General features: G+C 35.4%; 1 protein-coding gene across 1 annotated transcript; it reads right to left on the bottom strand.

Moving 5' to 3' along the window:
* Positions 1-23,010: 23,010 nt before the first annotated feature.
* On the bottom strand, positions 23,011-71,404 carry LOC150076040 (glycosyltransferase 8 domain-containing protein 1-like). Its single transcript, XM_090387242.1, has 8 exons — positions 71,345-71,404; positions 51,190-51,300; positions 50,158-50,429; positions 42,289-42,376; positions 36,509-36,609; positions 31,028-31,194; positions 25,993-26,093; positions 23,011-23,201 (listed from the first exon to the last, which is right to left on the bottom strand). The coding sequence occupies exons 1-8, from the start codon at positions 71,391-71,393 to the stop codon at positions 23,011-23,013; spliced, it is 1,080 nt and encodes a 359-aa protein (XP_090243368.1). The 5' UTR covers positions 71,394-71,404.
* Between the last annotated feature and the right edge of the window lie 685 nt (positions 71,405-72,089).

The following is a 72,089-nucleotide window of genomic DNA, read 5'->3' as shown; positions in this document are numbered from 1 at the left end:
CTTATAATAAGTAACGCTTCACCTAAGGAGAAGACTAATGTTACTTTTTAGGTGGTAGATGACTTTCATCAACCGGTGAAATACCACCACTTTGCTTATTGGAGGCTTGAAGTGGTGAAACCCATGTTTAGTTTCTAGAGCAAAGTTATAAGTCGTCATTGGGAGATGAATGTTCCTATTATCTTGCAATCCCCGCTGTCTTCAACACCCACCGCTCAAAAAAAAAAAAAAAAAAAAGACCAAATTTTTAGTGTGTTGCGTCGATCGTTGTGTTCTGTCACACCGCAAAAAGAAATTTTGTTTCATTATTTGTCAGGGATGTCAATTTTTTTTATAGTAAATATTTTTTTTTTTGTTTATAAATCGCGAAAATGATGGGTAAATGCAAAAGAGTTGCACTTTCAACAAAGACTGAAATTATTCAAAAGTTTGAAAACAGTGCATCCGTTAAATCTCTAATGAACCATTACAATGTTGGTGACCAAACCACACGCAACATTGTAAAAATTAAAGGGAAGCTATTAGATTTAAAATTGACATCACAAAAAATAAAGGAAAGCATCGTACTGGACACACGAGTAGTACGTTATTTGGTTTTTTTTAGGAGCATTAGAAACTAAGGCCATATTGCTCCGGGAATATGTGGTGGTCATTCCCTGATCTTTCTGCATCCTCCGTATTTGGTGGTGACGGGAGTAGTACGTGGCAAGTTCTTTTATCTATCGCCATATTTTTTACATAGGTTGCTGAACATTTTTCGATACAGTAAGTCCCCGACTTACGCAATTACGGATTTATGTAAATTTGTTTTCACTGAATTTATTTTTCTTTTTAGGATTATAAAATTTAAAACAACAAAAAAAAAATAAGCAATCAATGACGATCGTGGCATGCATGAATTGCACAAGTGAGATCAGAGTAACAAGCAAAAAAAATAGGAAACAAGAGAAGATTCTTTTACAATTATGTATTTATGGTTTTTTTTTTATATGACTGAAGATTTCAGTGAAGGGGGATACACTTCACCATAATAACATAACAAAAAAAAAAACAGAATTCCATCTATCGGTATTATCGCAAATGCAATAAGATCGAGTTTACTAGTCATTTATAATAGACTGCGCTAACAGAAAAGCCCAATAAAATGGAAAGTGCAAATTGTTTTTATTGTTTTTTGTTGACCTCCAGAAATGTGCTTTAGTAAAATGTGCGCTTGCGCATGGTGATAATAGCGAGTTTTTGTCTTAACCCTGTGAAGTTCTTTTCAGAAAATTTAATTTTGACAGTTATCATGGTTCCAACTAAGAGAATAAGTGACAGTGGTACTAGTAAATCTACCAAGAAAAGGTATTAGTTTAATTTTCTGATCGATTTGGATCAGAAAACTAAACTAATAAGAATGTATGAAAATGGTCAAACATTAACAAGTATCGTGCTGAATTCAGATTTGTCAATAATAATATAGTAGCAATATGTTGTTTTTCATTCCCAAGTTACATAAAACTCGATGAAGTAAGAAGTCCTGGAATGTATCTCTTACGTATGTCGGGGACTTCTGTATTTTTGGATTAACCGGGAAATCGATTATTCGGGATTTGTTTTTTACCATCTATCCCAGATAATCGAGAGCCTACCTTATATTCATATTAGTAAAAGTTCTTGTTTTTGAAAAAACAAATAGAGTAGTCTTGAAAATCCAAGGTAGCCAGAGCCAATTTGAAAACTCTGATTCTACAAAATGGTAAAATTAGAAAATGCGATTTTTAATTTTATTTATTAAAATTAATGAAAAATTATATGCAAAAACAAACACAAAAATGTGTACTTTACACATCAAAAAAGTGTTCCTGAATTTTTTAAACCAGTACAGTAAAACATCAGTTATCCAGGGATCAATTATCTGTAGGGTTGGATTAACTGTGGTCCTCTATATGTATGTAGTTTTATTTTTAACAAACATTTAAAGAATATTATTTTTTCTGTGCGAGTGGATTCGTAAAGTACACACAGGGAATTACTGTCACGTCTCTTGTTTTGCCACCTGGCAAATCACGTCAGATGTTTTTACACCCACACGAAGTCAAGTGTCTCGAAACACCTGCAGAATTTCTAATGCCAAATAACATACAAATGTAACCTGTTCGCATTTGTCTACTAAACATCAAGAAAGCTTGTTCCTGTGCTTGCCATGTGTTGTGTGTAATATTTATCTTGCATATAACCCCTAAAAATGTCAGGTAAACAAAAGCGAGTTGTTTTAACAATGGAAAAGAAACTGGAAATTATTAAAAGATGTGAAAAAGGTGAAAGTGTTTCAAGCTTGCAGATGAATTTGGAACTGACCAGCAAACTGTACGGAACATCATTAAAAACCGGCCCAACATAGATAAGTTTGTTTCTAAATGTGATACATTTGCTTGCACTTCACAAAAAAAATTGCTCAAAGGTGCTACAAACGAACTACTTGGATGTGTAATGATAAAGTGGTTTTTACAACAAAGAGCTGAAGGAACTCCAATATCTGCACCACTGATTTTAAGCAAGGAAAAATATTTTTTTGACAATTAAGAAATGCCTGGAACACCTACATTTTCATCTGGTTGGTTGAAACGGTTTAAAGACTTAGAGATACAGGGTGAAAAGCTCAGTGCAGATAACGTGGGAGCAACTTTATTCTGTGATGAATTAGCTACGATTATTATAAAGAAAAGGGTTTTGTTCCATTGCAAATTTACAATGCAGACGAGACGGGACTTTATTGGCAAGCAATGCCCAATCGCACATTGGCATCTGTACAAGAAAGATATGCACCAGGTTATAAAATTAGCAAAGAGAGGATAACAATTTTATGCTGCGCAAATGCTTCAGGGAGTGACAAATTACAATTAACCATAGTGGAAAAATCAAAATCTCCTAGAAGTTTAAAGGATGTGACTAATATTCCAAAAGATTATTATAGTCACCGATCTGCATGAATGACTAAGGATATATTCGGAAAGTGGTGGACAGATAAATTTGTTCCTCACATTAAAAAATTTGTCTTGTAAAGGTCCCCACAAAGCAATTTGTTATTAGATACCGCTCCATTCCATTCTCCATTGGAAAACCTATTTGAAGAAAATGGTGATACTGTTGCCATTTATCTTCCACCCAATGTAACACCACTGGTACAACCTAAGGACCAAGGGGGTGATTGAGAGCATGAAACAAATGTGTAGAAAGACCTTGATGATGGGCTTTATCGTGGAAGAAAAGAATCCTCTATTTTGGAAGTCACTAACAATTAAAGATGCTATCTATAACATTTATATTGCATGAATGGAAGTTAAAAGCGAAACAATTATGAAATCGTTCAAAAAAAAATTGCCTGGTGACATTGTAATCGCCGAAAATAACTTGTAAGTGGGAGACTCAAATAACACTCAGGCACAATAAGACTCAGGCCTTGAATGGGTTGAGCATGCTGAATTCTGATGGGATCCTTCCACTTGTTCAGATTACGAACCTAAGGGGACATAAATTCAAATTAAGAAAAGACAGATGTAGGTTAGATGTGCGGAAATTTGCCTTTAGCCAGCGGGTGGTTAATTGCTGGAACAAACTTCCATCTGTCGTTGTGGAAGTTGATAGGTTGAATAAATTTAAGGAGGAACTGGACAAGCATTTGGAGGGAATAGTGTGATTTTTTTTTTTTTTTTTTTTTTGGCTGATGCTGCATAAGCTCATACCACTTGCTTTCTTGCATCAAATGCCACTGCTGCTACTACTACTACACTGCAGAAATCATTCCTGATATCTTAAACTCAGTTCAAAATATTGAAGGATGCAAAGACGGATGAGGCAAGTGTTAATCAATGATTAAATATAGACAAAAATGTACCTGGTTATGAAAAATGACTGACGATGATGAGGAACTACAGCCAGCTTGCAAAGTAAGTTGTAATGAAGCCCTAATAGCTGCAGAGACATTACTTAAATTCTTGGAAAGTCAAGATGATGTAGATTATATTGAAATTTTACAAATTCGTGTACACATAAGAAAAATAAATGAAAAAATAATGCTACAAAAAAAACAATCAAAAATCAGACTTTCTATCAAAATGAATAAAATATTATATACATGTAACAACTTATGTTTTTATGTGTTTTGAAAGTTAACAAATAAAAACATAATTTTGATTTACTGTGTTTTTCAATTATCCAGGCTCGAGCGTCCACAAATTACCATGGATAATCGACTTTTTACTACATTTTGTTTTTCTGTTCTCATAGCTATGCAATTTCACAAAGTTCAATGATTTTTGCTGGGCATGACCTCAAATTAATAAGATTTGGATTATAGAAACATTTTGAAGGAAAAAAATTCTGCATTGCACTGTATTCAAATTAACATCCTCCTACGATATAAATAGCATTGATAGTGGTCCACACTCAAATTGATCCACTCCTGCAAGAGAGAATTTGCACACATTTTTAATCAGAGCTCTTAGTTTCAATATCTGTAAAATTGCTCCAGTCAGAAACTGTACACTATGATAAACAACAGCATTAACATTTCACTTACTGGTAATATTGCCACATTCTATTTACTGATTTCTTGTTCTAAGGTTCCTTAGAACAAGAAATCAATAAACAGAATGTGGCAATATTACTAGTGAGTGAAACCAGTCAGTACAACTGTAGCTAAATAACGTTTCAAAAAGCTCTTCTTCTGAACTACCCTTCCTGGGATGATCTCAGGTCAGTGCATTTATTCCTACAGTTCCTGAAATAATATCCATATTTTCTTAGGAATAACACTGGTAGCTGCTAATATTTTCTGTTTTCACTAAATGATGTAATCGTTGAGTGTCATATTTCTTGATATGACAAACACCTATCCCTTTTCCAAAGTTACATTATTTCCATATGGTTTGTGGTAGTTGTTTTTTTAATAAAAATCATATTAATCCTGTTACTCCCGAAATAAGCCATCATTTCTCATTCTTTCTCTCTAAATCTTCATCTAAAACATGAATAAGAGTAAAAACTTCACTGTCTTGATGGGTTAGTGTTTCTAATAATTATTGCTCCCTAGCAAGATCTAGTGTTTGGTCACATCCTCTATGTTAACATCTTATATATCTCCCATTTAACACTTTTCACAATTCTTCTACAAACTGATAATACACTATGTATATTTACAAAGTTTTCGTTCATTGGTGTGATTTTCATTTCAGCCTTTGAGTCTAAGATTCTAGCAGAAAAAACATCTAACTATTGTCCCATTTGTTGGAAGCATTAAGAATTCTCCAAGGTTTTACATTTTTGTATCCTGAAAAGGCATGCACAAATGGCAACACTGTATAGCCTTGAAAAATGTCTTTGTGTGCCGAAAATGTAATTTTTCTTAACTCACAACCTGTCTGTTGAAAATGGAGGGAGTTTTTCTTACCTCACACCCTAGGTCCGTTGAAAATAAAATTTTTCTGACCTCACAACCTATGTTTCACAACCGCTATCAGAAAACTGTCAGGTTATTAGTATGTATTAGTAATACCATATGGCCATTACTTTTTTTGCCAATGGTGCAAGGAAGCCTAAGGCTTCGTTGCACCATTGGCAAAAAAAAAAAGGTTAAAAAAATAATAATAATAAAATTAAATTAACAAAATAATTAATAAATAATAAAAGAAAAGAAAATAAACAACCTATGCATTTCCCTACTCCCATGGTAACTATCCAGCTGACCTCTGAATTTCCCAAACTGTCAGCCTCAACCACCCATGTAGGTAACTTATTCCAGTAATTTATAACTCACTGGCTAAAAAAAAAAAAAACTTCCTGCAATCCAGTCTAAACATCTCCCCCTCATAACTTGAATTTACAGTCCCCAGTTCTAGAATCATTTATAACCATAAAAATTTCATCCTCATTCATTTTGAATATACCTCTCAGAGACTTAAACACCTCAATCAAATCCCCTCTAAGGTGCCTAGTTCCAAAGCTGTGCAACCCACATATTCGAAGTCTTTCCTCATGTGGATACCCCTTTTGCCAATCTCACCAGGCAGGTTACCCGTTTTTGTACCCTTTCAATAAGCTTGATATCATTTTTTAGATGCAGTCTTCACACTTGAATGGAGTATTCCAAGTGTGGTCTAATAATAGACTTATATAGTGGGATTATGATGTCTACTAGAAAATATTCTAGTAGACATCATCATAATCAGTAGGGATAAGTAGACACCTTATCCCTGTTAGAAAATGTTCGATAAATTGTTGATAGGGCAACACGGGCTTTCCTTACAACCTGTCTACAATGTTCGAAAAACTTCATGTCTGACTGTATCATAACTCCCAAGTTCCTTTCTTCCACTACTGACTTTAGTTCAACTCCACCAAGTGTATAAGTTATTTTAGGGTTACTGTTCTCAAGGTGTAAGACCTTGCATTTTGCAGAATTAAAGCATAGCTGCCAATTTTCTGACCATCCCTGAAATCTATCTAGGTCACTCTGAAGAAGCTCAGTGACCTAGGTGGTGATCATTAACCACTCTACTGCTCTTGACATCATCTGCGAATTTAGATATGATGCCCTCTATCCCTTCGTTGATGTCATTTAAGAAAATCAAAATGAACAGTGGTCCCAATACTAATCCTTGGGGAACCCCACTTCTTACATTAACCCAACCTGAAGAATAACCATTTATCATAACCTTCTGCCCTCAAGCCATCCGTCTAAGGATTTTCCCGGTGATTCCAACCTGTTCCAGATTATAAAGTAACTGCTCATGTGGGACTGAGTCAAATGCTTTGCTGAAATCTAAATAAACAATGTTGAAATTATTCCCTAAATCCAGCTCATGAGTGACCCCTTCAAAATAGCTAACCAGATTTGTTAAATATGATTTTCCCTTTACAAAACCATGCTGTGTATGCTTCAGAATTCCATTTTTATCTAAATAATCCTGAATTCCACCTCTTGATCATTGTCTCCACAATTTTCCCTACTACTGAAGTTAGACTGACCGGTTGGTAATTTCCCACTACACTCTTAGAACCGCCTTTATGTATTGGTGATACATTGGCACTTTTCCAATCCAACAGAATCTCTCCTGAGTCCAGTGATGCTCTCATAATTAGCCATAACGGTTCAATGCAATCACTTGCAGTATCCCTTAAAATTATAGGGTATAACCCATCAACCCCAGGAACCTTGCCTGCCTGTAGGCTCAAAAGTTTTTTCATTAAATAATCATGTGAAATTTCAATATCATTAATTACATATTTTTCAACTTCACTCCCATAATTTCTCAACAGCATAAAGGGTTTTTTTCTGTAAATATCAATGCAAAGTAACTGCTGAGTTCATCTGCAACATCATCTGGGGTATCTAATACTATTCCACATCCATTACATAAGGGTCCAATCTGATTTGTCCTTTTCTTCTTTACATTTATACGTGTGACGAATTCCTTATTCCCACGCTTCGCTCTCTTTGCCAGCCTAACCTTTTCTGTGGCACTATTACAGATCAATTTGTAGCTGTTATAGGCTTCAGTACTTTTTACTGCTGTGTAACTCCTCTATGCCATCTTTTTCTGCTAAAGTAATCTGGCAACTTCATTATTCATCCAACTTGGAATCTTTCTCATAGAGCATTTTTGATGTGAAAACACCTATAGTGGCACCTAACAATGGAATGTAACAGAAATCCAAATGTTATGGTCAAATATTTCTATTGTAGCAATTGCACTAAAGTATGATTGTGTCGACGTCACGATCATACTTCATGATTGTGTCGATGTCACAATCATACTTTCTGCAGTAGTAACTGCAGGAAGTATGATTATGACATCATACTATTCTACAAATGGATTTCACTAACCTGTTCCAAGCCAAGGGTGTTTTCACATAAAATATCTTTTGTGTGTACAGGGTACACACAAATTTTTTTAAATGTGCATATACAAATTCAAGGCTTCTGTGATTAATGTTTTAAAAGTATACCATAATTCAACTGGATTCGCTCTCTGTGAAATATCTACCCAGTTAATAGAGGCCATGTAGCACTTAAGCCATCGTAATTTCCTTTCCTGAAATTATAACCCATTCCTCTGCCTTTAACTACTGCTACCACTCTCTTCATCGTCCACCGTAGAACTCCGTGATCAATTCCTGATACTGTTTCCTGTAATGTTAACCCTATTATGTCATCTGGCTCACGGGTGATGAGCCAGATGACATAATAGGGCTGACAGTACAGAGTAGAGTTTCCTTCCCATTTGCCCCAATGTAGAATTTCCTTCCTATTTGTTCCAATCAATTAGAGGAAAATTAAAATTGCCCATAATAAGACATTCGCGCTTACTTGCCCACTCCACTTGCATGTAGATGCTGTCATCATAATCTTCGCAATCACCTGGCCTGTAGATTACTCCCACTCTCATTATACCTTTGCTTTCAACTATCTCACACCATTTAGATTCCATACCAGTATGTAAAACATCTCAATCCAGGAAAGCTTTCATTGCACTCAGGCTGCTTTTGATAAGAAGCATGACCCCACCATCCCTTCTATCTATCTATTCTTGCTAAATACATTGTCCATACCATACTAAAACTCATCATCCTCTATTTCTGGGTGGCACCATGTTTCCATAAACCCTATTATGTCAGTGTTACTTGTCCTAACCAGCATTTTATTAACAACATTTCTGACATTACTGTATAAACAATTGAGACTTAGTGTTCTTGTATAGCTAACTACCCTGACACACCGTTTGAAGTTATTTAACCCCTTCATGGATTATCCCGAGATATCTCATTTTTAGTTTTAAGTTATTTGGAACTACATGAAATATCTCGGGATACAATAATACCAGAAGCAAACAATAATACCTCCAAATTTATGATTGAAACGTATTTTCTCGAGCATTTATCTGGCTAATTTTGCATTAGCCAGATAAATCCCAAGATTTCTTGGGATTTTCTTATGCCTGGCAGCAGACGACTGGCTTTCGTATATTTACTTATTGTACAGCAATGTCAGAACAGTATCGAGCGTTCCTATGTGCCGCCAGTAAGCAAAATAAAATTTGCCATCCTAAATGCTGAATACTGATAAGCATTAACCAATTAGAAAACAATATCGAAAAATATTTCAGCACGCTCTTGAACTGCAGCCCGTAAGCAATGCTTATCTCGCCTATCCACTTACGGCGTCCATGTGTCAGAATGTAGTTAGTTCACAATTATCGCTTGTGGCGGGAGGTTACTGCTTATGCATTCCACTTGATTTTTTAAATTTATTTATATAATGAGTAGTGAAGAGTGTTTTTCTGTTCCTTTCTTTTAGCTCAAGCGCTAATTTATTAAAAAAAAATCGGTATAATTTGCAGTTTTTGGCATACAAGAGATAACTTGGGATAGCCCAAATGGTTAATTACTCCCATGTATTTTCTACTAAAAAAAACACAAAAAACTATACAAAAAGTATTCACATGATGCATACTTTTAATCTGTAAAATTAAAAAAGTCGATCCATTATGGCACATTTTCAAGAAAAAAATGTTCCGGGAAGGGGTTAACTTGCTTCCCTGGCATTAGCTACCCGCTCATTTGAAACGTTTCTCCCCTCAGAACATCTTGCTAATATGATCTGTTGTGGTAACAAACAAGAACTCTTGAAGTATATGCAAGCATTACTTTGACCAATATCATCAGAAATTGGTGAATTTACATTGATCATGGGTTTGGAATCTGAATAATGATGAGAGTTAAATTAAGAAAAATATGTGTGGTGATAACAAAATTAATGTACCAACTGATTTATAGTGAATGTGGTCATACATCTGCCACTGTATGTGGTTTTTGTAATATTAAAATTCTGGCATATTATCAAAACTTAACTGATGTTAAAAGAAGCAATACACAACTTTTTGAAATAAACAGGAAAGCTACCAGAAGAACTTGATATGGTAATACATATTATTGCATTTAGGCATCTGTCAGTTTAGTATAGTATTCTCTAATTAAATTCAATTTAAGTGGAAATCATGGCATTACAAAATGTGCTACTTGTGCAATGTTTGAAGACTATTTGTGTAATGCGACATGATACAGCCAAGCGGGATGTCTGTGTGTTCGGTGCCAAAAGTGTGAAGAACTTAGGCACGAACCTAGCATTCTGATGGGCATTTATCAGAACTTGAAGAACAGAGTTGATACCCTCAAAAGAATTAAAATGAGGTCCATCCAGCTCTCGGCTGCCCAACTCAATGCCAGAGATTAAACTTGCATATCAGGCACATTGGGAATCACCAAGGCAGAACATGCTGGTCCTACAGGACGTTGTTATTGTCGGTGACTCTATTATCAGGGAAATGGGAAGGGTTTTTTTTTGGCTGATGCTGTATCATATGCCTCAACTAATGCTAATAAATAGGCTTCACATTTGGTAATTTACAATTAAGAATTGCACTTAATACATAACATAATGGTGTAAGTTTTGCTGTCTGCACTAAGAAAGCAAGCATCAACATGCTTTAAGAGTGTGAAGGTATAATGATGTTCAATTGTGGCTATTTATTCTGAATATATTCCTCCCACAAGTTAATTTCTTAATATGAATTATTTTGCTAAACATTATTATTTTTAACGTATTCTTGTCATTTTTAATTATTAAATTTAGTCTCTTTGTTACTGAGTGGGTAGGTAAGTAGTGAAACTTTTTTTTTAATGTTATTTTTCAAACGGCCAGTTGTATGAGTTTTCTGGATGGATCGATACTGATCGTTGGATTTTTACCATATATCACATTTTTCTGGTTTCCAATGTGAAAGGAGCAAACACAGCATGAAAGTGGAAAGTAATAACAGCCAGAGATTTCACAAAGTGAGATTAGAAACATAAAGATATAATTAATTGCAAAGAATCTCTTCCCATTCACTTTTGGTATATTACAAAAAAGAACATTTTTCCTTAATAAATAATAATAACTCTAGATATATATAAAAAGTAATAGTAACTTACATACCAGAAAACCTGCACTTGTATAGCATTAAGAAATCATGATGCTAGATATTTTAAGTTATTACAAAACAGATGATATGATCAAAGTGACATAAGAAACATGTTACTTTAAGTACTTCAATCTCTGTGAATCACAGTCCAGAAATTTTTTCCAGAAAAACTTTTTTAAATATTTAATATTCTTTTCTTTATTTAACAGTAATGAGGAATTAACGAAAAAATTAACTCTTAATTAAAAATTAGAAATATCACAAATATCTCCCATGTAAAAAAAAAAAAAAAAATTCACAGTATTTAAACTAAATTAAATAAATTATCTAATCTTGAAATTTCACTCTTTTTGGGTTCAACAATTATTTTGGTCCCAATTTTGGAATGTAATTTAGCAAAAAATAAGTGTTATTTTTTATAGCTCTCTTGATAACAATTGCACTAAGTCAGTCAATCACAGCTGGTATTTTTAGGAATTGTAAAAAATAATTCTTTGACTTTTTTTTTTATTGAAATATTATACCCAAAGGGAAGTACAGGAGGTCCCCGGTATCCAAGTATTCTTTATCCAAGTCCCCACAGCTATGAGGATTAATTGCTGAAACCGATACAAGCAATGAAAATAACGTGGAGGATTTCTGGAAAAGTTTTACTATTCTGCACAGTATAAAAATGATTGGGGAAGCTTGGAAAGAAATTTCGGTAGATTAATTAATAACTCATGGAAAAAGTTATATTCTGATGCAGTTTGTGAATATGAAGAATGCAACGTGACCGGGTAACAAAACAAAATGAAACTACGTCTTGCAAAAGAAGCTGGATTCCACAAAGTCAATGATGGGATTACACAACTGCGAAACCACTTACAAATGAGGAGCTAGCAGAATCATACCAACTACCACAGAAGAGGAAGCTGAAAATGATGACATGATTGAATCACCAACGGATAAAGATTTGAAAATTAAAGAATTGAGAAAAGTTACCAAGCACTTGAATATTTTTGTGAGAATGACCCTCTTCATGGTTGTACACAAGAGTTAAGTGCGAAGTTAAAGACTTAACTAAAGGCTAGGACACAATTTTATCTGAAAAAATACAGCAGGAAAAAAAAACAAACAACAACAACAACTCTGGGTTCATTCTTTATTCATAAAACTGAAAAATAGTGCAATTTCAATAAACTTTACTTAATCTTACATTGTTCAACATATAATAAAAAATGTCTAATAAAATAATTCCCATTTTTCAGTTCCTTCAATCCATTATTTCCAATGTACAAGTACATAATACACATTACGAAAATTTGGTCCCCGTTTTAAGTGGAATTTTCTGGAACCAATTATCCTTGGATGATGAGGATCCCCTGTATTTCACAACTTTCAAAGAATTAACTCTTCCCTTTCCCCTTCACTAGTCACAGTAAACATCTAGACACCTTTTGTATCTTGTATGTTAAATTTATTATGGCATGCCTTGATGCTCAAGGATATTATCATTCAAGACTGAATGGTTGCAAGCTTCTGGTTGAGAAACACTGGCCAAGTAAACATAATATAATGGGTATTTGAAAAGTTTTTGGCCTACCATGTATTTCATTATTTAAAAAAAAAGAATAAAACATGTTAATATTAAATTAAACATTATTAAGCATGTAACTTTAAAGTAATATCTTAAGTATTATTTTTAAGTATAAAAAACTGAAACCAATTTTACAAAAGAAGAGACCTATGCAGTAATGAAATAACTTAAACTTGAATACATTAAGTGGAAATAATACTAAGAAAGAAAATTTAATAAAAGACACTTTACCACATGAAACATTTAAATTAATTCATTGGTATCAAAGGACAAATGATAAATTAGACCCAAAAAGTTCCAATAACTAAATACAAATGATTGTTCTTCAGATTTCTATACTGAAATCAGTCTTTAGGCACAGACACATCTAGAATTGAATAATATGAGATTCCATCACTATTGGATCAATCGAGATTACAAAATTCAGGTTACAAGAAGATTTTCTCAAAGCATAACAGCTTATCTAGAGAGGAGATATCTGCAATCAAAAATGGAAGGAAGACATATCCATCACAATTTTAAAAGCATCTGCATATAAGAAATCTGTTGAAAAAGTATCTGAACTATTACAATGTAGTGACAGTAAGCTTATTTAAGGGTAGGAGACTTAATCTCTTTTAAAATGGTGTCGTTCTAAGGTGGTATGCTAGCCCAATGGTTCCCCACTTTTGGAGGATTAGGAAAGCCGAGTCATTATGAACTGAATTCCACTTTTCTGGTATTTTCTTTGAACTACATCAAAAAGATGTCTCAGAACTTCAACACAGAATTGTTTATATCTCTCTCAAGCATATTGTATATTTATGGTGAACAACAGTCAAAACAAGTTGGTTTAAGTACATAGTGCATTACATTTCGGATACATCAGCAAACAGTAATAATTCCTCATTTATAACAAAAAAAAAAAAAAAAAAAGCAAATAGGTAAAGTTGTTGTTTTGGTTTTTAGGAGCATTAGCAACTAAGGCCATATTGCTCCGGGGATATGCGGTGGTCATTCCCTGACCTTTCTGCATCCTCTGTATTTGGTGCGCATGGGCTCGAACCCCGGTCTAATCAAGAAGCGTGTGCTGTGCCCTGGTGCTCCTGCCCACCTGGCTACAGAGGCGCCAAATAGGTAAAGAGAAGAGTTTCTGCTTTCATAAAGGTGACTACAGGGGTCTCTGATAGCTTTTAAATTCTATACAGTGGAACCAATCGATGATGTTAGCAGAAGCAAACCCAAACTGGGAAGCATTCAAGGAATTAATCTTGGAAGCTACTAGGCTTTTCATACCAACTAAGAAATACTGTTCAAAGTTTAGGCCTAAATGCTGTCAGATAAACTAATGAGACTCATGGCAGAGAATAAAAATGCATAAGATGCATAAAAATTATCAGGTGACACAAATGCCTGTGGCAGATATAAGCTAGTCTGTAATCAAGTCACAAAGGAGGTTAGAAATCTTTGGCAAAGACTGCAAAGACTTCTCTACTTATGTAAACTCTTGATGAAAGAGGATGAATCAGATTGGCCCACTTGATATCAATGGTTCGACTATTGATGATCCTGCACAGGTAGATGACAAACTAAAGGAGTATTTTGTATCTACGTTCACACATGAGGAATTCTGTATGGAAGTGGACTGCAGAAGCTTATCAGACACTAACAGGGAGCTAAATGATTTTGTAATAATTGAGAGCAAAGTGGAGGAGAAATTATTGAAGTTAAACATAAGGCACCTGGGATGGATCGGATCTATCCAATTATATTAAAGGAGGCAGCAAAGGAAGTAAGAAAACGCTTAGCCATAATTATGAGAGCATCTATGGATTCAGGGACAGTCCCCAAGTACTGGAAATGTTTAGGCCAAAATGGATGTCAGATGAACTAATGAGGCATATGGCAGAGAAGAAAAATGCATGGGATACTTACAAATTAACACATGACACAGAAGCCTATGATAGATACAAGTTGATATGCAACCAAGTTACAAAGGAGGTTAGGCAGGCAAAGGCAGATTACGAGAAATCCTTGGCAAGGGATGCAAAGAAAAACAGCAAAGAGTTCTTTACTTATGTAAACTCTAGAAGGAAAGGGATGAATCAGATTGGTCCACTTGATATTGATGGGTCAAGTGTTGATGATCCTGCTCAGGTGGCTAACAAACTAAATGAATATTTTGCATCGACATTCACACATGAGGAGTTATTCAGCGAGGGGAATGCCAGAGGTGTATTCAACTCTAGCAGTAAGTTACAGAATCTTGAAATAACTGGGAGTAAAGTGGAGGAGAAACTGTTGAAGATAAACACAAGAAAGGCACCCGGGGTGGATGGGATCTATCCAGTTATATTAAAGGAGGCAGCAAAGGAAGTAAGCAAACCCTTAGCCATAATTATGAGAGCTTCCTTGGACTCAGGGGAGGTACCCATAGACTGGAAATGTGCAAATGTGACCCCAATTCACAAAGGAGGATCAAAGGCTGACACAAGTAATTATAGACCTGTGAGCTTGACTTCTGTTCCAGGAAAATTAATGGAGGCACTGGTTAAAGACGCACTGCAGGATCATTTAGACAAGACTTCAGTTATAGCTCAGACACAGCATGGTTTTGTTAAGGGGAAGTCTTGCCTGACCAACTTGATTGGATACTATGATGCAGTCACAAAAGAACTGGATGCAGGGAATAACTTTGATATTATATACTTGGATCTTAGAAAGGCTTTTGATACTGTTGCACATGGAAGACTGCTACACAAATTGGAGCAGTGTGACATTGGAGGCAAATTGCTGCTATGGATAAAGGGGTGGTTGAGGGGGAGAAGACAGAGAGTGGTAATCAATGGACACTGCTCATCGTGGACTGATGTTATTAGTGGAGTCCCTCAGGGCTCAGTGTTGGGTCCATTATTGTTTTCTGTATTTATAAATGATATTGATGATGGTATATCGGGATTAATGTCCAAGTTTGCAGACGATACAAAGGTTGGCAGGGTTGTCAAGGACACTACTGACACTATGCTTCTGCAACAGGATCTGGAAAGGTTGAGCAGATGGGCTGAGAGGTGGCAAATGAAGTTTAACATTGACAAATGTAAAGTACTACACATGGGAAACAGCAACCCCAGAGCAACGTATCAACTCTATGGTACAACACTGACAGTGGTAGAGAATGAAAGGGACTTGGGGGTGGTTGTGCAGGCAGATATGAAGTTCCCTGAGCAGTGCAGACGGGCTGCAAGAGTAGCTCATGGAGTATTGTCAATGATATACAGGAATTTTTCCAGCAGGGATAAGGAGGTGATTATTCCATTGTATAAGGCGATGGTCAGGCCACACCTAGAGTACTGTATACAGGTCTGGAGGCCTCATTTCAAGAAGGATGTAGAGCTGCTGGAACGAGTACAGAGAAGGGCAACAAGATTAGTGAATGGAACAAAGGGGTGCTCTTACGAAGAAAGGCTTAAGTTTTGCAAATTACAGTGTCTGGAGACTAGGCACCAGCGAGGTGATCTGATAGAGGTGTATAAAGCCTTGAATGGTTTAAGCATGCTCAATGCTGATGGGATTCTTCCTCTAGCTCAGAATAATCACCTGAGAGGGCATAAATTCAAATTGAGGAAAGACAGATGTAGGATAGATGTGCGGAAATTTGCCTTTAGCCAGCGAGTGGTTGGTTGGTGGAACAGACTTCCATCCCTTGTGGTGGAGGTTGATAGCCTAAATAAGTTTAAGGCTCAGCTGGACAGGTATTTTGAACGAACAGAGGGGTGAAGTGGAAGTGGTTTTTTTTTTGGCTGATGCTGCATAAGCTTGCTTTCTTGCATCAAATGCCTCTACTAATGCTAATGCTAATGCTAATGTGCAAATGTATCCACAATTCACAAAGTGAGTTCAAAGGGTGACAAGTAATTACAGACCTTGGAACTTTCTGCTCAGAGAAAAATAATGGAGTCACTGGTTAAAGAAGCATTGCAGGGTCATCTAGACAACAGTGCAGTTATAGTTCAGACACAGCATGGGTTTGTTAAGGGGAAGTCTTGCCTGACCAATTTGATTGGATACTATGATGTGGTCACAAAGGATGCAAAAAAAAATAATTCTGATATCATATACTCAGATTTCAGGAAAGCCTTTGATACTATTGCACATGGAAGACACTACTGTACAAATTGGAGCAGTATGGTATTAAAGACAAGTTGCTGTATGGATAAAGGAATGGTTCAGTGGAAGAAGACAGAGTGGTAATCAATGGACACTGCTCTTTGTGGACCAATGTTATTAATGGAGTCCCTCAGGGTTCAGTGTTGGGTCCATTGTTATCTTCTATAATTATCAATGATATTGATGAAAGTATATCAGGCTTAATGTCCAAGTTTGCAGACAATACGAAGGTTGGCAGGGTTGTTAATGACAGTATGCTACTGCAACAGGATCTAGAAAAAGTAGGCAGATGGGTTGAGAGGTGGCAACTGAAGTTTAACATTAACAAATGTAAAGTACTACATATGGCTAGCATTAATACCAGAGTAACGTACCAACTGTGTGGTGGTGGAAAATGAAAAAGGTAATTGCGCAGTCAGATATGAAGTCTTCTGAGCAGTGCAGACAGGCTGCCAGAACAGCCCATAGGGTCCTGTAAATGATATACAGGAATTTTGCTGGCAGGGATAAGGAAGTGATTATCCCCTTGTATAAGGCAATGGTCAGGCCACTCCTTGAGTCCTGCATACAGGTCTGGAGGCCTCATTTAGGAAGGATGTAGAGCTGTTGGAACGAGTACAGAGAAGGCAATGAGATTGGTAAGGGGAACGTAAGGGAAAGGTTGCTCTTACCAAGAAAGGCATAAGTTCTGCAAATCACAGTGTCTCAAGACTAGGCACCTGTAAGGAGATCTGATTGAGATGTACAAGGCCTTGAATAGTTTGAGCAAGCTGAATGCTGATGTGATTCTTCCTCTTGCTCAGATTACACACCTGCAGAGACATAAATTTAAATTGAAGAAAGACAGTTGTAGAATAGATGTGCGGAATTTGCCTTTAGCCAGTGGGTAGTTGATTGCTGTAACAAACTTCCATCTGTCATTGTGGAAGTTTATAGCTTAATTAAATTCAAGAACTGGACAAACTTGTGGAGCAAATGGATGGGTGAAATGGGAAGGCCACTTTTTTTTTGGCTGATGCTGTATAAGCTTTCTTTCTTGCATTAAATGCCTTTACTAATGCTAAGAGCAATGATCATTTATAATGAAAAGAAAAAAAGAAACCCAAAAAAGCAATAACTTTTATGCATCTACCACATCTATGTCCATTCACTCCTCCAACATAGCAACAAACATAATAACAAGTGCAATATATGGTATATAACTACAATATATGGTATATGAATAGCCTATGTAATATGTATGGGGGAGGGGAACCAATAATTGCTGGATTTGTATTGGTGCAATTTTAATGAGATGTGGGAAGACTTGACAAATCATTCTCAAAGGGCCAGATATAAAATGTCATGAAAACCGATCCACTGAGAGTTGAGAAATTACATGTGGACAGAGAAACAATGAAATGCTAATTGCTGAATTTCTACTGCACTGATTTTAATGAAATTTGGAATGGCTCAACAAGTCACTCTAAACAAGCGAAATATAAAATATCATGAAAATACATTCACTAGAGCTGAGTTATTATATGTGGACCGTCAAAGAAATATAATTATCAGATTTCTACTGGTTTGATTTTAATTAAATTTGGGATGGCTAGACAAATCTTTTTAAAAGACTCAATACACACATAACAAAAAGCTAGAAACATGGCCTTCATTTTGCTGTGCACTTGCTGCACTTTTTTTTTTTCTTTCTTTTTTTTTGGGGAGAAGTCTTCTACTGGGATGACTGTTGTTTGGTTTTGGGATCATATCCATAAACCCACAGCATGTTCATGCAATTTCCTTTTAACAGCCATGGTACTATCTTCACAAGAACGTGCCTCGCATTCAAATTTTCTGTTATGGAATGACATGATCTAATGGAGATAAAGTTTCTTCAACAATTTCACAAACAATTAATCTTTGATCATTTCATACCAAAATTTGAATATGAGACAATTTCATCATTTGTTGGAGCTAAGAACCTCTCGGACTGCAGATTACTTTCAACACACTCCCAAACCCTCTTTGAAATGATGGTGCCAGTTTAAAACTTGAGTATGACCCACTGCAGAGTCCAGATATGCTATTTGAAGAGCATCATGTGTTTCAGTTGTGGATTTTCCAATTTTAAAGAAATATTTAACACACACACACACACACACACGGTGTTGTTCAGTACACTCTCACAATTTGAAATATGGCTAGATGTAAAAATGTCTTCATCAGTTGACAGTAATAGACTGCCATAAGCAAGTGCAACAGCTTACTGCATGGAAGGATGAGATATGTCTAAATACACTATGTTTTATTGCAGTGCACTCAACTTAAATGTGAACAATGAGTATAATTCAGATACATTTTAAACACACCTCATATTTACATAACATTAAACTGCATAAACATGGTTTCTCAGCCAGACCAATCATTGATGGGAGATTCTGCTCCCATCAATGATTTGTTGAAAAAATTTTCAGGTGGCTCACCAGACTTCAATCTTATTCCATAGAACCCTATTTCCATCAAGAACACAAAAAATTCTTATCCAAATTGCCAGAAGACACCTTTTGATATTGAGTCAGTGTACTACTGTCATCCCCCTGTAGAAAGCAAAAGCATAACTCAAAGAATCCTTAGATCACCAACTACACAGAGGATTTCCCATCATCAGAGTACTGGGAACAAAGATCTAAACCCGTAATTCACTTAATACTGGAGATGTGCAAATGTATCCCCAATTCACAAAGGGGGTCGAAGGGTGGCATGAGTAATTACAGACCAGTTAGTTTAACTTCTGTTCTGGGTAAAATAATAGACTCACTGGTTAAAGATGCATTGCAAGATCATCTAGACAAGACTGCAGCAATAATTCTGACACAGCACAGGTTTGTTAAGGGAAAGTCTAGTCTGACAAATTTGATTGGATATATGATGTGGTTACAAAGGAACTGGATGCAAAAAAATAATTTTTATATCATGTACTTGGATTTCAGGAAAGTTTTTGATATTGTTGTGCATGGAAGACTACTGTACAAATTGGAGCATAATGGTATTAAGGGTAAGTTGCTACAATGGATAAAAGGGTGGTGAGTAGGAGAAGACAGAGTGGTAATCAATGGATGCTACTTGTCGTGGACTAATGTTATTAGTGGAGTCCCACAGGGTTTGGTGTTGGGCCCATTGTTGTTTTGTATATTTATCGATGATATTGATGAAGCTATATCAAGTTTAATGTTCAAGTTTGCAGATGATACAAAGGTTGGCAGGGTTGTTAACGACAGTAAAGACAGTATGTTACTGCAACAGGATCTAGAGAATTTGGGCAGATGGGCTGAGAAGTGGCAACTGAAGTTTAACATTGATAAATGCGCAAAGTACTGAATACGAGTAGAAGTAACCCCAGAGGAACGTACCAACTGTGTGGTACTACACTTAGGGTGGTAGAAAATGAAAAAGACCTGAGAGTAATTGTACAGTCAGATATGAAGTTTTCTGAGCAATGCAGACAGGCTGCAAGAGCAGGTCATGGGGTTCTGTCAATGATATAGAGGAATTTTGCTAGCAGGAAAAAGGAGGTCATTATCCCTTTGTATAAGACAATGGTCAGACCACGCCTTGAGTACTGCGTACAGGTCTGGAGGCCTCATTTTAGGAAGGGTGTAAATTTGCTTGAGCATGTACAGAGAAGGGCAATAAGATTGGTGAGGGGAACAAAGGCATCTCTTACCAAGAGAGGCTTAAATTCTGAAAATTGCAGTGGCTGGAGACTAGGCACCTACGAGGTGATATGATTGAGGTGTATAAGGCCTCGAATGGGTTGAGCACGCTGAATTCTGGTGGGATTCTTCTGCTTGCTCAGATAAGGGGGCATAAATTCAAATTGAGGAAAGATAGTTGTAGAATAGATGTGTAGAAATTTGCCTTTAGCGAGTGGGTGGTTAATTGATGGAACAAATTTCCAACTGTCATTGTGGAAGTTGATAGCTTAGATAAATTCAAGGAGAAACTGGATAAAAAACTTTTAGAGGGAATGGTTGTGTGAATGTTTTTTTATTTTTCATTTATTTATTTTTTTTTTTTTGACTGCTGCTACATAAGCTGATATGCTTGCTTTCTTGCATCAGACAGACAGACAGATAAAAAGAGAGAGAGCATAAATTTAAACTGAAAGGGATGGTTGCAGGACAGATGCGGAAAAATTTGCTTTTAACTATAAAGTAATCGATTGTTGGAACAACTTCCATCTGGTGTTGTGAAGTGTGCGTGTTTTTTTTTTTTTTTTTTTTTTGTCTGATGCTGTATAAGTTTGCTTCCTTGCATCATTTTGCTAACAGAAATACTAATAATAATTCTGCATTCCTGGGTTTGGCTTTTTTTTTTTGTAACAAATTTTCTAAGGTTATTCGGTCTTGTCTCCTATGCAATTCTAAACCTAAGTGGTTAGATCATTTGTTTACTATCTAATGGTTAGAGAGTACTGCAATGACATCATTCTTACCATTTTCATGGCCAGTTCCTCAATTAGTGTTGTGGTTTCCAGAGTTCCCAGCTCTTTTCTTCTCACTTCTGTAGATAGCATTCCTCAATGCGGTACAGTTAGGTCTCTTCTATGAGCAGTGGTAGTCTTCTCCTATAAGTATATGCTTGCATTCTGTTCCCAACTTGATATATTTATTAGCTATTTGCCCATTATGAAAATAATGGCTTTTAATCCATATTATACATCCTTAATTTTGGTATCATTTCAGTAAAATTCATCTAAGTGAATGTTTTATCTCATTAAAATTTTGGTCCCTTTGTGGTTTATATATTTGTTTTAAATTTCATGAAAAAATTCTCCCCCCCAACACAAAATTATATATTATTTTATATATTTCTCTGCATGCTCTGTCAATTGGTTAATAATAGTTTTGAACATACCACAGTTAGTGCAATGCATCAGTTCTGTATGTAATAAATTACCAAACTTGGAAATGGCTTCGTTTTCATTACGTTTCTTATTGTGAATACCTTCACAACAAGTTGCCTGTCATTGTACCACTTCAAATAAGTAATGCATCCCCATTAGAGAAGACTATTGTTATTTATTCTCAGTGGATACAACCATTCAGACTCCCATTTCAGGGCTACTTGGCCCTTCATTGGTGGGTGGGTAGGTACCTGGTGGTATAACGACTGACAACCCAGTTATGAAATTAACTCCACAATATGAGAGATTGTGGTTTGAGGCTTTAGCCCTAAATTGTATTTTTGTCTTTAATAATTTTGAAGTAATGGATAAATCAAAACTTGTCTTTTAAATTTTCAATCAACAATTCACTTTAGTTAGTAAAGTGATTCCATGTGTTGTAGTGTCAATCTGTTTTAATTTCTCTTTTGCACATAATTTTATAGAACCAAAAACTAATCACACTAATTAAATATTTCATATGGTAAAGTATCTTTCATTAAATTTTCCTACTTCATAAAATATCTGGTGAACAAATTTGCAAGCATATGTTTAGACATTAAATGATGACTGTCCATCATACAGTACCATTAAGAATTAGGTTTCTGAATTTACAGCAGGTTACAGAGTCACCAAAGATGGATCAGATCTGGAGTCATATTCAGTGGAGAAATTTCTGATGGCCATCATGAGAAAGTGGTGACGTTACACCAACATAACATGTCTAACCCAAAAAACTTAGAAATTATCTAAAATGCCACCAATAATAGCACTTGCAATGAGCAAGCCCCAAATATGCATAGAGTGGGACTTGTTTGCTTCTCCCGTACTTCTAACTGTAATCAATTAAAACAAAATAATAATAAATAAATAAAAAATAATAAAAATAAATGGCATGGAAATAGATACATTCAACTGATATTTAAATTTAAATTTAAATATACTGACCATTTTGGATTCGATATAGTCATTATTCAAAAAGGACCAATTTGAATCATCTGTTTTTTTGAACAGTTTTTATACAATCTTTCACCAGCAATATATTAAAGTTGTTTGGTTTTTTTTTTTTTTTTTTTTTGCAACTTCAGCATTTTATTCTTTTATGTAATGCGCTAATATTACCTAATAGATGAGTATCAATAAAATTAATTACATTATAATGAATAATATATATATATATTTTTTTTTTTTTTCCAAGAACAAAAAACTCTTTTCTGTTTATTAAGTTAAAAAGATATAAATGATTTAAGCTTTACAGTACAGATATTTGAATAAATGAGAATAAATTTACAATCTCTTATAAAATTGATACGATTAATCTAATATAAGCAAATAGAAATATTTTTAACATTTCAGGACTTCCATGAATGTTTGTTAAACTTTCTTGAAGGATGAAACTTATTGGTTGGATCAGGAATATAATACTTATCCCAAAATTCAGCATAAGGAGCTCGATGCTTCCAAGGCTTGAAATGTCCATCCCAATGAAGAAGTTTAGCTTTCTTCAGATAAGCTTGGGAATACCTAGGTCCAGCCATTACTCCTGTGATTAATCATAATACATAAAATAATGAAAATGCAAGACAGGAATACTAAATGATAGGCAATTCTGACTTGTTACTGAAAATTAAAAATAAAATATACCAGGAAAAGATATATAAATTCAAAAAGAAAATAAATCTTCTTGGTTTCTATCATGCACAGCAGAAATATTGTATTTTGAAGGATAAAATTAAATACACCAACAACTAATATCACTTAAATATAAAATTATGAAGAAATTATAAAGTACAAGCAGTCCTCACATTTTCAACACAACTGATTGCTGAAATCAAGCCTTAAGTAAAAGAACATTTTCTCATAAAAGCAACATCTCAGTTATGTTCCTGTCCCAGCAGCTAGATAAATTATTTTTAAACAATAATCAGTAATAATGTACTCGAGAAAAAATTACTGAAACGAAACTTAAACACCCGAAATAATCTCTTTATTCTAATACTTCTTCTTTAAGAGGAGTATTTCCATTTACAATGGATTTCCTCAGCCTACAAGTTATTTTTTTGGTAGGAATTTTTTCCCACCAAAAGGCGCGGTTCAAGGTGTCTTGGTCAGTTAAACCTAAGGCTGTCATGTACTCCTGTACACCATTCATCCATGCCCTCCTAGGTCTTCCTCTTCTTCCATGAGGTATCCATTCCAGGATAGCCTTTGGATATCTGGTTCCTTGCATTCGTTGTACATGCCCATACAAAGTTAAACACTAGTGTCAATAATATTCTTTTCCACTTCCATTTTCTCTCTTATGTTTTCATTCTGTTTTCTGTCTCTTCTAGAAGTTCTTGCTGAGCATCTCCAAAAATCCATTTCTGTGGAGAGCAATTTGTTTTCCCCTTGCCTATTCAACGTCCAAGGTTACCACTCCATACAATAAAAGACTTTGTACAATCGTTTGAAATATAAGTTTCTTTGTTTTATTTAGAATATTTCTGCTCCATAGAACACAATTTAACATGCTGATAGCCTTTCTGCCATCTGCAATTTTCTTACTGATCTCTGCTTGGGATGATCCATCACTTTGTAAGATTGATCCCAAATATTTGAATTTATCGACTTGTTTGATTTTAAAACCTTTAATATTTAGAATGTGTCCTGATCCTGAAGACAACATTTCAGTCTTGCTAAAATTGATTTTTAGACCCCATCATTTATATTCCTCAAACAATTTACGACATGCATAGTCTGCATCTTCTAAGTCTTGTACTATCACCACCTGATCGTCTGCAAAAAGTAAATTGTGAATATAGGTGTTTTTATTGATCTGCAATCCCATTTTATTGCATTTTTTTTGACCAGGACCTTAGGCAAATGTCGATATAAATTTTGAAAAGTGTTGATGACATGCAACAGCCTTATAATAAGCCTTTTGAAGTGTGGAATTCAGATGACAAAGCTGATTCCACTTTAATTTTGCATATATTATTCCTGTAAATTGTCTTAATAATGTTAATCAATTGTCCACCAATATTTGTCTCTTTCAGTGCTTCCCATAAGTTTTCTTAGAACATTGTCATATGCCTTTTCAAGGTCAATGAAAATCATAAAGATTTCTTTTCCTTTCAACTGGCATTTTTCAAGGATCTGTCATACTTTTGAGAGTGTGGTCTATACATGACCTCCTGGCTGAAAAACCACTTTGTTCTTCTAACACCTCGATTTGAGCTTCTAAATGGTTCCTTATCCAGTTTCCACGAATCTTTATTCTAATAGGGATGCAATAATGCCTTGGAAAAACATTCGAAACATTAGAAAAATTGAAAAGTAGAAAGGCAAAAAAATTACCAAAAGAATCAAGTACTTGCTCTTATGGCATTGGAACTCCTCCCACCCGCCCAGCCTTTTTTAAGATGCCCATAGGGACTTATAGGCCTTTTCTTGGATTATTGCTGAACTCAAGGATTACACTGTTGAGTTTGATCCTTGAATCCAAAGGGCAAGTTTTACAATGTCAGCAAAAAGCCCACCTGTTGCTTGGTTATTGCTGTGAATGCATTGAAGCAGAGTGCTTAACACAATCCTTACCTCATCTTTTATAATTTTCATCGCCAGCATATGAGAGGGAGAGAGATCCAAAACCAGACTGATCTTGTCTTTTTCCTGAGTGTCAATCATTGTATCCACTGTTTTGGTTCTACTGTAACTGTTAAGTATGTTTAAATTTTTTAATACTGTAAATGTTAAATACTTGTTCCTTGGTACATGATACATCTTGAGCACTTGATTTTCTCTTATCAGCCATTTTTAAGGAGGTAAATAATTAAAAAAAAAAATAAATAATGCAAACAATATGCAGCTTTCCATGATCACACCAGCAATGTGCTTGTAACACAGACTAATCAAGAACCTCACTAAAAAATATACAAGTGTTTAGTAATCACCATTTCATTGTTTTTCGTAATTGAAATTGTATTTTGTAATTAGTCACGAAAAACAATTACATAATTGTTTTTTGTGACTAATTCTGCAGTTGCAGAAGTCTGAATTATGTGTGCACATGTATTAATATTTTGTGAAACAAATAAATTACATAATTAACTACAATAATAAATACAAGAAATCATTTTATATATTGGCCCAGCTAGCCGAATGAGCATCATAGAGCATGAAGTAGCACCTTAACTCTGGAGCATGTTCCTTAATTATTAAATGTCACAAAAAGGAAGCTACATACATCAAACTGTCGTGAGCTCAGGACTGACTATACTGAAAGTAAAATGGCAAACATTTTCCAATATTGTTTTTTCAAGATTATATTAAAAGAAAATGATTATACTCACCTAAATGCCTAATATGCCATGAAGGATCTAACGATGATGTCCTATTGTGTAAAACAATAAGTAGTGGTGGTAAGAGATCACTTCCTTGATAAATATGCTCCCTGGCAAAAATAAATAAAAAATAAATTAAAAAGTTCCTAAATTATAGTGATATTGATTGAGGAATTATAGTGATACTGATATAGGAATTATACTGACACTAATGTATCAAAAAATATGAACTTTGTATAAATATTTAACATTAAAGAATACAAGACAAGATAAGAAAGTTTCCATGCTACTTCAAAATTTTGTTTAACTCTATTGAGTTCACGATATGTCCCAATAATTTTTTTTTTTTACTGTACCCACACCCCCCATACATCTTTTTTCTTTTATGCCATAAATATATTACCACATTTACTCCTTAATTATCCATTTTTTTCTTTCATTCACATTAAGAAAACAAAATAACTGAATAAAATATAAATATTGCTTTTGGAGGAAGGGGAGGTAGATCCACAAATTCACACAGCAATTAACTGTGCCTTTGAGAACCACAGTGGTAAAAGGTGTAGAAAAAGGTTTTACTGTGAACACTGACCGGACACTAGAAGGTAGAGAGGCCATTTAATCTATAATATAGAATTCTTGTGTAGAAAGCAGTCTAAACTCTTGGGAACTTTTGCTGATGTAAAGAGCATAGTTGTATACTATTTTTATACTCAACTTTGGATATGGTACAGGAAAGGATTTATTTACAGTACTGATTTAATCCTGTACACAAACTTGATTGTTTTTGTAAGTTATAAATATGACACAATATAAAGGGTGATTCAGATTTGCAGATAATAAACTCTACAATGGCAGTTTTTTTTTTAAACTGAAATTTCATTGCATCACTTTGTATATGACAAGAAATGGATGCAAAATGATACATTTACAGTGGAATATAGTAAATAATGTAAAACAAACACAAGACAATTTATATAAATTCAGAAAATAAAATTCATAAGAAAACATGACATTCCTGTTGATTTACAGAACTAATTTTTACAGAACCTGTTGATTTATAGAACTAATGCTTACTATAAATGCACTGTCATCCCACACAGCATTTAGTGTAAGGGATAACAGTGCAAGTTCCAATAAAAACTGAGACTTGCACTGGCATTGTGTGATAATGCAATTATTATTGACAATAAATGTTCAATGTAATCACATTTCACATTTATTGAGCAGCAACACAGACTTGCAATCGTATGAGCAAGGTTAACACCCAGAATGTGTGGCATATTTCAAATGGCATGATGTACACCACTGGAGTAAACAACGCCAAAGTTTCTGACTGGAGGTTTACTTCAGTGGTATTAGGCGCCTCCGTAGCCAGGTGGGCAGGAGCAGCAGTGCATAGCGCACGCTTCTTTATTAGACCGCGGTTCGAGCCCGTGACCACCAAATACGGAGGATGCGGAAAGGTCAGGGAATGACCACCGCATATCCCGGAGCAATATGGCCTTAGTTGCTAATGCTCCTAAAAATCAAATAACAACAACCACAATTCAGTGGTATACATCATGCCTCTGATATGATCTCACAAATAGACATCAACAGGATTCAGATCTGATGACCAAGCAGATAATTTCACTAGAGGGTCACGACCATGACCCATCCAAGTTAGTTTCTCAGGAATTGTACTGACTGAATGAAGTGTGCAGGTACACTATCATGTATGAACCACATACGTTGGAATGTATCCAAGGCAACATCCAAAAGCACATCAAACATGGATAAGAAATTCCAAATATTCACTACCACCAAGATTATCAGTTGACGTGTGAACCATTTCCCCTACTATCTGGCTGAGATGTTAGAAACACTGTTGGTTGCATCTGATATACATGGTATATTGGTTGTGGCTGTTGTGTAATACATTTCTTGTAAATGCTGAATCTTGGTAAAAACATAGGATCCTCAGCACACATCTGTAATAGCCATGAACAGTTGGCTTTGTGGAAGAAAGTCTGTAGGCAGCAGAAGTGCATGGACTGTGAATATAATGAAATGCATCTCTTGTTCATGTAAAGTCCTCCACAAAAAAGACTGACATTGCCACATGCTGCCACTGTCCTTGTATTTCAATCATAGTTAATGATATCTGTTATTCTTCCACTAAGTCCAAACTGAGTGCAGTTTGCTGTCCACCAAAATACACATAACATAATACTGCAGATGACCAATTTCATGTAGTCTCTAATTGACAGAAAGACTTGTACATTAATTTGCTGATAATTTGTATTTGTTTTTGTTTTTTTTTTTTTTTTGCATAATTCCTGGCAATTTCAGCATTATTTCCTATGCATATCAGTTAAATCAGCAAATAAGTACTCAAAAATAACCTTAGAGAGTTTCATGCCTTTGAATGACAATACACCTTTTATTACATGGAATGATGTCATGATGTGACAACACAAATTGTGTTAAGCATAATTAAAAGTTGTAGAAAAAAACTGAAATTAAGGTTTAAAGATTGGCCATTGCCAACTCACACAGTTTTAACCTTTTCCAAATGAGATGAATTAAGGCAACATTCAAAATAGCACAATTTTTCCATAATTTATATATTGCTATATATACCTTTTGTAAATGCTTCCTGTGCTATATTCTACTGTGAATAATAATTCCATTATCATACAGCACAAGTTTCTGCCAAGGCCAATGCCACCTACAGAAAGCAGTACCTTCCCAGTAAATCAATAGGAATTGCATGTTTTTTTTTAATAAATTTCATTTCCCGAATTCAGATCAACTGTGCCACGTGTGCAAAACAACTGTAATCACATTGTTTTGCACTCATATAGGAAGCAATGTCAAGAAATTTTATCCCTTTTCTTAAATCACATTTTTGAAAAATTCTTAGACATTTTTGATTCCTTTTGTCAAACCTATATACTGTTGACTGGTAAAAGGGATGCAAAGAAGATAAAGTAATAATGGAGTGCATATTGTACAGGTGGAGAGGTTTAGCTGTAAAATAAGACTTTTTTTTTTTTTTTTTCACTTGGAAAATAAATAAATGTCACAGATATTTTCTAATTGACTTATTACTTAGACATTACATTATCTTTGTTAAGGACAGTGTTATGGTCTGAGAGTTGAAAGTCAGGAATTCATCAAAGTCACAAGAGGTGAAACATAGTAAGAGGTGTAGGAAGATTATAAAACTGCACAATCAACAGAATATGATACAGAATTAGCATCCTACCTATCAAACACTAAAATCTCAGCATTTAAGAGCTTTTGAAAAAAAAAAAAAAAAAAACTGACACAGTTAAAGTTGACTAGTTTGATCATTACAGAATTGTAAATAAATATATTCAAGATAGGCTAGAGAATTTATTAAAAATTAGATACCTGACACCATATTATTTATGTAATATTAAATAGCTTACCAAATCCCTGAACTGGAAATTAAACAAAAAAACATAACACAACAGAATTAAGAAACGACAACACACCTATGGTTAATTTCTTGACTATATCTATGGATCTATAATACAAACAGTTATTTATACTGGATTTGTGAATTTTGTACAAATAGGCTTTTTAACACCGTCAGTCATTTTTAATGATTATGATAAAATATGATATCTATCTATACATTAAAAAAGGTTTCCTCCTAGTAATATTTATTCGAGCCAATGGGAGAAGAAAGTGGGGCAATTACGTCACTACAAATGCACAGGTAAATAATTACATAGGTCATTTCCTGATTAGACATCGATCAGTGCATTTCAACACGTGTGTCTTTTACGTAGAAAAGATTTGATTTACTCCATCATACCTCTACATTTTACATACAAAAGCATGTGCAGGGGTTGGCGAGCAAATGAGCAGTGGCGATGCCCCCTAGTAAGATATTAATAAAGGAATTAGAAACACATTACAATTACTTAAATGGGACCCAAAGGATCTTATTTAAGCTAGCTAACTAAAATATACAAGAGAATCATGAACAAGGGTAGAATGAACATGCAATAATAAAATCAATTCTTACTTGAGCAGGGTAACAAATTTTATATTAGTATTTTGTGATTGGACATCACAAGTCTGTAAATAAATATATTTAAGTTTGTAGTTTTTTCCTATTTGTTTGTTGCTGAGGTTGTGCACCAACTGTTTTCTGCATCACTAAATCACTTGAAGTTAGATAACTAACACACTGATAAATCTAGCAAATTAAATTACAAGTGCAATCCTATTTATACAACATGCAACTGTTAACTTTATTATGGTTTCCTTAAAACCCAAGACTTTCCATAACAGCAGGGGTAATCATCCTTCTAAAACAACACTAACTTTTTCAACAGTATGCACACAGATGTGTGTTTTTCATGGGTGAGCTCTAGGATGTTGGTACCTAGATCTGTTTTGAAGGTCACTTCAAACAGTGTGTCTGTTAACACACAAATTGTCTTGAAATTTTTCTAGGACATGATGCTGTCTCTTATCAGTGTTTCCCACTAATTGCAGATATAGTTTACAGTAGATGACAGCATCTAATAATAGATACTGCCATCTATTTGAAAGAGGATTAAAAAAAAAAAAAAAAAAGAAATTGAAGAATTCCTATGGAATTCAAATCCAGAATGTGATAAAACTGAATCAAGTAATACGTAAATAGATGTACAGGATAATTAAAAAAAAAACAAAAAAGAGTAATCAAGTTTTTATTTAAAAAATTATTTTACTTTATTTTTGAAATTCTGATTTGATTTTTGACAATAATTTTACTTGTGTTGAGCATTAAGGTCAAAATAAGAACATGTTAATATTTTAAAGTGCATTTACTACATCAGAGCCTGCCATTATCCAAAATGCACTGTAGGGAACTCACTGCTTAAAGGGTTAAACTTCAACACACATGCAAAAAAAAAAGGAGAAGAAGAAGAAGAAAAAGATATCTTAAACTAAACTAAATACAGTAGATCAGGTGCTTTTAATAGAGTACCATTAAAGTTTAATTATTACATAACAAACATCATTAAGCACTTACCTTGTATTTAATGTCATCCAGGATATTAATTGATCCATAATATCTTCTTTTCTCCACAATGATATGTTTAATACAAATACCCCAAGGTTGAAAGTACAACTATTAGAATTGATATGCATATCTTTCAGATAAACACTTTTCAGATTAAGGAAATTCCCATACATATTCTAAAAAAAAAAAAAAAAAATATATATATATATATATATATTTTTTTTGTGCATCCTGTAGTTAGCTTGATGCCACTTTAAAAAATTATATAAATTTATTTTTGTTTATCTTTATTTTGGAAATAAACTCAAAATAAGGTGATAAATTCAGACTTAATTCATTTATTATTACAGTTGAATCTCATTAATACAAAGTTCAAGCAACCTAAATTTTCGCGTTTTGTAATAACGAGGTTTGTAGTAATGAGGTGCCCCAAAGTGTCAAAATTTTACCTTTATTATTATTATTATTTTTTTTTTTGGCACACTATATATCTAAGAATAATAATAATAAATAATAATAATAATAATATCAAAAATAAATAAAAATAATAAATGAATTTAAATTAATAAAATAAAATAATTAAAATAAACTAACAGAAAAGCAATTAACAGAAATGAAAATATTGTACAGTATATATTTTGATATATACAATATTTTAGTATCACAGTAAAAGAATTAATTTTAATATGAAAGAAGACATACAACCATTAACTTTTTAATAAATTAATCTAATTTAAAGAAAGAATCCAATGTTGTTTGCACAGTTTTTGTCCTATATGCATTTTTAACTACAGCACAGACATTACAAAATGCAATAGTTTCTTTATCAACTTACTGCAGGCCAACACATTCTCTATTATGCTCAATGCATTTTGGGCATCTTTTTTAGATGGTGATGTGTGTGTTCTTCTTCACTTTCGCTGTCACTGGTAACAAAAACATCATTTTGTTTGGTACTTAGCAGCTCTTCTGGTGTTGCGTTGCTGTGGTAGAAACTACATGTACAAAATCCACAGCTCCTTCAAATTCCTCATCTGCCACACTGGTCCAGTGCTGGTTGGCAGATCGACCTTATTTAGCAATCAGGGGCTTGATGCCCAGTCTACTCAAAGAGAGTGCGCTACTGCACTCCTGCGTTTGACTACTCTGCTACAGATGGTAATGGGAAGTTTAAAAACAACAGCCATATATTTGTTAACTTAAGTGTCTCGGCAGAATGTGCTGTTATTACAATGATCTAGAATCATCAAAATGTTCCTTTTTTTTTTCTGAAGCCATTCTTCTGTCCACTTTTGATAGCCAAGACTGAAAAATTTTGACCGTAAGCCAAGTACTTCTATTGGCCTCATAATCACAGGGAAGTTGGCTAACTTCTTTACAACATCTTGGCTTGAAAAACTTACCAATCACCAGTGGGCATAGTTTTGTATTGCCATTTGAATTGCAGCATAACAGGACAGTGAGTCTTTGTTTACTTAATTTTCCACTATGACAAGACTCTCCTCGAACAGCAAATGTTTTGTTTAGAAGCAAATTATAAAATAAACCTGTCTCATCAAGGTTAAAAATATCCTTTGCCTCATATTTTTCAAGAGTGGACCACACAGAACACATCCAGTCTGTAGCCTTTTCCCTGTCGACTAATCCAGACTTGTCACAAACATTTCGCAAAACCAAGTTATTCCTGTCTTTAAATCTTTGGAGCTAGCAACTGCTGCATTTGATGTTGCTAATTCCATGTTGCTGAGCCAGATAATTTGCCTTTTCTTGCAAAATCTGACCTGCCAATAGCAGACCAGATTTTGCTAGATGCACGCATTTGTTTGTCAGTACCAATCAAAACGTTTTGTTTCAAGCTCCTCGTGTTTTGAAGCAGGAATTCGTTTCCTGTTTTTTTTTTTTTTTTTTTTAATCGCTGCTTCATTGTCACACAGTTCAAGTTTTTTTTTGGTTTTTCAGTATTGTAGATGTTGTATTCCTTTGCAATGTCTGTTTTGCTAAGTTCAATCCTATCATCCTCTTGTATAATTTTCAGTTTAATTTCTGGGCTCAATTCCATCAGTTTATGTTTTGTAACCATAACACTACTAGATAAGATTTAATGTAAACAAATTTTAAATTAATTTAAAGACACAAGTTCCGAAAAAGACATCAGCTCAGATAAAAATGGCACAAAAAATAGATTACTATATACTGTAGCAAAAGATTCTTTGAACTGGCATAACAATTGCAACTGACCTTAATCCCGTGGAGAGCAAGGGAGTATGTAAACAACTTAGAAAAACTGTTTTTATTCTTTTGTTAATTTAACATGATGTTTTCAGAATGCACTCATGTTGTAGCTACTATAAACTGGTTTTGTTTACACAAAAATAATTTCTAACAAGTCAGTGCCATCCTTCAGGAAGCAGGGAACCGGATGGCCAGAGGCAATAATAGGGGCAATAATCGGACAGCTGTGCTAAGATTTGTATTAAATGTACAAAATAACAATATTTATTTCTCACGGGGTGAAACAAACTTTGTAATATATATTAAACGAATATATTTCCATAGAAAAGCCTATCCTTTCGCAGGGGAATGGTATGTACTTCATATAAACCGAGTTTGTATTAATGAGATTTTATGGTAATTACTTTTTTATCAATTTCACTGCTGAGTGTACAGTTGTTTCCCTGCTATAGTGTGGTTCACTCAGTGCTTGTTTGCTATAGCACTCTGTACCCCTGGAATAGCACTATTCATTCCAAATACCTTGGAAGGATTACCCATTAGCAGGTGTTTTGCATGCCTGGGAAGCACCATCAAAAAAAAAAATGATAATAATAACAATAAATTAAATAAATAATAATAAATTTTAATGCTCTTTAATTCAATTTTTCAATCAACTGCAATTTACAGTGCTTGTCTTCAAAGCAGTGTTCTTTAATTTAAATTGAATTTTAACTGACACTGTAAAGAGACAGCTGAATTGCCAGCCAAACTTGAAATGCTGCAGCTGCAAAGTATTTAATTTTTGTAGCTATTTCTACTGGTGCAAGTTCCCTGTGTCCACCATTGTAAAGCTCTATGGTCATTTATTGCATATCACAAAGATATACACTTATACATCCTCCTGCCCAATGACGTTAATAGTAATAGTATTCGCCATATAGCACAAGGAAGCCACAGACTTTTGCTGTACTGGCAAAAAAAAAAAAAAAAAAAAACACAACCAAGTAAATAAGAAAACAAATTACATGATTCCCTTCTCACATAGGTAAGTATCCAGTAAGCATTAGAATCCATTCAAACCGTCAGCCTCAACTACCTGAAAGGGCAATTTGTTCCAGCGATTAATGACCCACTGGCTAAAAGAAAACTTCCGACAATCTAATCTAAAACTCAAGCCCTGTAATTTGAATTTATGATCCCTGGTTCTGGAATTGTTTAGAACAGTGAAAATTCCACCTTCATTCATTTTACTAATCCCTTTCAGACTATATATACCCCAATCAGATCACTTCTGGGGTGCCTGGTTGCCAAGCTCTGTAGCCCACATAATCAAAGTCTTTCCTCATAATGTTATTCTTCTGCTGATCTCACCATTCAAGTTATGGGAAAAAATGTCTGCTGGGGGGGGGGGTTCTAAATAACTGAAATTTATTGAAGTGTTGTTTATAAAACTTATCTTTAGGAACTGTCATTTTCTGAGAGGGAGTTTCTTTTATCCGAAACTACCTCCTGCTTTTGCTTTTAAACTGAAATGGCACTGAACTGCTCTCAGTAATGCTGTTTTCAGTTTAGTTTTGGTCAGTCAATTACTATATACATATTGTTTATGTGCATTTTGTCTGCATCATTGATTTTAGTTTACCATGTAGGTAGTGTCAACACAGAGAGAGAGAGAGAGAGAGAGAGAGAGAGAGAGAGAGAGAGAGAGAGAGAGAGAGAGAGAGAGAGAGAGAGAGAGAGAGAGAGAGAGAGAGAGTAAGCCAGTGCTAACAATCCTTCTAAGTACACGGTCAAAGTGAGTGGTCCTTTAGCCACCTCAGATCACAACTTGGTGACTGTCTCTTCTCCAATGGAGCCTTTATCTCATGGCTATTCCCAACCTAGTGTTGTTTGGCATTACAAGAATGCAAAATGAGATGACCAGCGAGATTTCTTTTCTTCTTTTCCTTGGTTTGATTACTGTTTCAAAACTTCTGATGTTAACATTTGCTCAGATCGTGTCGTGAAATTATTCTTGTAGGAATGGAATCCTTTATTCCACACTCCACTTTAAAATCTCGTCCTTTATCTAAACCTTGGTTTTCCAATAAATGTGCTAAGGCCGTTCAGGAGAAGAATGTTGCATATCGTAATTCTTCAGTTTCATTTTCTGCCTACACCAAAGCTCGCAACAATTATAAAGCAGTTATTAATCAGTCCAAACTAGATTTTGAAACAGGCTAAGAGTAGAAAACTTGCTTCTTGCCCTAATGGTAGCTGAGCATTCTGGTCTCTTGCCAAAGCTATTGGCTGCAACTTTTGCCCATCTCTGCTCCCACCTCTATCAAAACTCAGTCTTCTAAACAAGCTTCCATCTTATGGTTTGCCAACTGTTTTTTGTGATTGGTTATCCAGTTTTCTCTCTGATCGCTCACTGAGGGTGATGGCTCTCTGTCTTCTAACTTCTCCATTAATGCTGATGTCCCCCCAAGGTTCAGTTCTTTCCCCCCACTCTTTTCCTCTTGTATATTAATGACGTTCTTCCATTGACTGGAAATCCTATTCGTAGTTTTGCTGATGATAGCACATTGCATTCCACTTTCCATTTTGAAAAACCTTGCCCAGCTCAATCGGCTTCGACTTCTCGAATATCTGCTACCAATTCCTTAAATGCCAATCTCCAGGTAATTCTCCAGTGGAGCAAAGACAACTTAGTTGATTTCAATCGTTCTAAAACTCAGTCGTGTCTTATATCTCGCAAAAAGGGATTCTTCTGCTCCTATGCTTATCTTTGGTGACACTCCAATTTCTAGGCAAGTTAATATATCTCTTTTGGGGATTACCCTGACTTCTAATCTCTCTTGGCACAAGCACATCACAAATATTACTTCCTCTGCATCTAAAAAACTTCAGTGCTTTTCTACAAAAAAAATGGCAAAACTGTGTCACCTTGGAAGAGTAATAAATTTAGTGATTCTGGTTTATATATATTTTTTTTGTAAGAAAATGAAAGTCCAACTCAACATTAGTCCACTCTCATTAAGTAAGTGCTAAAGGAGTCAAATATCATAAATAAAATGATTTTTTCTCAGATGTGACACTGTCACATGTACAGTACAAAGTGTTGGTATACATGTATGAAAACATTGCATGTAAGTAAAACAGGACAATAAATGAACTGTATTTAAATATGATTGGTAATAATTTCTTATTTATGATATAGCAAATAAAAATCTGAAATACTCTTGTAAATTTTTAATTTTTCTTCTTTCATTTAAACTAAGTAAAAATACTCACTCCTCTATCATTGAAGTGCTTGGAAATGGTATCACAATCGAAAGAAAATGCTCCCAGATTTTTCTCTCCAATAGATGTATTCATTAGCTCAGCAATATCTCCTAAAATATTTTGTCATAATTATTCTGAGAGTATTAAGAAAATGAACGTTTACTAAAAGCAGTAAAAGTAATGCAAAAGGAGTAAAAATTATATAGGCTTAGTATCCAGTGCAACTACTAAATACCCCAGACAGCATGCAATAAATGGTAGGTTGGCATGTGTGTGTGTGTGTGTGTGTGTGTGTGTGTGTGTGTGTGTGTGTGTGTGTGTGTGTGTGTGTGTACAATTTTTCAAAAAACTGCACTAACCACAGTGTTTAAAGTTTTCATCTCAAAATCCAACTTGCTATGTCAACACAAGCAGCATATTGCTGCAAAGGTGAGCATTTCTTATGGTGTATCATTACACCATATGAAATGTTCACCTTTCACAGGGTATAATGACAATGTAAGATACCCTACTTACAGCAAGGCTGATTTAACACAATGGATCTCAAAGCAACTATCTGGAGAAAACAAAACATATGCAGAGCACAAAGTATAGAAAACTTGCAACAGTGCTATTGAAAGGGCAAAACTTTTCTAAACAGTCATCACTGGAAATAAATTTTGGGTTCACCATTTCATACCTGAAAAGAAGCAGCAGAGCATGCATGGAACCATGCTGACTTCTCTCCACCAAAGAAGTTTTCAGCAGGTGCATCCACAAAAAAGATTATGCCCACAAACTTTTTGGGGAAGGCAGAATTTGATATACATTGAATTTCTTCCTCCTGGCTAACGTATAATGCTGAGTCTTACTACTATAGTAATATCACATCTAAGAATAGCCACTGGATAAAGATAACCAATAATACATGTGGAAGAAGTGCTCTTGTTGCACAGCAGTGCATGACCATGATCACATGCTGCACAAGCCTTTTGCTGACAAATTCTGTTCTGGGCTGGACAATGCTTTTGCATCTTTCATGTAGCCCACACCTTGAACCCAGTAATTTGTAGTTTTTTTAGCCCCCTTTTTTTATTGTTTCATTGAAGGAGAGGATCGTTGGTCAGCACTTTCAGTCTAATCATAGTGTTTAAACTGCTGTATATTACTGACTACACATACACACACAAACTTGCAAACTGGACTACAAATGATATCTCCATGTGACTAAATCAATACATTAGGCTATATGATACTTCAATGTGGATGGTCCACCCTTGAGTAGACATGATTTTGGGGTGGACAGATGGGTTAATAAGATCAGTGTTCTTCCCCTTCCTCTGAACAAAAAAAAACTTAAGACATTTCCTTTTAAAGTGCATCTATAATACTCAATTAACAGTATAGCAATAGCTTAATTATAATTAAGTGCATCTATAATACTCAATTAACAGTATAGCAATTGCTTAATTATAATTAAGTGCATCTATAATTGATAGCATTTTAAAATTTTTCACCTCTTTTCAATTTAATATGATTTAAAATAATGACACATTTTTACTGTAGTTAAGCATGAAAACTGTGGTTCATAACAGCATTTTCTATGGCACATTTCATTAGAAAATGTACTGCCATGTCCAAACAATGTTTACAAACAGAAGACTTTAGATGACACAGCAGCTAATTTTTCCAGCTATTTTGATACATACCAAAGCATGTACTAAATTCAACATGCTACTAAATATGTAATGGCAATGATGGAAACAGTGATTTTATTTTCTTCCTACAGAGAATTAGGTTGGTTTTTTATTATTATTATTATTTACTCAGGACACTACTAGTTTCTAATTCATTTGCACAGTTAGCTCAATCTTGAAGTGAAAGCAGGATTAGTGTTGCATGTGTGCATTTATATTCAAAAATTATATAAATGGATAAAATATTTTTTTTCATTTCAAGACCATAAAATTTTTGGGGTATGGGCTTATATTCAGGCAAATATGGCATGCATCACCAGTTGGTAATATATTATATCCAATTTCAAGTGCCTGCCAGTGGGTTAAAACAGTGAGTTAGTATGTTGCCACCAAATTCTTTCATATTCCTTAACTTATCAGAAAGCAAAATTCTGTTAAAAATATACTGTAGTATTAATCCCAGGAATTAGTTCTTTGATTTTCTGAGACTGTTTCTGATTACAATCCTTACCCCTTGTCAACTGCTTCTGTCAATATAGCTTGTTGTATGACCACTATTTCCTTCATTAAATTTAAGACAATTCCTATTTCTTGAAATTTTCTTGACTTCTTTTTTAACTTTTGTAGTTGTGGATGGCATTCAGTCCTGAAACCTTTGAAATGCCCAATTTCACATGTACTAGACATTTACTTTCTAAGATCTATATGATGAACTCTATTCTTGTGTAAACTAATAAGACTTATCTTTAATTTACCTGCAACAGACAGAAAATTCATGAGCTGCTAAATCAACTAAGGTTCTATATATACCTATTAACTTCAATACAGACTCAGATTTTTTTTTAATTGCTATAAATTTTTGTGCACCACTCTATATTAATCAGCCATATATTTATTTGTTTTAGAAATACAATTCATTCTGGTAAGAGTAAGAAAGCATAGTGCCATTAGCAAAGCCTTGTAAATATTTACAGTTGAATGCATATTCAATTTGATTTAACCACTTAAATTAAATCCCTGAAAACTCATAAAAGTCCAATTGTTAAAAAGACAACTTTCTGTAGGATGCATAGTTTATAAATAGCTGAAAAATAGAGGTGTACTGTATGCAAAATAAAATGACACTTTACAACACACAGAAAAGTATAATTATTCACAAGTATTGTATATTTTTTGCTTTGTATATGTGTTATAGCAATTTCAGCATATTTACAATGAATACTAACATTAGCTCTAATTCTGCAATAATTCTCAAAGAAAAATTGTTCAAAACTAAACAGCTGGTCTTCAGTCAGCAATACTTAAGATGCAAAATCTTTTCCACAAATAACAGACCTACAATTGGTGATGCACTGCTGCATTTTTGACTGTAAGTGTATTTAGAAGTAAAATATCTGAAGACATTAAGTAAAGACTACTGAATTTCATGCTAGTTATTTGTAAAGAATTTCATGCTAGTTATTTGTAGTGTATGACTGGGCAGCTTCTAATCTCAAGTTTAGAAGCACATTTCTGCACATTGCATAGTATTGAGGTCAATTAAAACTTAGTTTGTTATCATGATAGTATACCTTAATAGGGCATTTGCTGTTAGATTCTAATCATCAATAAGTGCAAATGCCCTATTAAGGTATACTATCATGATAACAAACTAAGTTTTAATTGACCTCAATACTATGCAATGTGCAGAAATGTGCTTCTAAACTTGAGATTAGAAGCTGCCCAGTCATACACTACAAATAACTAGCACTATACTCCCTTAAAGAGAAGAAGATTGCTATTTATTTATCATGCATGCCATTTCAGCGATTACTGTTTCCCTAACTGTAGAGCAATTAAACATTCATCAGCAGAACTTTACAAACAAGTGATGGCACATTATCACAAAATAAATGCTAAAAGGAGTTGATACTACAATTCCAAAACAGTTTATAAAGTTAACTAAAAAGCTCTGGTAATGGTATTTAAAAAATATGTATTATTTGTGTATAAAGATGCACTTGTACTATTAGTGTAAGAACATCATTAATGTGTTTTACCATGAAAGTAAACTAAATCTGCTATAAAATTTGGCAATTTCATATATTATGAATGGGATCCTAGGATAAAAAATGCATCCTAGGATCCCATTCAAAAAATACTAAAAATCTGGTTTAGATTAGACAGAACAGTTTAAATGGATTATAATTATAATTTTAGTAGGTGACCATCTTATTCCAAGAATGCATGCTGAAACAAAAATACTACCGTCAAGGTACCCCAATACCCCTCATATATGTGCTAAATTTAGTTTGTATTGGGCTGTAAAGACAAGTTATTATGACACATAAATAAATAAATGTAACAATTCTCAAAAGCCAGTTTCCCATTTTTTGAAACATAAGCTATAAAGTGGTTATCCAGCTAAAGTGGTTAAATTTTCAAGGATATAACACACACATGTAATGATGGCAATCAACAGACCACATAAGAAACACACTGTGTGCATCCATTGTGCCTCACATATGAGTACATTTTAAATTTCTACTTCACATAGCTTTTACCTATTATTTTTAACATTTTTAGACTTTTAAACTGAAATTTCATTTTTTTTTTTTTTTGATTTGCTATTTTTGCAAATGTCTATAAAATATTAAATTCAATTGGCACAAATGTGTAGATTAACAATTATAAACACAAGTAGAAGTGACCAACCTTTCAGAGCTGTTTGTTTGTTATTTGGTTTTTAGGAGCATTAGCAACTAAGGCCATATTGCTCGGGGGATATGTGGTGGTCATTCCCTGACCTTTCCGCATCCTCCGTATTTGGTGGGCACGGGCTCGAACCCCGGTCTAATCAAGAAGCGTGTGCTATGCACTGCTGCTCCTGCCCACCTGGCTATGGAGGCGCCACCTTTCAGAGCAGTTTACATTCCAGTTTAAGCTTCCAAAATGACATTTTTCTTTTGGTAAAATAAACTAAAAAAAATTGTTTATTTTACCAAAAAGAAAAATGAGATGATCCAATACACAAAAAAAAAGCAAATCACATAAAAAAAAAATCTAGTTAACAAATTTATGTCAAAAGATAAAAGAATTTCATAATACATACTATCATTAACAAAACCAAAATAATCACTGATGTTCAAAATGGTTCCCCACCTGATTCACACATGTAATGTGATGAAATTACACAGCTCTAGACCACTTTAATATACAAGAGGCATGTACTAAAGTCATAAGGGCTGATTATACAGATATCCAAGAAAATAATTAATTTCCCCTCCCCACAACATTCTTGAGCTTGTGGAACTTGCTGTAGGAAAACCTCATTTCGCCTATAAAAGTTTGGTTAAATTTAATGTATGAATTTCTTTTTTTGTGAAACAGAAAAATAATGGGGAAATGTTTCATTAATCTCTACTTCCCATCACTTGCAGAGATTTTGAAATATACAGGTTCTATGAAAAATTCCTCAATTATTCCAGCAATAGCCCAATATTTCATTAAGATATATGGATGATGTGATCCATTTGGCTGCTTTCTTCCTTCTTCTGTTTATTTTAGCAGAAGGAAAATGAAAGAACCAAGCACACAAAAAACCAACATCATTTGAACAGTTTGCATTTGGTGAGAAAATTGAAACCTCAGAAACTCCTTTTTCTCAAAAAGTACCAGACATCTAAGTTTCTATACAAGATTTCTCAATAATATTAATACTAATGTGCTCTCTCAATAAGTTTCTATACAAGAAACCTACAGATTCTGATACAACTCGGAACTTTTATTCTAACACCCCTTTTCACATCATTGCAAGTGTTATTAGGATATTAGTCAGCTGTGGCAGGAGTCTAAAATTAAGATGTATTTTTCTGTTTCACAAAAAAATAAATTCATACATTAAATTTCACTGGTCTTTTACATGTGAGAATTTTCAGATTCCAAACAGAGAACATTAGTCTGCTAAAAATAAAAAAAAAATACATAAATAAAAATTTTGTGAATATAATGATGCCAAATAAATGCAACTATTCAAATAATGTTGGCAAATGGGAACTACTTTAATATACTTCATTTTTATAATAAACATATATCTATATTTATTGATTCAATATTTAATCAATAGCAAATTACCTTGAACAATAACATCATCATCCAAATATATAAGTCGTCCTTTGATTTGAGGAAACAGTTTAGAAACAAACATCCTTGCATAAATGAGCTACATATAAAAGAAAACCAGGATTCATATGCAAAAAATTTCAAACAAAATGCAGTGTGATATTTCCAAGAAAAATAAGACAGCTATATATTCTCTCTCATTACAACATTATAAGTATTAAAGTATTAAATATTTATGTTATAAATATTACCTGGTTAAACAGACTCAGACTAACTATGATTATATATTCAATTCAGAGGCCAATTAATTTATACAACTGAGAAAATTAGCATGACAGCCTATTATTAACAATATAACTCAGATATAAAAGTAATGTAACTAAATTATGTTATAATAAATTATATGACAAATTACTAGCATAAAAGGCCAGGTCGGTGTATAATGTTGAAAGAAGGCACTGAGAGAACATTTCAACAAACATTTCATATCTACTTCTTTCAGCAGATATGAAATGTTTGCTGAGAGAACATTTCAACAACATGGGTTGGAAAACTGCTAGCTTGGGGGGATACAAGAACTAATAGATTAACAGTAGCCACTGGCAGAGGTGAAAGTGATTCTTGCACTGCTTCTATTGGAATGAGCAGCAGCCTGGAAAACAAAATGCAGGATATTTCAGAGATTGCTGGGAGTCATTGCGGTACAAGTAAACACATGGGTTGTGTTAGGGTAGCTAAGAATAGGAACAGGTGCATGTATACTTCCGTGTACACCAATGCTAGGAGTTTGGTAAATAAATTTGATGAATTTGAGGTATTGCGCAAAACATCAAAGGCAGATATTGTTGGGATATCAAAGACGTGGTGTCACACAGATATAAGGAATGCAGAACTGGAATTTGGGGAGTATAATGTGTATAGAAAGGATAGACAGGATAGAAAGGGAGGAGGGGTTATGGTATTAGTTAACAAACACACAAAATCCAAGGAAGTGAAGCCAGTCGACATCACTGGACAGTGCAGTGTCGAGTCAGTTTGGTGTGACATAAGCATTGGGAAATCAAAATTGAGAGTAGGAGTGTGCTATAGGCTTAATGACTCTGATGAGTATAATAAGAAACTGTACAGGGAAATAGAGTGGGCCAGTAAATCAGAGTCTTATAATGGGCGATTTTAATTCCCCAGATATTGACTGGAATTTGTGGGTTGGTCACTCACACGCTAGCAAGGCTTTTGTGGATTTATTGAATGATTGTTTTCTACAGCAGCATGTTCGAGAGGCAACTAGAGGGAGTAATACTCTTGATCTGATTATCAGTAGTGATTCTTTATGCATCAAGAATCTGCAGATAAATGAACCACTAGGAGGCAGTGATCACAGTGTGCTGAAGTGGGATTTACTCAAAGAGGTAAGGGTAAAGGGAAGGGTTTTTGCTTTCGTAAAGGTGGTCTGAGACAGTATTTAAAATTCTATACAGTGGGACCAACTCGTGATGTTACCAACAGCAAACTCAAAATGGGAAGCATTCAAAGAACTTATCTAGGCTTTACATACCAACTAAGAAATATTGTTCAAGGTTCAGGCCTAAATGGATGTCAGATGAACTAATGAGACATATGGGAGAAAAAAAATGCATGGGATACATATAAATTAACATGTGGCAGAGAAGCCTATGACAGATATAAGCTGGTCTGTACCCAAGTTACAAAGGAGGTTAGGCAGGTGAAGGCAGATTATGAGAAATCTTTGGCAAAGGATGCAAAGAAAAACAGGAAAGAGTTCTTTACTTATGTAACTCTAGAAGGAAGGGGATGAATCAGATTGGTCCACTTGATATCGATGGTTCAACTTCATGATCCTGCTCAGGTAGCTAACAAACTAAATGAATATTTTGCATCGACATTCACACGAGGAGTTATTCAGCGAGGAGAATGCCAGAGGTGTATTCAACTCTGCCAGTAAGCTAGAGAATCTTGTAATAACTGAGAGTAAAGTGGAGGAGAAATTGTTGAAGATAAACACAAGAAAGCACTTTAGGTAGATATGATCTATCCAGTTATATTAAAGAAGGCAGTAAAGGAAGTAAGCAAACCCTCTTAGCCATAATTATGAGAGCTTCCTTGGACTCAGGGGAGGTACCCATAGACTGGAGATATGCAAATGTGACCCCAATTCACAAAGAAGGATCAAAGGTTGACACAAGTAATTATAGACCGGTGAGTTTAACTTCTGTTCCAGGAAAATTAATGGAGACACTGATTAAGGAGGCACTGCAGGATCATCTAGACAAAACTTCAGTTATAGCTCGGACACAGCATGGTTTTGTTAAGAGAAAGTTTTGCCTGACTAATTTGATTGGATACTATGATGCAGTCACAAAAAGAACTGGATGCAGGGAATAACTGTGATATTATACATTTGGATCTTAGAAAGGCTTTTGATACTGTTGCACATGGAAGGCTGCTGAACAAATTGGAGCAGTGTGGCATTGGAGGCAAATTGCTGCTATGGAAAAAGGGATGGTTGAGGGGGAGAAGACAGAGAGTGGTAATCAATGGACACTGCTCATCGTGGACTAATGTTATTAGCGGAATCCCTCAGGGTTCAGTGTTGGGTCCATTATTGTTTTCTGACTTTATAAATGATATTGATGATGGTATATCAAGCTTAATGTCCAAGTTTGCAGACAATACAAAGGTTGGCAGGGTTGTTAAGGACACTACTGACACTATGCTGCTGCAACAGGATCTGGAAAGGTTGAGCAGATGGGCTGAGCAGTGGAAAATGAAGTTTAACATTGACAAATGTAAAGTACTACATATGGGAAACAGCAACCCCAGAGCAATGTATCAACTCTGTGGTACTGCACTGACAGTGATAGAGAATGAAAAGGACCTGGGGGTAATTGTGCAGGCAGATATGAAGTTCTCTGAGCAGTGCAGACGGGCTGCCAGAATAGCTCATGATGTCTTGTCAATGATATACAGGAATTTTTCCAGCAGGAATAAGGAGGTGATTATTCCCTTGTATAAGGCAATGGTCAGGCCACACCTAGAGTACTGAATACAGGTCTGGAGGCCTCATTTCAAGAAGGATGTAGAGCTGCTGGAACGAGTACAGAAAAGGGCAACAAGTTAAGTGAATGGAACAAAGGGTTGCTCTTACGAAGAAAGGCTTAAGTTTTGCAAATTACAGTGTCTGGAGACTAGGCACCGGTGAGGTGATCTGATAGAGGTGTATAAAGCCTTGAATGGTTTGAGCATGCTCAATGCCGATGGGATTCTTCTTCTTGCTCAGAATAATCACCTGAGAGGGCATAAATTCAGATTGAGGAAAGACAGATGTAGGATAGATGTGTGGAAATTTGCCTTCAGCCAGCGGGTAGTTGGTTGGTGGAACAGACTTCCATTCCTTGTTGTGGAAGTTGATAGCCTAAATAAATTTAAGGCTCAGCTGGACAGGTATTTCGAACGAACGGAGGGGTGAAATGGAAGTTTTTTTTTTTTTTTTTTTGGCTGATGCTGCATAAGCTTGCTTTCTTGCATCACATGCCTCTACTAATGCCAATGCTAACAAACATTTCATATCTGCTGAAAGAAGTATTCTTCAGGTATGTTGAGTCACCTGAGTATTGAGGGTATATTATATAGTGCGCAAGTATAGAAGTTGTGCTGAGTTACCAATAATTCTGAAAAGCTTAAGGCGAAGGGATTAATGTACGTCATTCCTTAGAGACATTATAATTAGACCAGCTTATAACCTATCACTTTTATGACAGGTTACATGCATTTTTACATGTTCCCTAAGGAGAATAATAATAATGGAGAAGTGATCAGTGCTGGTGTTACCAAGTATTACAGTGGGGAGATGTTCAAAATGATAAAAAAATTTGCTAATTCCAATTATATTTCATCTATAGAGGAAACTGGCAGTTCTAATTTTGTCATCTATAGGTGGATCTAGTGTGCTCTCTCTCTCTCTCTCTCTCTCTCTCTCAGTAAAAGCCTGGGCTTCCTTACACTATATGGCTGATACTAATACTAAATGAAATTAAGCTTTTCTGGAAAGTTTTCCCAAAAGAAAATCAGCAAAGAAACTTCACAGATGAAAAACATAGCCATTCACACACATGGCAGAAAGGAACTGTTTCCAAAATATTTTCTTTGTAAATATGTAAATGTGTTCGACTTTTAAAAATTCACCTGAAATTCACCTAATTCAAAGGAACAAGTACATATAAACTCATTCCTTCCAAGCTCTGCACTAAGTAATGTGTATGTGTGAATGGCCCCTAAATTCAACAAAACGTTTCCCCATCATAAAATGATATGGGGGGTGGGGGTGAAACATGTATTTACAGTTAATCATACAATGGATTTATTGTGTTATAATAAATGATATTAAAACAAATTCAACAAATTTTTCTTTCATCCCATACATGTTATCATGGAATATGCCAGCGTGTATATGCTGGCATATTCCATAATTTTAATGTAATTTAACTTCTTTACTTCTACATTTTTTTTTAAAGACAGTTCTTACAAATATACCAGGTTTAAAAAATGTCAAGAAAATGGTATAACAGTTGTTCAAAAAAAGCTGACTCTGAAAGTCTACTTTTTTTTTTTTTTTTTTGATAAATTCTTATATTTATAATAGAAAGCAAGCAAGAATGCATTGCTTCTTTATGTCATGCTGCATTTAGTATTAGTAGTGCCAAACAATGTAAGAAAGCAAGCATATACAGCATCAGCCAAAAAAAAAAAAAAAACCACAACTCCTCACATCACTTGTCTATCCACTCCAACAGTTTGCCTAGTTCTTCCTTGAATTTATTAAAAACACCCACCTCCACAACAACAGATGGAAGTTTGTTCCAACAATCAACTACCCATTGGCTGAAGGCAAATTTCTGCACATCCATTCTGCAACCATCCATCAATTTGAATTTATGACCATTGTGCATAGTCTGAGCAAAAGGAAGAATGCCATCAAGCATTGAGCTTGCTCAATCTATTCAAAGCCTTACATACCTCAATCATATCACCTTGTAGGTGCCTGTTCTCCAAATGCTGCAATTTTCAGAACTGAAGCCTTCCTTGATAAGCACACCCTTTTGTTCCCCTTACCAACCCTGCTGCCCTTCTCTACACCTGTTCCAGAAGATATCCACAGTTTGTATGGTTAATGTGGGATTCATCATCATCAGCCATTTTCAATCCACTGCAGGATGAAGGCCTCTCCAGCAACTTTCCAGTTCCTTCTGTTTTGAGCACTGGCCATCCATTTACTACCCAAAAACTCATGAATTTCATCTATCCATCTCCGCCTTTGTCTTCCAGGTTTTCTTCTAGCTCCTCTTGGGTACCATTCTGTTATTTTCTTAGTCCATCTGTCATCATGTCTTCGAGCTATGTGTCCTGCCCAAGACCATTTTAGTTCTCCCATAATGTGGGATTACTGCTACCCATATGCAGTGCTTTGCATGTGTCTATGTTAAACTTCAGTCATAACCTCTCAGCCCATCTGCCCAACTTTTCTAGATCCTGTTGCAGTAGCATACCTTGATTACTGTCATTAACCACACTGCCAACCTTTGTTATCATCTGCAAACTCAAACATTAAGCCTGATACCCCTTCATCAATATCATTAATAAACACAGAAAACAACTAATCACCAACACTGACAGCTGGGGAACTCCACTGATAACATTAGTCTACAAAGAGCAGTGTCCACTGATAACCACTCTCTGTCATCTTCCACACTGCTCCAATTTGTTCAGCAGTGTGCAACAGTATCAAAAGCTTTCCTGACATCCTTTGCATCTAGTTCCTTTGTTACTGCATCGTAGTATCCAATCAAATTGGTCAGTCAAGATCTTCCCTTAACAAAGCCATGCTGTGACGGCAGTAAAACTGCACTCCTGTCTAGATGGTCCTACATTTTTGCACAAATTGTGCAAAAATCCCCATTTCCTACCCATAAGCTGATCTGCTGACATGAAGAAAGTAAACACAAACTAGGAACTTAGTGACACTAATGACAGTTGTTGTGTGTTTTTTTTTTTTTTTTTTTTTAGGAGCATTAGCAACTAAGGCCATATTGCTCCGAGAATATGTGGTGGTCATTCCCTGACCTTTCCGCAACCTCCGTATTTGGTGGTGACAGGCTCGAACCCAGGTCTAATCAAGAAGCGTGTGCTACACACTGCTGCTCCTTCCCACCAAGCTACGGAGGCGCCTACTAATGACAGAACGTTACTGCAACAGGATCTAGAAAAGTTGAGCAGATGGGCCGAGAGGGGGCAACTGAAGTTTAACATTGACAAATGTCAAGTACTGCATATGGGAAATAGTAATCCCAAAGTAATGTATCAACTGTGTGGTACGACACTGACGGTGGTAGAGAACGAAAAGGACCTTGCGGTAATTGTGCAGTCAGATATGAAGTTTTCTGAGCAGTGCAGATGGCTTGCAAGAGCAGTTCATGGAGTCTTGTCAATGATATACAGGAACTTTTCTAGCAGGGATAAGGAGGTGATATCCCTGCTAGAAAAATCCCCTTGTATAAGGCAATGGTCAGGCCACACCTTGAGTACTGTATACAGGTCTGGAGGCCTCATTTTAAGAAGGATATAGAGCTGCTGGAACGAGTAAAGAGAAGGGCAACAAGATTAGTGAATGGAACAAAGGTGTGCTCTTATGAAGAAAGGCTTAAGTTTTGCAAATTACAGTGTCTGAAGAGTAGGCACCTGCGAGGTGATCTGATTGAGGTGTATAAGGTCTTGAATGGTTTGAGCATGCTCAATGCTGATGGGATTCTTCCTCTTGCTCAGAATAATCACCTGAGAGGACATAAATTCAAACTGAGGAAAGGCAGTTGTAGAATAGATGTGCAGAAGTTTGCCTTTAGCCAGCAGGAGGTTGATTGCTGAAACAGGCTTCTATCTGTCAATGTAGAAGTTAATAGCTTAAATAGATTCAAGGCAGAACTAGACAAACGTTTGGAGCAAGTTGATGGGTGAAATGAGAAGGGTTTTTTTTTTTTGGCTGATGCTGTATAAGCTTGCTTTCTTGCATTATATGCCTTTGCTAATTCTATTGCTAACTTCCTTTGTCATCAAAAAATTGTCCATATCTGCACCTTTCTTCTTTAGAAAAAAAAATCATTCTGTTGATGTGAATTCTTCATGAAAACTGAACCAAAAAAAACAAAACAAAACAAAGTTTGAAGCAGAGGGTTTTGTGAAATTCAAGGCACAACTGGATAATCTTTTTTTTTTTTTTTTTTTGCAATAGGGAATATGAGTGGGTTAAAATTATTTTATTTTTATGAAAGAAGCAGAAACTGTCTGCTTCCTTGTACCATTTAGCCATTCTCCAGTAAAGAAAATGACTATTATCTCTATAAAATGGTTGCAAACATCAACTGGAGTAAAGGTCAATGCTACAGAAATATTAACTTGAAATTATAGTTCTGTAACAGACTATAATTGAAACTTACTAAATTTAACATTTACTAGCACACGATACCACACCACTAAGTAGAGAGGAGAAAAAGACTAATCCCAGGAAATGCAATAAAAAAATCCACATATTTGGTTAGTGAATTTTCATTTTAAACTTTATTATGAATAATAGACAAATAAAAATCTCTCAGTACTTCTGCAAAAAAAAAAAATAATAAAATAAAATCACCATTTCAGTAATATGATGAACAAAGTAATATACTATTTTCTAAAACAAGCAGGATTCTGAACAATATCTATCCTAATATGAAGAAACTAGAATTCCAAAAATTTCAACTATATCTCAGATGTATAAATAAAATTTTCATAAATTTTATTAAATTATATAATTAAAATGTAATAGATACTTACATAATTTTCTTGAGAATGATCCTGACTAATTATTTTTGCTGGAAGCCATTCTTTTTTGAAAGTCTTGATCTCGTATGAAATTGTTCTTAATTCAGTGTCTTCTATCCATTTCTGCAAATGATATGTCGAACTGTTTTTTGCAGCAATGTAAAAATGAACAGGTACATTAGTGTTCTTTATGACACTATTAATTGTAGTAATGGTACCACCAAGTCTAAAATCATCTGCAGTAATCATAACTTGAACAAAATCACTTGCCATAAATACATGCCCTAAATAAAAAAAAAATAATAATTATGAAAAATTAAAAACGTAAATATATCTTCTGTAATATCCGCTTGTGGAACAACCTTCAAGGAACATAAAATGAACAGAAACAAAATGCAATTTTATTTATTTTTTGCTTCAGAAGAAAGTCATATTGCAAATCATTCAGAAATTATTTTATTGGTATGTATTTGATAGTATAAACCAGAGCTATGGTGCTCAATACATTCTACGTTGATTTCAATATCTGTAGAAGAATAAGAGAAATTTACCTCAATACTGGCTGTAAAGTCATAAAAATATGTTAATTCAAGATTTCTGTAAAGAACCACAAGAACAATTGTTTCTTGAACCTGTAAAAATTACTCTTTAAATAATCAAATTGGCACAATATATTGGACATTCTTTTAATAATACATATACAGCAATTTAAGTAGCTATTGCTGAACATCCTTAGCAAAAGTCAGGATAAATGCAGCATGATGCAGTATTACAAAATCAATTCAATGATATTAACTTAACCAGAGCAAAAAAAAAAATTTTAATATAAATTATTTCAGACAGGCAACTATTTTTGCTAATGCCAAAGATGAAAATTGACCTATGCTAAAAACTGACCTCCAATATCATTATTTCAAAACAGTGGCTTAGGTCAAATGGAAGTTGAAAATTAAATTCTGAGCTGAATTTTATAGAGAGATTCAGTATACAATTTAATTTTTTTTTCTATTTCTTAACAGAATATATATAAAAAAAGCTACTCACGAATGGCTTTACCTCCTTCTGGAACCTGCATTATTTCAGTTGGTATCCAAATAAGGGATAAACTGTAGTATGTTCCAATAAAGCAGCATGCAACAAGCAGGAAAGAGATTACTAAAGAATATAAAAAAAACCCTCTGCAATTCTTTATATAATACCTAAAGAAATACTTAAATGCCTAATACCTACAAAAATGGCAGCATTTACCATATATTGATTGTTAAAATGTGTGATTGAAAGCACTATTATAAATTAGTGATTTTCTGTTGTTTCTGTTTTTCCAGTGCAAAAACAGAAGCACAAAAATGACAGTCACAGTAAACATAGATTTCAACACATTAAAAATCATAAATTGCTCAATGAATTTAAAGCAAAGACCTCTTGCTATAGGAGCTTTAAACTGCAACTGCACTGTAGAGACACCTCAGTTTGCTATATGCATTGACCTCATATTATGGAGAAACTATATAAGAGTTGGCCCAGTAATGCATTATATACATTAAATAAAAAGAACTACACCAATGGAGAAATATATTTGTATTTATTTAAAATATAAGTCATTTCCACATATGGCAGTTTTGGCTCTTTTTTTTGGGCTCATCAGTGTGGAAAATATCCATGATGTGCAAGTTGCTTAATGGTGCAGAAGCTTAAACATCCAATGAATTTAGGCAAAAGGCTTCACGCTACAAAAAAAAAAGTTGCAAAATATGATTGTACAGGCAGGGCATAGCCTCAGTTTATACACAGCACTGAATAACTTTTGAGTAAGTTTGCCACTGAGTACATCGATCTTATCAAATTGTGGAAGCACTTCAGCATGAGTTGCCTCACTATTGCATTATGCACTTTAAAGAAAATAAACACCGACGGAGAGGCTTGTTTGTTTGTTATTTGGTTTTTAGGAGCATTAGCAACTAAGGTCATATTGCTCCGGGATATGTGGTGGTCATTCCCTGACCTTTCCGCATCCTCCGTATTTGGTGGTGACTGGCTCGAACCCCGGTCTAATCAAGAAGCGTGTACCACGCACTGCTGCTCCTTCCCACCAGGCTACGGAGGTGCCCCAACGGAGAAGCATATTGCTATTTATTTATAAGGTATGCCATTCCCATACTCCAATTTTGGCTGTTTTTTGGCCACTATTCAATACTATAGTAACTTGTAACGAAGTGCCTCCACAGTATGAGATCAATGCATCTCGAGTAGCAAACTTAGTTTGTTCAATGCTATGTACAAATTATAAGTTATTAATGGCTACGTTCTAGTGAGAAGAAAATGGCACATGAGATGAGACACAATACATTTATTTATATTTAATTATATTTTAGCAACAAATATAGTTAAATGTATGTGTATTGCAATTGTTTATGTCTATGCTGCTGATTATCAACTGTATATCTGTAATCGTTTTTAATTAGAAATATATGATTATACATAAATGGGCAGGTAAAATATGTCAATTAGTAACCAATCAGCACACAGTAAAATTTTCCAACATGTTATTCTTATAATACACACCAAATCCAGCAAAAGCCATTTACGTTTATCCTAGACAGAGTCTGGAGTGAACATAACCAGTGCTAGATACAGTAGTTTGTCTAGACACTGTGAAGGGTATAATTTCAGACAATGGCCAAACATGTACATATACAATGTAAGCATTAGCAATACATATGCTATATTATCACAAGTTACCAAACGCCTTTAAACAATTTAGAAAAATGGTTGCTTGCTTACAAAAATTAGCAACATACAGGACCCGCCTTTGGTCTTCATGTAAGTGGTGATTATACTTTATACTAATTTTAGCAGTACACTAAAGGAATATTTTGCCACTTTCACCCCCCTTCCACTTGCAAAATTAACACCAGCTGTGTATTAGAAATAGGATGAATTAGTCTTGCCCTGATTCAATGTTCTGGTTCATCCCACAGATTATGAGAAATCTTTGACAAAGGATGCAAAGAAAAACAGTAAAAAGTTCTTTACCTATGTAAACTCTAGAAGGAAAGGGATGAATCAGATTGGTCCACTGGATATTGATGGTTCAACTGTTGATGATCCTGCTCAGGTGGCTAACAAACTAAATGAGCATTTTCAATCTACATTCACACATGAGGAGTTATTCAGGGAGAGGAATGCCAGAGGTGAATTAAACTCTGGCAGTGAGCTAGATGATTTTGTAATAACTGAGAGGAAAGTGGAGGAGAAATTGTTGAAGATAAACATAAAAAAGGCACCCAGGGTGGATGGGATCTATCCAGTCATATTAAAGGAGGCAGCAAAGGAAGTAAGAAAACCCTTAGCCATAATTATGAGAGCAACTCTGAACTCAGGGGAGGTACCCATGGACTGGAGATGTACAAATGTGACCTCAATTCACAAAGGAGGATCAAAGGGTGACACAAGTAATTATAGATCTGTTAGTTTAACTTCTGTTCCAGGAAAATTAATGGAGGCACTGGTTAAAGAAGCATTGCAGGATCATCTAGACAAGACTTCAGTTATAGCTCAGACACAGCATGGTTTTGTTAAGAGAAAGTTTTGCCTGACTAATTTGATTGGATACTATGATGCAGTCACAAAAAGAACTGGATGCAGGGAATAACTGTGATATCATATATGTGGATCTTAGAAAGGCTTTTGATACTGTTGCACATGGAAGACTGCTGAACAAATTGGAGCAGTGTAGCATTGGAGGCAAATTGCTGCTATGGATAAAGGGATGGTTGAGTGAGAGAAGACAGAGTGGTAATCAATGGACACTGCTCATCGTGGATTAATGTTATTAGTGGAGTCCCTCAGGGTTCAAGTGTTGGGTCCATTGTTGTTTTCTGTATTTACAAATGATATTGATGATGGTATATCAAGCTTAATGTCCAAGTTTGCAGACAATATGAAGGTTGGCAGGGTTGTTAAGGACACTAATGACAGTATGCTGCTGCAACAGGATCTAGAAAAGTTGAGCAGATGGGCTGAGAGGTGGCAAATGAAGTTTAACATTGACAAATGTAAAGTACTACATATGGGAAGCAGTAACCCCAGAGTAACATATCAACTCTGTGGTACTACACTGACAGTGGTAGAGAACGAAAAGGACTTGGGGGTAATTGTGCAGGCAGATATGAAGTTTTCTGAGCAGTGCAGACAGTCTGCAAGAGTAGCTCATGGTGTCTTGTCAATGATATACAGGAATTTTTCTAGCAGGGATAAGGATGTGATTATCCCTTTGTATAAGGCAATGGTCAGGCCATTGAGTACTGTATACAAGCCTAGAGACCTCATTTTAATAAGGATGTAGAGCTGTTGGGACGAGTACAGAGAAGGGCAACAAGATTAGTGAATGGAACAAAGGGTTGCTCTTACAAAGAAAGGCTTAAGTTTTGCAAATTACAGTGTCTGGAGACTAGGTACCTGCGAGGTGATCTGACTGAGGTGTATAAAGCCTTGAATGGTTTGAGCATGCTCAATGCCGATGGGATTCTTCCTTTTGCTCAAAATAATCACCTGAGAGGGCATAAATTCAAATTGAGGAAAGACAGATGTAGGATAGATGTGCGGAAGTTTGCCTTTAGACAGCAGGTAGTTGGTTGGGTGGAACAGACTTCCATCCTTTGTTGTGGAAGTTGATAGCCTAAATAAATTTAAGGCTGAGCTGGACAGGTATTTGGAATGAATGGAGGGGTGAAATGGGAGCGTTTATTTTTTTTTTGGCTGATGCTGCATAAGCTTTCTTTCTTGCATCATATACCTCTACTAATGCTAATGTTCAATAGGATTAAGATTGGAACTCTCTGTTGGTCAGTCCACCTACTTTGTACTCTATACACTATACACAAAATTGACAACAGCAGAAGAGTAGAATTTTGCAAGTGGATATTAGTATTAGAATGGCCAAAGGATGCATTGCAGCAAACGTATTCTGCATCAGCCAGAAAAAATAAATATTCTGTTCATACTCCAGCATCACTACATAGGTCGGTGGAATTTACAACCAGTAATTTCCAAGAATATTTTAACTATATTTACTGGTCATATGGTCTTGACCCACAGTCTACTAAAATGTGTATACTGCTGTACTCCCACATTGACTATTCAACTAGGAATAAAATTTCCCAATTATTTATACTATTCCCAATGCGAGAAGGTTACCCAGTTCTGACTTGAATACTGCCAAACTTTCCACCTTGGTCATTTTGGAAGGTAATTTATTTCAATTATCTATACAATGAATGCAATGTGTACACAAGGGGCAAGACATATCCAGTAAATGACTACAGTAAATCAATAAGGTGTATCGTGAGCACTGCGAAACAAAGATAAAATTAGGAAGGTGTAATGAACACCTTTACAGACAAATATAATGGAACAGCAAATCAGAATGTCTTATTTATGGGAGACTAATTTTCCAAAGATTAACTGGAACTTGTGCATTGGTGACTCACCTAGGGTAGTCAGGCATTTCTGGAATTGCTGCACTGTTACACAGCATGTTAGATATGCCACAAGGGAAAGAAATATTCTCGACCTGGTTAGCAGTAAAGATCCAGCAGATATTAATAATCTTCAAATAAAGGAACCACCAGCAAGCATTGATCACAGTATATAGCAAAGTAGGAATTAAAGAACTAACTACTATAAAGGGAAAGGAGAAGAGTTTTTGTTTTCTCATGGGGAACTAAAATGGTCTTAAGAGAGATCATATTAGTTCCTTTCAGTAAAACCAAATGGCAACTTTAACAAATATAAATGCTAAATGGGAAATGTTGAGGAAGCAACTAAGCTTTTTATACCAACAAAAACAGGTGATGTTCAGGGCACAGAGCAAAATCTGATGTTGGCCTTAGTAGCAGAGAAGAAAGATGTATGAGATGATTATAAATTATCAGCAGACTCCAATTTTTTTGAACTGCTGGAATGAATTCAAAAGTGAATCAATCTTGAAAAATTTCCTTCTCCATCCAAGCATTTTTTGGGCTTTATAAGTCATCAGCAAAGGCTCATGGATGATGGTATTTACAAATTACTAAAGGCTTAATTCTGTGTTGGCCCAATGCATTTCCACTCATAAGAACTGTCACTCTTTCTTTATTTTGCTTAAAACCACTTGCACTTTTTTTTTTGCAACATGCCAATGTTTTTGAGGCAAACATTTCCAGTAGAGACTGGTTTTGCCAGCATCGTATATTTGGTTAGCTGTAAGATTATTGTCATTAATTTCATTAATCATTGTCTGTATTTATTAATGATATTGTTGAAAGTATATCAAGCTTAATGTCTAAATTTGCAGACGATACAAAGGTTGGCAGAGTTGTTAATGACAGTACGCTCCAACAACAGGATCTAGAAAAGTTGAGCAAATGGGCTGAAAGGTGGCAACATAAGTTTAACATTGACAAATGTAAAGTACTGCATATAGGTAGCAGTAACTCCAGAGTAACATATCAAACTGTGTGGTACTACTCAGGGTGTTAGAGAATCAAAAGGACCTGGGGGGTAACAATCTGCAAGAGTAGCTCATAGTGTTTTGTCAATGATATACAGGAATTTTTCTAGCAGGGATAAGGAGGTGATCATCCCCTTGTATAAGACAATGGTTAGGCCACACCTTGAGTACTGTATACAGGTCTGGAGGCCTCATTTTAGGATGTAGAGTTGCTGGAATGTGTACAGAGAACGGCAACAAGATTAGTGAATGGAACAAAGGGTTGCTCTTACAAAGAAAGGCTTAAGTTCTGCAAATTACAGTGTCTGGAGACTAGGCACCTGCAAGGTGATCTGAGTGAGGTGTATAAGGCCTTGAGTATGGTTTGAGCAAGCTCAATGCTGATGGGATTCTTCCTTTTCCCCAGATTAATCGCCTGAGGGAACATAAATTTAAATTGAGAAAAAACAGTTGTAGAATAGATGTGCAGAAACTTGCCTTTAACCAGCAGGTGGTTGATTGCTGGAACAAACTTCCATCTATCATTGTAGAAGTTGATAGCTTAAATAAATTCAAGGCAGAACTAGACAATCATCTGGAGCAAATGGATGGGTGAAATGGGAAGTTTTGTTTTTGACCGATGCTGTATAAGCTTGCTTTCTTGCATCATATATGCCTTAAAAGCAATTGTTGTATCAATGCCCATTTTTTCTTTAAAATCTTTTGCATTGGCAATAATCATTGACCCTGATATAGCCATACCTTCTGATCATTTTAATAAAAACCACTCATGGAACACTTTATCTAAGGTTTCTAATTTTGGCTTGCGTAAACTTTTTCTATCAGCTATCTAATTGTTACTTTCCGAACATGCAGTAAATTCTAAAGGTTTGTGATTTGAATGTTTAATATCATACAACCTTGACGATCCAATGTTATATTCTGCCATTAATACACTCCTATTTACACCCCCCATTCTATTTTTTTTATTATATCAAGTTTGTCATGTTTGTTAATGCTGTTCTTTTCTTCTCTGTATGAGGTTTATTAACTTTTGGAGCCATAGTGAAGGGTTTTTAATTTAAAATAAATGTAAAACAGTGGTATAATCCATGATATCAGTAGAGAATTCACTTTCAAAATGGCTAACGTAAACAAATAAAATAATCACGCAACTTGCCATTTTCTTTTTTCGGCACTGCAAGACTGTGCTGTATGTAAACATCCAATCTCAATGTGCTATTAACTCGAATATTCCGCTATCTAAGATGCCGTTATTTTGACAGTTTACTGTATAACTATTTTCCTTTCTAAAAGGAAAAGTGAAATGAAAACTATAAAAGTTATAATTTATTTATTGGATGACTTTTCTACAGCAGCATGTTCAAGAGGTAACCAGAGAGAGTAATACTCTTGATATGATTATCAGCAGTGATTATTCATGCATTAAGAATTTGCAAATAAAGGAACCACTCTGTGACAGTGATCACAATGTACTAATATGTGAATTACTTAAAGATGTAACTACCATCAAGGCTAACGGGAAGGGCTTTTGCTTTCGTAAAGGTGACTACAGGGGTCTCAGCCAGTTTTTAAATTTTGTACAGTGGGATCAACTGATGATGTTACCAACATTGAATTCTAAATGGGAAGGCTTCAGGAATTAATCTTGGAGGCTACTAGGCTTTTCATTCCAAATAAGAAATACTGTTCAAGGTTCAGGCCTAAATGGATGTCAGATGAATTAATGAGGCTCATGGCAGAGAAGAAAAATGTATGGGATGCAGATAAATTATCAGGTGACAGAAGCCTATGGCAGATATAAGTTTGTCTATAATCAAGTCACAAAGGCGAAGGCAGATTATGAGAAATCTTTGGCAAAGGATGCAAAGAAACACAACAAAGAGTTCTTTCATTATTTACTTATTGTAAATAAGTAAAGAACTCTTTGAGAAAGAATAATTATTTACTTATTCCCTTTCCTTCTAGAGTTTACTTATTGTAAATTCTAGAAGGAAAGGGATGAATCAGATTGGACCACTTAACATAGATGGGTTGACTAGTGATGATCATGCTTAGGTAGCTGATAAACTGAATGAGTATTTTGCATCTACATTCACACATGGAGTTATTCAGGGAGGGGAATGCCAGAATTGAATTAAAATCTGGCAGTGAGCTAGATGATTTTGTAATAACTGAGAGCAAAGTGGAAGAGAAATTGTTGAAGTTAAACATAAGGAAGGCACCTGGGGTGGACAGGATCTATCCAGTTATATTAAAGGAGGCAGCAAAGGAAGTAAGCAAACCCTTAGCCATAATAAAGAGCTTCCTTGGACTCAGGGAAGGTCCCTATGGACTGGAGGTGTGAATCAGATTGGACCACTTAACATAGACTTAACATAGATATCACCAATTCACAAAAGGGGTTCAAAAGGTGACACAAGTAACTATAGATCCGTTAGTTTAACTTGTGTTCCGGGGAAAATAATGGAGTCACTGGTTAAAGAAGCATTGCAGGATCATCTAGACAAGACTGCAGTAATAGTTAAGACACAGCATGAGTTTATTAAAAGGAGGTCTTGTCTGACCAATCTGATTGGATACTATGATGTGGTCACAAAGGAACTGAATGTCAAAAATAATTTTGATATCATATACTTGGATTTCAGGAAAGCTTTTGATACTGTTGCATATGGAAGATTGCTGTACAAATTGGAGAGGTATGGCATTAAGGGTAAGTTGCAACAATGGATAAAGGGATGGTTCAATGGGAGACGACAGAGTGTTAATCAATGGACACTGCTCTTCATGGACAATTTAGTGGAGTTCCCAAGAGTTCGGTGCTGGGCCCATTGTTGTTTTGTGTATTCATCAATAATATTGATAAAGCTATATCAGGATTAACGTCCAAGTTTGCAGATGATACAAAGGTTGGCAGGGTTGTTAACAACAGTAAAGATAGTATGCTACTCCAACTGGATCTAGACAAGTTGGGCAAATGGGCTGAGTAGTGGCAACTGAAATTTAACATTGACAAATGCAAGGTATTGCATATGGGCAGCAATAACCCAAGAGAAACGTACCAACTACGTGGTACTACACTCAGGGAAGGAGAAAGTGAAAAAGCCCTGGAGGTAATTTTGCAGTGAAATATGAAGTTTGTTGAGTAGTGTAGACAGGCTGCCAGGGCAAATCATGGGGTCTTGTCAACGATATATAGGAATTTTGTTAGCAGGGACAGGGAGGTGAGGCACCTCCGTAGCCAGGTGGGAAGGAGCAGCAGTGCGTAGCACACGCTTCTTGATTAGACCGGGGTTCGAGCCCGTCACCACCAAATATGGAGAATGCGGAAAGGTCAGGGAATGACCACTGCATATCCCGGAGCAATATGGCCTTAGTTGCTAATGCTCCTAAAAACCAAATAACAAACAAACAGGGAGGTGATTATCCCATTGTACAGAGCAATGGTCATGCCACACCTACAGGTCTGTTGTTTGTTTGTTTGTTATTTGGTTTTTAGGAGCATTAGCAACTAAGGCCATAATGCTCCGGGGATATGCAGTGGTCATTTCCTGACCTTTCCACATCCTCCGTATTTGGTGGTCACGGGCTCGAACCCCGGTCTAATCAAGAGTGTACAGGTCTGGAAGCCTCATTTTAGAAAGGGTGTAGAGTTGCTAGAAAGAGTACAAAGAAGGGCAACAAGATTAAGTTCTGCAAATTGCAGCGCCTGGAGAGTAGGCACTGCGAGGTGATCTGATTGAGGTGTATAAGGCCTTGAATGGGTTGAGCAAGCTGGATGCTTGCTCAACCCATTGCTCTTGCTCAGATTAAGAACCTGAGGGGACGTAGATTCAAATTGAAAAAAGCCGGTTGTAGAAGAGATGTGTGGAAGTTTGCCTTTGACCAGTGGGTAGTTGATTGGTGAAACAGACTTCCATCTTTTGCTGTGAAAGTTGATAGCCTAAATAAATTTAAGGCTCAGCTGGACAGGCATTTGGAACGAATGGAGGGGTGAAATGGGAGGGTTTTTTTTTTTTTTTTTTGGCTGATGCTGCATAAGCTTGCTTTCTTGCATCATATTCCTCTACTAATATTAATGCTAATAAGTAAAAAAAAAAGTTATTTTACTTTTTCATCAATAACTATGAAAAGTTCTTTAAAAATACTGTTTGGCATTTATCCTATCTGTAGACCAAATTTTTTAATGCCAGCTCAAAAGTCATTTGCTTTCTGTCAATCGAATGATTTTTGAGCTGATGAAGTGAAGCAAGCTGCTGCAAATGGGCAGCTTCCTTCCCTTCAACATCCATTTGTAATCAATCTCCTGCCAGATCATTTTTGTCTTCCAAAAAATATGAAAACTGCAAGCCAGTATGGAGCATGGTAACCATTCCCCTTGATGGATGCCACAGTGTGCTGAACCTACATAGTCACACATTGCTCTGTAACAAAAATGTCACTGCCAGTCAACCATCTGGGTCTTTTTGTTTTTGATGCCAGTTCACAGATCAACTTTTAGGATTTGTGCACAATTATGAACTAACTACAGCAGACTCTCGATTAACCGGGACACTTCAAGACTCCAAATTAAAAAAATAAATAAAATAATCAATCAGAAATCAAAAAATTTAAGTAATAACTAGAATAGGTATAAACAGATATTTTGCAAGTCGTTAATAAGCGACAAGAACTGGCATTATAAGTCGTCATTGGGAGATTAGTGTACCTATTATCTTGCAATCCCCACTGTCTTCACACCTGCCGCTCAAAAAAAAAAAGAAAAAAAAAAGAAAGAAAAGACCAAATGTTTAGTTTGTTTTAGTGCGTTGCGTCGATTGTTGTGTTCCGTTGCAGCGCAAAAGGACAAATTTTGTTTCGTTATTTATGTCAGGGATGTTGGAATTTTTTTTTATAGTATTTTTTTTTTTTTTTTTGTTTAGAAATTGCAAAAATGATGGGCAAACGCAAAAGAGTTGTGATTTCAGTTAAATAAAAACTTGAAATTATTCAAAAGTTTGAAAACGGTGCATCTGTTAAATCTCTAAGAAATCATTATAATAAGGATGTATCAAAATGGCCAAACATTAACAAGTATCACACGGAATTCAGATATGTCAATAATAATATAGTAGCAATACGTTATTAGTCATTCCCGAGTTACGTAAAACTCGACGAAGTAAGAAGTCCTGGAACGTATCTCTTACGTACGTCGGGGACTTTTGTATTTTTGGATTAACCGGGAAATTGATTATCCGGGATTTGTTTTTTACCATTTATCCCGGAAAATCGAGAGTCTACTCGATTTCACTTCAACGCATGAAATGGCATGACAGCAATCCCAAGTCAAAAGGACATAACCTTCCCAATGGTTTTGAAAGTCTGGAATTTCTTCTTTGGGTGATGACTAACGTTTCAACTGCATGCTTTCTCTTGGTTCAAAGTGCATGATATCTCATCCAGAGTCATTTTACAATCCAAGAAGTAATCTCCTTCCTTCTCATATTGCATTACATTCTACAGATAATATCATTCACAAACATTTCTGTTTGCCCTAAAAATGGTCCTAAACAATTAAGGTTAACTCCTATGATTTGCAAACCCAATTTGAATAGCACTGCCTGTGTTGTAATCTATCACAGATGATGGTGTAGGCTGACCCATTACTGATACCTAGCTCTCTGGTTGCATCATGAACTGCTGTACACTATTCTGCACCCTGATGATGCTGTTGTCTACCAAGACAATATTTTCTTCTGTAATAAATACAGGAGGTTATCCTGGGCAAAGATTCATATCATTACCATGAAGCATATCCTAGGCAAAGTGTCATACTGCTATTGATGTACTTTTTCCATAGACCAGTGAATTTTTGCTGGATAGATGCCCTCTGTTATAAGAAACTAAATAACACAAGACAAAATAACTATGTAAACTGAAATAATATTAAATAATATTAAAATTACAAAATACAGTAATACCCCGACTTACGCGAACTCGGAGTTACGCGGTTCTTGATTTTTCGTTTGGCAACGCTGCCGCCCACTATCTTCAAGGTCGTTTTTCATATGTTATCGATATACGGTGCGACGCCGGAGAATGAGAGCGAAAGATGAACAAAATTCAACTTTGCTGCTTTTATGTTTTTTATATCAGTGAAGGGGAAACACATTTCACCATAATAACGTAAAAACCAATACAATTCCAGTTATCGGTATAATCGCAAATGCAATTAGATCGAGTTTACTACCAGTTTATAACAGATTTCACTAGCAGAAACGCAACTGGATTTTTATTGTTTTATGGTAGTAACCCCTAGAAATGTGAGGTGTTAATAGCGTATCTCTGCCTTTATGGTGTTGTTTATTCAGTTGCTACATGAGCGCAGCTTTGTTTATGCGTATCAAGCGTGCCTCCTCGTTTTGTAATTGTGCTTTATTCCCTAAAAATGAGTAAAATACTTAATTAAAAGGTGTGAAAAGGAAGCGTCCTGGTGAAGACACTGCAGATTCAGAGAGAAAAAGAAAAGCAATTATCGATAAACAGAGGCGGACTGGGTCAAAAATTCTTACCCGGGAAAATTTATAGTGGCCTCATACTATGGTTTATGGCCAAAATCACACTGGCCCACCGGGGTTTCCCCGGTAAGGCTCATGGCTTGGTTTGGTTTGGTTTTATTGGCGCATTAGCATCTAAGGCTATAATGCGCCAAGACCAGGTAATATATAAAAATTTAACATCTCAGTGACCTAATTAATTAGGCCACCGTGTCCAGATCTAATTACAATGATAAATCAATAAACGAAATAATAATAACATAAATTTTAAATACGATTAAAAACGTTTATTGCTTTCAAAAAGCTAAAAATAGCAGACACATTGTCATTGTCGGATAAAATCTGACTGAGTGTATAAGGCTCAGTCAGATGGTTAAAAGCGGTAAAACGGATATTGCTAAAATCTGGACAGTCAACTAAAATGTGTCTAATTGATAAAATTGTGCCACAGGACTCACACATAGGAGGGTCATCAGCCCTCAGCAAAAACGAATGAGTCAAATGACTATGTCCTATGCGGGTCCGGGCGAGAACAACTTCCTCTTTACGATTCCTGCGCAAGGCTCATGGCCAGTCGGCCTCTGTCGATAGAGAAAAAATATGAAATTGTGAAACGCTTTGAGCGAAATGAAAGACCATGTGATATTGCACGTGCTACAGGCCTAAATGAAGCAACGGCGAAAAGCACATGACAATTGCAAACTTGACAGGTTGAAAACTGAAAAGGGCTCAATTGTAAAGGGCTTAAAAATTTTAGAAAACATAGACTCCAACGAAGAACGCGTTATAGCTACAAAGCAAGGAATAAAAAAAATTATTAGCTTGCTACGAAGAAATTCTGCATGAAAAAAAAGAACGCGCTGTGTCGTCAGACGAATTTGTTAGATTTTATGAAGCCATCGACATCGAAATAACTTTTTAACGTAAGTCATTTGTTTTTTTAATACATATTTTGTATTAATATGCATAAATAACTGCAATTTTATTAATATTTTTCTTCTAAACTAGTGTTTTTGTTAGTCCTTGGACCCAATCAAGCAAAATTTATATGTATTTATATGCAAAGTTGTACCCCGACTTACGCGAATTCGACTTACGCGATTTTCGTCGGACCCACCTATCGCGTAACTTCGGGGTATTACTGTACAGATTACCTCAGATAACATACAACAGGATGCTGGTTAATCAAAAATTAAATTTATTCATAGGAAATACACAATATATATACAATACAGATAGAGTAATCTCTCAATTTATGAACACCATGTGTTCCTGAGATGTAGTTCAATGATCTGTGATGTGATGTGATGTAAACCCTTCTGGCCTCAGCCATATCGGGCAAGTTGTCTCCAATCAATTATGTCTCCACCTGGCACAACAAATAAATCCAATATTTATTTACATATATGAATAAAAAAATATTTAATTTTAAATTTTTCTTATAATGTGGATGTTACTGTTATCCCTCAATACCCACATTATATCAAGGTTGCTGTTTGTTTGTTTGTTTGTTATTTGGTTTTTAGGAGCATTAGCAACTAAGGCCATATTGCTCCGGGGATATGCAGTGGTCATTTTCTGACCTTTCCGCATCCTCCGTATTTGGTGGTGACGGGCTCGAACCCCGGTCTAATCAAGAAGCGTGTGCTACGCACTGCTGCTCCTTCCCACCTGGCTACAGAGGCGCCGTTATCAAGGTTGCATCACATTTTCAACTGTGTAATAAAATAATTATAAATAATATAACTATTTCTGCAGCCACATACATTTATCTGTTGGTGCATAACTCATAATGAGTATGATTGGAGTTGAATGCAAAAAAATTGATTTTAATTTTACCAATAAATGATTGTTACTGAATTACAGTATTAACTAACTACAATTCCATCACACAACATACTTTAGCTTTACTTGTGATACATTTTTATGAAACATGAGTTTCTTAACTAGTGGTTCACGGAAATATCTTTCTGATCCATGAAAGATTTATTGTTATCATTTATAGCTGCATTTATTTTACAAATCCATGGTAGAAATTTTCAAAATTCACCAATCCAAGATACATTTTGGGATGAGAACTCACTGCTCTAGGTTTTGATGGCAAACGCTCCTACCCATTTACTTTCAAAATTTTCTTCCAAATGAAAGAAGGGCATTTTCCCTTTTTTCATTTGTAATTGAAATTTGAACTTTCAATTTTATCTGTTCTTTTATTCAAAACCTTTTTGGTTGACTTTAGCATTTCTGTCATCATTAGCTAACTGAAGGTTATTCGTAGTTCTAAATATTTGTAAATTATAAATAATACCACATAAACTCCCCGACTTAAGTAATACTCTACTTACAGAAATTCAACTTTATGTAAGTTTTTGCCAGCCAGTACAAACTTAAAAAAATCATGGAAAAGTATTTTGTATCCCATAGGAATCAATGGAAGTATCATGAAAAATCGTAATGTAAACCCAATAACACATTGGTTTTTTTTGGTAATTCGTTCCAAGGCCTAAACAGTTGAAATTTTCGCTATATAACTAAGCTATTTATCTCTCTAAAAGGTCATTTTCATAATGGAAATTGCACTATACTGTCATCATTATCATATGTTCTGTTATAAGAATCAATGTTGAACGCCTTTGTGATATTTTTCTAAAACACATTTCTGGAGGTCACTACCAAAAAACAATAAAAACAACTCGCACTTTCTGGTTTATTGGGCTTTTCGGTTAGTGCATCTAATTATAAACGGGTCGTAAACTCGATCCTATTGCATTTGCGATAATACCAATAACTGCAATTGTGTGGGTTTTTACACTATTATGGTGAAATGTGTTCCCCTTCACTGAAATCTTCAATCATATAAAAAACAAATTTTCAGAAACTTCTGTTCATTCCTATTTACGTATTAAAATGATGAAGGAAAGGGGATCAACGGAAAGTGCAAGTGGTGATAGTGCCAGGAAACGAAACAAAATTGGTTTAGAAATGAAGATGAAAATTATTAAGTACGAAGCAGGACAAAGTTTGTCATCTATTGAAAGGGAATTAGGTCTCGCTGCTTCAACAGTAAATACTATTTTAAAGGACAGTGCATGTACAAAAGAACATGTCAAAGGATTGATGCACTTAAGATCAACAGTAATCACAAAACAGTGTTCAGGTGCTATATTGAAGATGGAACAGCTGTTAATAATATGGATGGAAAATCAGATTCAGAAGCGAGTGCCCCTGGGTCTAATGACCATTCAAGCAAAAGCAACAAGTATTTATAAAGGTATTAAGGATAAGTATGGTGAACCCCAAACTAAGTTTGTGGGTGGTTTAATAGGGTGAACCTATTAATAGGGGAATGCCAGAATGCTGGTTTTTACAACGTTAAAGCATGTGGTGAAGTTGCCATTGCACATTCTGCAGCTGCAGAGAAATTTTGTGATGTGTTGAAAAAAAATTATCGATGAAGGCAGCTATTCAACACAGCAAATTTTTAACGTTGATGAGACTGCTGTGTATTGGAAAAAAATGCCAGATCAAACATACATTGCCAAAGAGGAAAATACAATGCCAGGTTTCAAGGCATTAAGAGACAGAGCCACGCTCTTGCTTGGGGCTAATGCAGTGGGAGATTACAGATTAAAACCACTGCTTGTGTATCATTCTGGAAATCCTCGTGCATTTAAAGGCATCAATAAAGTCGCCCTACCCACGGATTTCCGATCGAACCAGGGAGCATGAATAACAATATCTCTCTTTGAGGATTGGTTTAAATGCTGCTTCATTCCCGAGGTTGAAAAATATTGTAAAGACAATAACGTTCCTTTCAAGATTTTGCTTCTATTAGATAATACTCCTGGGCATCCTACGCATCTAGATGATTTCAATTTGAATGTGAGAGTCATATTTCTACTGCCAAACACGACTTCACTCATCCAACCTATGAATCAGGGTGTTATTTCGAATTCAAAAGCATACTATTTGCATACAACATTTGCTCAGGTATTGTCTGCAGTAGACGATGAGAAAAATTTTACGTTAAGAGACTTTTGGAAATTTTAAAATATTTACCACGCCATCTTAATAAGGCCTGGGTGGAAATTACTAAAAGTTGTTTAAATGCCGCATGGAAGAAAATATGCCCACGGCACGTAAAAGGCTTTGAAGGATTTGAAAAAGACGAACCATATGAAGAGGTTGCAGAGCTACTTCAGTTGGACATTGATGTCAAAGACATGGAAGAGTTAATAGAGGACGAGAAGGAATTATCTAACGAAGAACTTATTGACTTGCAGGCAGCAATAGTGAAAGAAGAAAATGCTGACGAAGCTCAAAATGAATCAAATGAGGAGATGAGATGCTTCATCACCAGAGAGATTGCAATGGCATTTTGTGAAATTGCATCGGCAATGGAGAGGTTTGAGAAGATGAATCCTGACAGCGAACGATTCTTAAAAGTTAACAGAGGGGTGAATGTTGTTGTTGTTATTTGGTTTTTACGAGCATTAGCAACTAAGGCCACATTGCTCTAGGAATATGCAGTGGTCATTCCCTGACCTTTCTGCATCCTCCGTATTTGGTGGTGATGGGCTCGAACCCCAGTATAATCAAGAAGCATGTGCTACGCACTACTGCTCCTTCCCACCTGGCTACAGAGGCACCGAGGGGCGAATGATATGCTTGCTTGCTACAAAGAAATCTACAATGAAAAGAAAAAAGCCACCGTCCAGTCATCCATTAATATGTTCTTTCATAAGGTTGAGCGGCTAACCCCTTGTAAATCTCCACAGCCCTCAACCTCCGCAGCGGCATACTTATCAGCTGAAGACGTTGATTCTGGTAACGATGCTCAAGAGCTAAAACTTACTGATGTTAGGCCCGTCTCCTCTCTTTTTTTGAATTTTAATTTTGAAATTTTTTTAAATTGCACGCTCTTGTAATTTTTCCTGCACACGAGATAAAGAAATGAATAAATACAATAAATAATTCTATTTACATGTTCGTTGAACATTTCTTTTTTGATTCAATCAATTCAGCAACTTGCGTAAGGGTTGCGTTCCACGGAACGCAACCCTTACATAAGTCGGGGAGTTCCTGTATATGAGGATAACTCTGTAATTAATGCCAGACCCTGCCATAATGGCCCTATGGCAGTTAAAAGTTTATTGCTAAGGATGTTATATGATAATGTTGTGAATATTAAGGGTACTAGGAAAGTTTTGCAATATGATGCAACAATGAATCACAGGAAGCTGCTTGTTGCTGCATGTTGAGACATGTTCATACGTGCATAGTAGCCGCCGTGCCAAGTCGATGGGCTCAGTTATTCATTAGTAGTGAGAGTGTAAAGTGCTTGCGATGGCATCGTGGTCACAAAATGAGATAAGGACAGTTTTGCGGTATAATTTCGTGCGTGGTTTAACCATAGACCAGTGCTTAGAAGAAATGACTCTTGCACTAGATGATGATTGTCCACATCGTACAACGATATTCAGGTGGTATAGAGAATTCCAAAGGGGAAATTTCACTCTGGAGGATTCTGAGAGGCCAGGAAGGCCACGAACTTCAGTTACGGAGGAAAACGTTACTGCTGTGAGGAAAATGCTTGACGAAAACAGGCGAGTGACCTACCAACAGATAGAGGATACTTTGAGCCTAAATGCACCAGCAATTCGTTCGATTCTGCAAGCTCATTTGCACGTGAAGAAACTTTGTTCTCTCTGGGTGCCGCATCAACTGACTGAAGAGCAGATGACACGACGTGTGACTTGGTGCCGGGAGATGTTAAAAAAGTTTGATAAGGGACAATCTCGGTATGTGAACAACATCGTGACAGGTGACGAGACTTGGCTGTACTATTACGATCTGCCGACCAAGGCTCAAAACAAAGTTTGGGTCTTTGATGATGACGACACACCCGTAATTGTCAGAAAATCCCGATCTGTAAAGAAGAAAATGATAGCTGTATTTTTCAAATCGAGTGGAATTGTGGAACGTGTCGTTTTGGACACGCAGAAGACAGTCACAGCTAAGTGGTATACTGAACAATGCCTGCCTAAAGTCATTGGATCTATGAAGAACCTGCGGCCAAAATCAAGAATGGACACCTGGTACCTCCATCACGATAACGCTCCAGCTCACCGCACCAAAGCCTGCACCGAATATTTGACCACGACAGGACTGAAACTTCTCGAGCACCCTCCCTACAGTCCAGACCTTGCTCCCTGCAACTTTGCACTGTTCCCGCATGTGAAAATGAAGCTAAAAGGGAGGCGGTTTTCCAGTGATGAGGACCTTCTACGGGCTTGGGACAACGAGTGTGCTTTACTCCCTAGTGAAACTTGGCAGAACTGGTTTAAAGATTGGTTTCGGAGGATGGAGAGGTGTATTGAATGTAGAGGAAATTACTTTGAAAAAATTAAATAAACAAAGCTGTATTGCAAAACTTTCCTAGTACCCTTTGTATATGAGCTACATGGTATTAAAGTTATAATGCCTCCAAATTTTTTCTTGGATGCCACAGAAGGTGCATCCAAATTTTTTTTGGGACACAATTGTAGGCATGCCAATCTAAACTGTATGTTACATACATCAAGTCTTTAGGTACTTAATTATTTTTTCACACATGCACCACTACTTTGCATACATTTTCTCTGCTGCTAAGCCAGAGCATGTATCTTCCACCTGTTGTAAAAGTTGTTGTCATTTCCGAGAGCCACTTCCTAACAGCCACAATGATAGCACTAGCACTGTCACCAGCAAAGTGTTCCTCACAAAGGCCATCCTTCATATAGCCAAACTGGTGAAAGTCTGAAGGCAGAAGGTTGAGACAGTAGAGTATGTGGCAGAATAGCCCAGCCAAATTCTGCAATGCCATGTCAGAAAGCTGACATGAGGTCTAGCACTATTGTCTTGAAGAAGAAATTTTCCTTTCACCACACTATACTGCTACTTTGATTCTGGTTCATAGTGATATACCCAGGTCTCGTGTTCTGTGACAATATCAAGAAAATCATTGCCCAATCTCAGACTGCTCCAGAAGATCAGCACAATCCTGCATTCCTGCTCTTTGTGATTGGGCAGTATTTGGTAGAACCTACCTGGCACACAATTTACTATCCCAGATTGTTCAAAATTATTTTCAATGCATATAAAACAACATAAGGAAAAAATAACTTATTTTACATCTTAGAATCTTCTAAAATAAAACCCATTTAGAATAAATTTTTCTGGTTTACTTTGTTAAATAAAATATCAATAATAACAATAATGTACTTAAATACACTTTTAGTGCAATATGTTCTGATGCGGTTATAAGAAGTGTAATGAAAGAAAATAAGTAATTAATGAAACACCTAAGAATACAACTGTATACTGATTTCAAAATGATGTTTCATGTGACAAAACACAGAAGTGGAGTAAATTAAATTTTCATTTCCACACACTTTGCTGCAGTGCGAGGATAGCATAATCTTGTCATGTCCTTCAAACTAATATCACCATCTCTGACACATCTAACTGTACACACATCAGATGTTCTCTGAATTCAGGAACTCAAATAATACACCTTTCACTTATACAGGACTTTCAATTTTGCTGCATGCCTTTTTTATAACTACCCCCTGCAGGCCGTTCTTCTGAATTGGCATCTGTGATTTCTCCACTCTCTTCCAAACCAGTTCGAACATGTGCCACAAAGGGTCAGCATCCATTCACTGTCCAACTCCAAACTCACAGAACCAACTTTTCCTCATTTATCCCTTATACTTCTGTTTTCTAGAACAGCCTTCCTTCACATATATTTCCCAAAAATTAATCTACAAAAGTCAGGTCTAATGTCAAAAACTATCTTCTGTCCTCTCAGCCTTCAACTCATATTATTGATTGTAATACCATTCATGTTTGTGGATTTCATAAAACACACACACCACTGTCATTTCATTTTCAGATACTACAGCCTTGCTACCTGGCTTAGTGTTGAAATTTACAGGATATTGGAGGTAACATTAAATTTTCACCTGACACCATTACATATTGTAACATCACAAGAGCATGAAAAAAAAAAAAAAATTGGAGGTATTAGTTTCAGAATGGCACTTGTATTTCATATGCTCATATAAGAAGCATAAAATTAAAATTCTAAGCAGCTTTTCATGTTTACCGTAAGCCAGCTCTTACAACTTACCTCTGAGAAGAGAACAAGAAATCAATTTCTTTATAAAAACCATCCTCATAGAATGAAATGACAAGTTACCTTTGTTTTTTCAGGCCTATAAGTAAGCAAGAAAATACATTTTTCAAAGCAACTCTGGTAACTCAATACACTAATAACATGCTCACTGAAACTGACATACGACCTTAAGCTTGTTCAGGAAGTGTATCAGTTTATGTCACTGACCAATAATATATCAATATAACTGGTCCGTCAACCAATTACTCAAACTTTAAACAACATAAGGAAAAAATAACTTATTTTACACCTTAGAATCTTCTAAAATAAAACCCATTTAGAATAAATTTTTCTGGTTTACTCTGTTAAATAAAATATCAATAATAACAATAACGTACTTAAATACACTTTTAGTGTAATGTGTTCTGATGCAGTTATAAGAAGTGTAATGAAAGAAAATAAGTAATTAATGAAATACCTAACTAAGCATACAACTGTATACTGATTTCAAAATGATGCTTCATGTGACAAAACACAGAAGTGGAGTAAATTAAATTTTCATATCAGTTGAATGAATGAGGTGCAACTACTGTGGACCTGGTTTGAAGTCCTCAAAATCATCAGTGACCAAGGCCTTAGTATTGTAAATAACACCACTAATCATGATAATGTATAAGAAACCTAAAATGATCACAGGACGCTACTGGAAAATTAAAAACACGGTACAATTTCTTCTGACACATTTATACATTCATTAGTA

The sequence above is a fragment of the Mastigoproctus giganteus genome, chromosome 13, assembly GCF_048544385.1.
Source record: "Mastigoproctus giganteus isolate SK-2022 chromosome 13, ASM4854438v1, whole genome shotgun sequence".
In the NCBI taxonomy this organism is placed as follows: domain Eukaryota; kingdom Metazoa; phylum Arthropoda; class Arachnida; order Uropygi; family Thelyphonidae; genus Mastigoproctus; species Mastigoproctus giganteus.
The sequence above is the reverse complement of the archived record's forward strand: the minus strand, read 5'-3'. Positions and strand labels throughout refer to the sequence as shown.

Bases quoted from the DNA above. Each gene is read 5' to 3' on its own strand.
- LOC150076040 (XM_090387242.1), bottom strand. From the start codon at position 71,393: ATGAGGATGGTTTTTATAAAGAAATTGATTTCTTGTTCTCTTCTCAGA. The intron at 42,377-50,157 runs GTAAGTATCTAT...TTTTATATGTAG, and splicing joins ATCATTCTCAAGAAAATTAT to CTCATTTATGCAAGGATGTT. The intron at 31,195-36,508 runs GTGAGTATTTTT...TTTTTTTTTTAG, and splicing joins AGCACTTCAATGATAGAGGA to AATATGTATGGGAATTTCCT.